Here is a 72,089-nt window from a genome sequence, read left to right as displayed (position 1 = left end):
ATTTATTAAAAATCTTGTGTAAATTCCAAATATTTGGATAATTTCTTGGACATATTATAATTGATTTTTAATTTAATTCTATTTCCTTTTGTAAATCTATTCTGTAATATTTCAATCTTATGAAATTTACTGTTACTTTTTCTCTAGTTCAACATGTTGTATATTGGTGAATATTCTATGTGTACTTTAAAAGAGTATGCTAATATGTATGAAATAGATAACTAATGAGAACCTGCTGTATAGCATGGGGAACTCTACTTAATGCTCTGTGGTGACCTAAATGGGAAGGAAATCCAAAAAAGAAGGGATATATGTAGGATACATATAGCTGATTCACTTTGCTGTACAGCAGAAACTAACACAACATTGTAAAGCAACTATACCCCAATTAAAAAAAAAAAGAGTATGTATTTGTAGTAGTCTGTAGTCTTTGTGTGTAGTATTCTATAAAGATCAACTAGATCAAATGTTGTTTCAGTTTTTTACTCCTGCTTTTTGTTCACTTGTTCTATCAGTTACTTAGATGTCAAAATCTATTATGATTGTGGATTTTTCTATTTCTCCTTTTATTTCTTTGGTTTTTGCTTCATTTATCTTAAAGCTCTAATATTAGATACAATGTTTGTGGCATTTATGTATTCTTAATGAATTAACACTTTATTACATTGAAATGTATCTTTTTATTTCTAGTAATGTCATATTTTGAAGTTTGTTGCTCTGATATAAATATAATCACACCAGCTCGCTATGCTTATGCATATACATTCTTTTCATGTATATATTTTGCTATTCTATTATTTACAATCTATATTTGTCTTTACATTGAAACTGAGCTTCTTAACGATAGCTCATAGTTGGGCATTACTTTATTATCCATTCTGAGAATACTGGACTTTTAATTGGAGTGTTTGTCTATTTACATGTGATATGATTATTGATATGTTTGGGTTGTCCCATTTTTTTAATTCTTTTGTTCTTCTCTGCTTTTTTCTGGGTTAATAAAATATTTTTTAAACTTTTATTTCCTCTGTGAACTTTTAAAATGCTTAATTTTGCATTATTGTATATCTAGGGTCTACTATATGCATCCTTGATTTATCACATTCTACTCAGAATTAATATTGTACCACTTCATGGAAAATGTAACAAATCCTTTGGAATTCCAATTAGTATATTAATTTAAAATAATTTTTGGATTTGTGCTAACTTAATTTGTATAGTATATCAATCTTTGCTCCAATATACTTCTCTTCCTCCCTTTATTTTCTACCATTATTATTATACAAATTATATCTTTATACAGTATAAGCCTATCAATGCAGCTTATAATTATTGCTTTATTTGTTTTTTAAATCAATTAAAGAAGAGAAGAGTTATAAACAAAAATGCATTTATACTGTCTTTTTAAAATTGATGTGTAGTTGAGCATTTATACTGTTTTTTATATTTACTTATGTATTTACCTTTATCATAACTCCTTTTTTTCTGCATGTAAATTCAAGAACTACCTAGGGTCTTTAAATTTCACTCTGAAGGACTCATATATATATATATATATAGTGGCTGAGGTATGCTACTGACAAATGCTCTAAGTTAAAAAAAAATCTGGTATTGTTGTAATTTCTCCTTTATTTTTGAAGGACAGTTCGGCTGATAAAGATTTTTTGACATAGTTTTTTCAAAACATTGAAAATGTCATCCCACTACCTCAACCCTCTATGATTTCTAATGAGAAGTCAGCTATAATCTTATTGAGAATCTCTTGTATGTTATAAGTCATTTTTTCTTTTACTGCTTTCATGATTTTCTCTTTATTTTTGAATTTCATCAGTTCAATTATGATGAGTTAATACGTGGATCTTTTCAAGCTTATTCCACTTGGAGTTTATTGAGCACCTTTAACATTTAGATTATTATTTTTCATCAAGTTGGAACGTTTTCTGTCAGTATTTCTTCAAATATGTTTTCTGTCCCTTTTTCTTTCTCTTCTCTTTCAGGGATCTCTATTATATATGTACATTGGTATGCTTGATGGTGTCCTACAGTTTTCTGAGTCCGTGTTCATTTTTCTTCATTTTTTTATCTTTCCGCCTCTCCTATTATATAATCTCTACTGACTTATCTTCAAGTTTTCTGATTCTTTCTTCTGCCAGCTCTACTCTGTTCTTTATTTCCTCTAGTGAATTCTTCATTTATTTAGTGTTTGTCCTTTTTAACTCCAGAGTATCTATTTGGTTCTTTTTTTTTTTTTTTTTAACAATTTCTCTTTATTGGTATTATCTATTCAGAGAGACATCACTTTTATACTTTCTTTTAATTATTTAAACATTGCTTTCTTTAGTTCTTTGAACATATTTATAACAGATGATTTAATGTCATTGACTATTAAGTCCAAAATCTATGCCTCATTAGGGATATTGGCTGTTGGTTGCTTTTTTTCCTGCATATGTGAAATATGTTTCAGTGTCTTTGCATGTTTTCTATTTTTAAATGGACATTTAACATAATATATTGTAACAAATTTGGTATTAGTTTCCTCCGTTCCCTCCAGAATTCATTATTATTGCTATATTTTCAGTTGTTGTTTTCCTTGTTCTTGCTTATTTGTTTAGCGACTTTCCTAAATTTATTCTGTAAATATTTTATTCCTCTTTGTGGGGTCCCTGAATTCTCTATTTTTTAAAAAAGTTCTTTTTTAAAAAAAATCCTTATATGTATATGTATGATTGATTCACTTTGTTGTATACCTGAAACTAACACAACACATTATAAATCAACTATACTCCAATAAAAATTTAAAAAAAAAATCCTGGCTTCCTAGGGTTACCCCTGGGTCAGTATAATTTAGTGCCAGTTAGTAATCCTTTGCCAAGGGGAACTTGTGTGAGAATACACACCTTAAAACGTCAATCAGTTTACAAGACAGCCTTAGCTTCCACTCTTTGCTTGCCCAGGGCCTCATAGTCAGCCAGAGGTAGCTGAGTGGGTACTTCTACTTTCTCAGGTCTTTCCTGGACATGTGTACAGTCTTCCACATGTGTACAGTATTTTTGATCTCTAAGAATATGTTGAGGCTTCTCAATGCTCCCTGTGGTTTTCTAGTTATCCAGGATTTTCTTTTAAATTTCTGACCAGGCCTTGGTTCACCCCAACTGAAATCACAGCTTTATGCAGCTGCACTGTTGCCAGTACACTGATATTGTTTCAGAAATTCCCTTGTGGTAGGGCTTTGTTTGCACTGAGATAAGATCTGTACCTAAACAAATAGCCACAACACCCTGGGGATAGAGATTTTTCAGGTTGCTGCAAGTTAACAAAATACTGACTGTGCCCAGAGAATGATGATTTTAAGAGAACATCAAAGGATGTCAGTTCTCTCAGCTGGCTGCAAGACTAGGCTTTTCATGGCTACTGTGCCAATGAACTGGGGATTGAGAGGGAAATGGGAAGAGCTCCAGGTTAAAACATTGCAGATCTCTCTGTTTTTTGAGGTTCAATAGTGTCTCCTGGATAGACAATTTTCAGTTTTTACTGTGACTGTGGTTAATGTCCAGTGCTCTGAAACCATTAATTTTAGTTTTTTTTGCTGGCATCTTCCTTGTTTTCGGGGAGGCTCATTTGAGGATGCCGTGGCTCTGGGTGGGGTGGGTGGGGAGGGTGGGAGCCCAAGCCATGGTCCAGACGGTGGGGGGTGGGAGGGGGTGGAAGAATGGAAGAATGACCTTATGGAGTTGCTTATGCTACCATCCCAGAATTCAATCTCCCAGCATTAATATTCATAGTTACTTTAATTTCTTATCTTTCCATTTCACTACCTGTCCACATAAAACTAAAGGAAATCAACTCTTTAAAGGAAATCAGCATAATCCAGACTCTACAATATCTCACACATATTGTCATCATACAATAAAAAGTTCCTTGAAATGTGAAGAAGGAAGTAAAAAAGAAGTAATAACAGATGCTGGATCATTTCAAGAAATCCAAATTTAAGTGTCATAAGCAACATTTTAATTTGCATTAAGTGATTTATCATACAGAAATTTAACTCCATGATTAACTTCATACATCCTGAATTATTTTTATGGCTAATTATATATAACAAAGATTTCAGTAGTTGGAGTGTATCCTTTTTCTTTTGATAAAAATTCAGTAGAAACTTAAATTTCTTATATCTTGAAAATTTGTCCTCCAGAAATTTGGATAGGTTTCTAGTGACTCAGAGACAATGCTGCTTCCTTATGGACTCTCCTTTTGGCAAACAAAACTTATCTCTAGAGTTGCTACAAACATTCTGACTTACCAAGGACCTTGAACGCCTCTTCTCTAACAATACTGTAAAGACTCCTGAGAGAACAAACTGGAAACAAAAATCACATTTATTAATACCCAGTCATTATTTCTACATATAATAAAGAGAGAATTCTGGAATGCTGTAACATGAAGAATATCACCTTAATTCTTTAGTGGGTCCACTGAGAAAATCATGGGCTCCTTGAGGTGAATTTATGGGGCAAAATGAATGTCAAATTTTACTTAGTTTTTGTCAATCATAATTTATTGAGCTCATAAGGTGAACTGAAAGAAAATGTATCTAGTTGATGAATTTACTACTAGACAATGTTATATCTTAGTGATATCATATGCAAGTACTTTAATATAATGTTAAAAATATTTTATTAATAGAAAACACCCCATTCAGAAAATACTTAAGTTTCATTTTATATATTTAAATGTGAGAATCACATAATGTCTTCAATGAGTAGCTTGTTCCGAGACCTTCCATCACTTCCTAAAACTTGTTAGAAAGATGGCAGTTATAGTGTATCAGAAATTTATTTTTTTCATTGGTGCAGCTTTTATGCATGCATGGAAACTTCCCACAGCAGTAAAAAAAATTAACTATTCAGTTAGTAGTAGAGGAAAGGAATATTCTTTCCTCAGAAAAATGGGGCCACTAACATGTCAATACTAAATAGCATTTTGGGGTCAGAAGGTTCTGAACTTGAATTCTTTGCACTTTGCTTTCTATGTGACTCAAGAGAAATTACTTAACCTATCATTAAGTTTTTCTGTTTTTCATTGGTAAACTGGGAATAATATTTTCTAACTTGTGTTGTTGTTGTAATATATAGTTACATATGAAGTAATTTGCTGAATTATTTGTAATCAACTTGGTCCTACGGTTTTCACCTATGACTCAAAACCACATTTTCCAGAATTAATTCCTTTTATGGTTTTTGGTTACAATAGTCTAAGAGAAAATCTCAAGCAATATTTGGAAGGGAGAAGGGAAGCAGAAACTATTACTCTTATGAGGTCATAGTGATCAGACATGGCAACTGTGGCCTCTTTTTTTCTCCCTCTCTTCTGTTATATTTTCATTTTATCTTCCAGAGACAGCAGTTTCCAGACTGATTCATGACCTTCCCTTTGCAACCCCACTCTGGTGGCCCAGAACCCAGGTCTTCTGAGATTTAATTACAACCTCAACTTGTCCACTCATGCTGGTGCCTTAGGCAGGAGAAGTTAGTGATCCTTTTTATGATCCTCTAAGTTTTCTTTCCACATTTTCTCATCTGCAGGAGCACCCACATTTCCTCTCTTTCCAGGGAGAGGAAATACAAGCACTTACAGAGGAGAAATCTTTACTTGTTTAAGTAATAGAACAAAGACCAGTGTGCCTGGAACATAAAGAGGATCATCACCCCTATAAGATTGCTCTAGGATCAATTGTTATCCTTTAGAAGAGTATGCTGTTTATTGTCTTCCTAACACTTACATTTAGACATTTTAAAATACTTGCTTGCTTGTTAACTCTTTGTCTCCTCAACTAAGAGAGTGAGGTCTATGAAAGTAGAGGCACTTTTTAATGTAAACTTAGTGTGTATCTTGTTCATTGTTTTATTCAAGTCCCTAGAGCAGTTCTTACAAACAGTGCTGTCCAATATATTTCTTTGCTGAATGAATGAAAATATAATTTAAACAACGTAATTCATTTTAGAAATGAAGTCAAACAAATGTGTGAAAAGCATTTTCAATAGATTCCATGTCTTCTGATTTTCTTCTTCAGAGTTCATCTTCAACCAGTTCTCAGATGGTACAGACCATAAAAAATAGCATCCCATGAAATACCAATCAAGACCCCTTCAGGTTTTTTTTAACATCTTTATTGGAGTATAACTGCTTTACATTAGTTAGTTTCTGCTGTATAACAAAGTGAATCAGCTATACGTATACATATATCCCCATATATCCCCTCCCTCTTGTGTCTCCCTCCCACCCTCCCTATCCCACCCCTCTAGGTGGTCACAAAGCACCGAGCTGATCTCCCTGTGCTATGTGGCTGCCTCCCACTAGCCATCGGTTTTACATTTGGTAGTGTATGTATGTCATTGCCACTCTCTTGGTGTGTGTGTGTAAATTACAAACTGATTCTAAAATTTATATGGTAAAGTGATGCAAAGATAGCCAAGATAATCTTGAAGAAGAACAAGATGGTAGGATGAACTATATTGATATTAAAACTTATTTAAAGACACGGTAGTTAAGACATTGTAATACCAGCACAATTATAGAAAAATAGGTTCAGAAGTGGATTCAACCCTATGTGGACACTTGATTTATAGAAGCAAAAGAATTTTCTTTCCAATAAGTGACAGTTTTGAAAATTCATATTGTAAAAACATAAAATTTGATCCTTAATGTATATCATAAACAAAAATAAATTCCAGGTACACTGGAAATCCAAATGCAAAAGGTAAAACAATTTAGATTCTAGTATATAATATAAAAATAACTTCCTGATCTTAGAGCAGGAAAAGATTTATTGAATTGGATATAAAAAGTACTACCCATAGAGGGAAAATTACTACAGTGGGTGACACTGAAATTAAGAAATTATTAAATCAAAAGACATCCTTAAGCCACAGAGTAGAAGTGATGTTTAGAACACATATACTGACAAAGGGCTTGTGTCCAGAATATATAAAGAATTACAGCAAATCAGTACAAAACAGAGAGAAAACCCAATTAAAAAATGTGAAGAAACTTGTAGAGGCACTTAAAAAGAGAGGAACTCAAAATAGCCAATAAACAAAAAGGTTGTCTACCTCATTAGCATCAAGGCAATGCAAACTAAAACTACAAATTTAAAAGCACTAACCAGAATGGCTAAAATTAAGAAAACTGATAATACAAAGTACTGCTGAAGATAGGGAATGACAGTAATTCTCACTGCCTGCTAATGAAGGTGTAAATTGGTAAAACCACTTGGGAAAAGTTTAGCATTATATACTAAAGTTGAGTAGGTGCATAACCTAAGACCTCACAATTTCATTTTTGTATAGATACCTAAAAGTTGTATCTGCACAGGTGCAACTAAAGGCATGTACAAGAAAGTTACTAATAGCCCAAACTGGAAGTACTGTAATACTCCAAACTGGAAGCGACCTAAATGTCCATTCATTAGATTAAATAAATAAGCTACAGTAGATGAATAGAATGGAATATTAATCAGTAATAATAATGAATGAACTACAGCTATATCAATAACAAGGATGGATCTCACAATCATAAGTTGAGCAAAGAAGCCTGATACAAAATAATACATACTGTCTGATTCTACTTATATAAAGTTTAAAAACACATAAGAGTAATCTAAGATATTAGAAATCAGGTTAATGGTTAGGATAGGAGGGAGAGGTTATTGATTGGAAGGGACATGAGAGGGACTTCTGAGGTGCTGGAATTTTTTTTTTCTGACCTCGGTGTTGTTACACTGATATATTCACTTTGTGATAATTAACATGTACGATTGTGATTTTGGACTTTTGTGAATGTATGTTTTATTTAAACACTTAAAAAATAAAAAGCAGGATAACAGTAGCACTTAACTCACAAAAATTCTCTCCAATAGCCTTAGATAATTCAGAGAATTATTATAGAAGCTAATGTACCAAATTCAACTCACTGTCAGCAATTTTCTTCTGGAATTGTCTTATGTTGAGTGGCAAAACTTAGATTTAGTTCTCATTAAAATTTTGATTCAATGTTTTAATAACTCCATGCAAGTATTAGCAATTACAATGTCTTCCTGCTCGTGTTAGAAATAGGTACACGAATAATGCTGGCAACATTATATAAAAGCCAGGACTAACATTCCTATGAAGAGCTCGTAAAAATAATTAAAAATAAAGAAGGTATTTTGAAGGGATGAGAAATGAACTCATACCAATTAAATATTCTTTTTTTCTTTTTTTTTCAATTAAATAGTCTTGATTGAGAATAACATCCATATTATTCCCTCAACCAGAAATACCTACAAAGTTCCTTTCTCCCCTCTCTCCTACAATCTGTCTGGCATTTAATAGACTCAAAATATTTTCTTTTGAAGAATAAAAGAATTTCTCCTAGTCTGAAGTATAACTTTGGTGAAATTAGGTAACATATTATTTATTTTTCTTTTGGTAAATAAATGTTTCTTGAATAAAACTAAAATATATATTAACAGAGGAAACAGTAGTCTCAGAAAAAGTGAGTTAAACAAACAAAAAACTCCAAATAATTTTAAATACTATTTTCAGATGATAAAAATGAATACATGTGACAATTTAACATAATTCACATAATTTACATACATAAATAACATAATTTATAAGATGTAAATTATATAATTTACATAATAGCAACATAGTTTTTAACCACAATATTACTTGAGATATTAATACAACTGACTTATCTGTTCTTCACTTAGAACCTATATATTTGGCACTTCTAAACTGAATTAAGGCCCTCATTTTTCTTGTCTGAACTGTGGTGGCCTTTTCTCAAATCTAATCTCTTACTATCCAGAGAAAGATGATATTAAAACAATTTAACCATGGCACTGTCCTCAGTCAGAATACTCTTGTTCAGGGCTATCCAATATAAATATAATGCAAGGAATATATGTAATTTTAAGTTTTCCAGTACCACATTAAGAAAATTAATAAGAAATATGTGAAATTAATTTTAATAATATATTTTATATAACCTTATATATCTGAAATACTATCATTTCAACATAGAATCAATATAAAATTATGATATAGTTTACATTCTTTTTGTCCATACTAAGTTTTTTTGAAATCTGGTATGTATTTTATATTCACAGCACTTCTCAGTGCTGTATTTTGAAGGCTTGGTAGCCTCATGTAACTACTACTGGCTACTGTACTGGACAGTGCACCTCTAGTCCTTGGTCTTATTCTCTTCACTATCTTTACTCCTGTCCTTGGTGATCTCATTCAGTCTCATGGCTTTCAAATATCTACCTGCCAGTAACTCCCAAACTTATATCTTAAGCCTAGCTCTCTCTTCTAAGCTCTGGGTTGTATATCCAAAAGGCTACTTGGTATCTCCAGTTGAGCATTAAACATCTCAAACTCATCATGTTCAAAATAAACTCAGTTTTATCTTCTCTGAAAATCAGCTCTACCTACAGGCTTCCTTATATTGGTTGATGACAGAGAAGTCATTCCTTCTATTAGCTTAAACCAAAACCCTGGAATTATTCTTAATTTCTCTCTTTCTCTTTCCACACCCAGTCCATCAGGATATGCAATTAACTCTACCTCAACATATGTCTAAAATCATGTCACTTTTCATCACCTTCACTACTACCGACATTGACTGAGATTTACCAGGATTTCTTTATACCTTTCTAAAAGGTCTCTTTGGCCCCCTTTATTATCTTTCCAACACAGCAGCCAAAGTGATCTTTTTAAAACGTAAGCCAGATTATTTAATTAAGTTCATGAAACACTATAATAACTCTAATTTCATTTATAATAAAAGCCAAAATCCTTACAATGGCTTGTAAAGTCCTATGTTATCTGTCCCCATTATTTTTCTGACCTCTTTTCTTTGCCACTCTTTCTCTTTCTCACACTGCTTCAGCAATACTGGCCATACTTTTTGAGTAACAATGCAGGCACACCAGACTTCGAAGATTTTGTTCTGGATGCTTCCTGTCCCAGAATGTTCTCTCTCCACATGCGGCCCAAACTCTCATTTTTTCAAGTCTTTGCTCAAGTGTACCATGGTAGTTTGAATTATTGGTCACAGGTCTTACTTCCAGATAATAGCATTATACTTCCATACTCTTGCCATGGTCTCATGGTGGTTGGACTATGCTTCTCTTCTCCTAAAGTAAAGACTGCCATTTTATTTGCTTTGGCTGGGATGTTAGTAGACATAAGCCAAGCAAAGGCTTGAAATGTTCTTGTGTCATCAGTCTTGCCCTCTTGTGTTCCTGCCTTTCATTGTGAGAAAAATATGCTTTCAGTAGCCACTAGTCTAAGGAGGATAAGATACATATGGAACAGATCTGTACCTGACCTGTAGCTTGAAGCCAAGTCTGGCTACTCCCAGTCTAGATCAGCTGAATCTCTGCCAACTTACAGATGCATGAGCAAGAAGTATTATAAATATTAGTAGCTGTATGCCACTGGGTTTTGTGGTGGTTTGTTATAAAATAATAGGTTATCAGTAGTAATTTTTTCAATGAGGCCTACCTAAACCATTCAATTTAAAATGATAACCCATATCCCTTTGCTACTTTCCCAGAAATTCCATTCTGTCTCACCCTACCCAACTTTTTCTTTCTTTGTTTTTGTTTTTTTACTTCTATAGTTTCATCATCTTCTAACATACTACCCCTTGCTAGAATAAAGCTCCATAAGGGCTGGGATCTTTGCTTTGTCTACTGATATATTTCATATACCTAGAACAGGCACCTGACACACAGTGGGTACTCAGTAAGTATTGGTTGAATGACCAAATTTCAAATGTATTATTATTATTATTAAGAGCTTCACTCAGCGTTCTGTGGGGACAATGGTATATCACTCACCATACGTCAGACATAATAAAATTTACTTTAGAAATTTCTATTCAATTCTACCAAATGTTTCTTGGACCAATACTACAAAAAGATTTCATTTTTATTTCCCTGCACAAGTTCTATATATCCCACTATTTCCATGGCAATTATGTTCTCTCATCTTGCTTTCCCCACTGGAAAAATAAATGCCCTATGGTAGTGGAACAGTCACTACCATTTTCTGTTTTCCCAAAATGCCCCTTGCGCATCTTACCACTATTCTCCATATCTAAGAGTATGTAAAAAGTGGATCTTTAACAAAATAGACTCTTATTATAGAATAATATTACTGGTAAGAATCTTTTTTCCATATTGATATAAGCCTATCAACTAGATATAAGAATGAGTTTCTTGAAAACAAGGATTGTGCATTTTTAGTGTTCTATCTCTGGTATGCTACGGGGCTCAGAAACAGCCATTAAATGTAACGAATAAATTAATGAATAAAAATCAAGGAGTCCGCATGGCGCAAGTAAGAAGCCTGCATGCCACAACTAAGAGTCCACATGCTGCAACTAAGAGTCCTTATGCCACAACTAAGACCCAGTGCAGCCAAAACAAACAAACGAACAAATATTTTTAAAAAAAATCAAGGAGTAGATTATTTACTCACAAACGAAGAAGCCCAAAATGGGTATCCTGCTAGTACTGCAACAGGAATATACGATTTTCCAAATGCTGTAACCTGTGTGGTTAACAAATATATCCAGAGCAGTCCCAGGGAGTGAAGAAATAGACCATTCATTATTTGCAAGGCCTGAGAGAAAAGAACACCATTCATTACTTACTATTCCAGTCCAACCTCTGAAAGGAACACACATCAAGAAAAAGCCAAGGTGGAGAGGGGAAGTTACAACCTAACAGAATTTTAGGATTTTCAATATTTAACTCAGATGAGGAGGCTTTGTTATTACTGCAGAGCAGTTTGTGGTTACAATGACTACATGTCCAATAAAATTGTACTAAGAGCCTGTTTGTTTATCTACTTGGTTCAAGAGGTCATATGGCATGAGCCTTGGAGACCTGAAAGAATTGATCTCCCTCAATACTCTATGTGGTCAACCATCCTTACCTGCAGATACAGCTCTTATGTCTACTTATAGACTACTAGACTTGGTATTTCTGACCTTACTTGTCTTTCTCTCATTGTCCCAAAACTGGGATTTGGACTTTGATGCCTTCTGTTCTGCCCACCCCCATGCCCACTTGTAACTGTGGTTTATATCAGAGTCCTGGGCCCTGTATAAATAAGACCTAAAGAAAGAGAGTGAAGCCTTGTGTTACCTGGTTTTCTATAGGTCTTCTAAGGGACCATTACCTGGTGTGGGGATTGTGGATGATTTCTGCCCACTGAAGTCAGGCCAACTATGATATTTCTGAGCCAAAGGACAAGGATAATTCTAAGCTTGCTATGTAGAGCTCCCTAACATCTCTCTGTAGGGTCTTTCAGGTGGTTTTCAGACAGATGTTTCTCAGGTGCCCCTCCTTCTGCCACAGCTGAATAAGCCACCCCTCCCAGCTCCTGTTCATTCCCCAAACATAGGAGTTAAGCTTGAAAAAAACTGAAGGAGTTATACTGGAGTTCAGAACCTAGAATCTCATGCCTTACTGCAACTCATATTTCCAGGATGCCTAGGGACACTGACACCCTTTTTCTCACAGATCGTCTATTCTGTTCTGGTATGTGATTATGAGGAGAGCCAAGAAGTGGCTAGTTGGTGGGATACTTCCCTCACTTGGAGAGTACTCTGACCGCTAGGCAACACAAAACTGTGCATTTAGTGGCACTTCTGGCAGGCCGTGGCAGGAGGAGGTGGCAAGGGGACATTGGAGTAGATAGTACTTTTCACACTACTGCAGTGGTGTAGAGTTTAAGCTCCTTGCTGGACTTGGAATACACTGACGTTTTCTAAAGTCTGAGTTTAGAAGATTGCAGGATTTTAAAAAACTTTTATTTTTAAATAATGATAGATTTACAGGAGTTTGCAAAAATAGTACAGAGAGGTCCTGCATATCCGGAACCTGGATTCTCCCAATGGTTATATCTAATGTAACTGTAGTATGGTATCAGAATGAGGAAATAAAGCTTGGTATGATATGTGCTTATAGTTATGTGCCATTTGGTCACATGTGTATTTTTGTGTACCCACCACTGTAATCAAGATACAGAACTTTTTAATCACTACAAAGATATCCTTCATCCTACACCTCTATAGTCACTCTCCCTCCAATTTCCTTAATCACTGGAAGTGACTAATATGTTTTTCATCTCTACACTTTTGTCATTATGAGAATGTTATGTTGAATGTTGAATAATTCAGTATGTAACTTTTGAGACTGACTTTTTTTCATTCAGCTCAATGCCCTTGAGATCCATCCAAGTTGTGTGTCTCTGTGTACTTTCTTTTTATTTCTGAGTAGTATTCCATGGAATGGATGGTGACAGTTTGTTTAATTATTCACTTACTGAGGGACATTTTGATAATTTCCAGATTTGGGTCTATTACAAATAAAGCTATTGTCTTCTTCTTTTGTGTTGTCTTTGGTTTTGGCATCAGAGTAATACTGGCCTATTCAAATAACTTGAGAAATGTTCCCTCCTCTTTTATTTTCTGAAAGAGATTATGAAGAACTGGTGTTAAGTATTCTTAAAATATTTGATAGAATTCTTTAGTGAAATCATTCAGGGCTGGAGATTTCTTTTTTAGGAGTTTTAAAATTACAAATTTAGGGCTTCCCTGGTGGCGCAGTGATTGGGAGTCTGCCTGCCAATGCAAGGGACACGGGTTCGAGCCCTGGTCTGGGAGGATCCCACATGCCGCGGAGCAACTGGGCCCGTGAGCCACAATTACTGAGCCTGCGCGTCTAGAGGCTGTGCTCCGCGACAGGAGAGGCTGCTGCGATGGTGGGAGGCCCGCGCACCGCGATGAAGATGGCCCCCGCTTGCCACAATTAGGGAGAGCCCTCACACAGAAACGAAGACCCAACACAGCCATAAATAAATAAATAAATAAATTTTAAAAAAATTACAAATTTAAGAGCATGGGAAATCTTTCCATTACTTTGTATCATTTTCAGTTTCCTTCATCAATGTTTTATAGTTCTCAGAGTATAGGTCTTTCACTTCCTTGGTTAATTTTAGTCCTAGATATTATATTCTTTTTGATGTAATTTTAAATGGAGTTGTTTTTTCCTTTCTTTTTTTGATAGTTCATTATTAGTGTACAGAAAAGAAAAGATTTCTGTATGTTAATCTTGTATCCTGCAACTTTGCTGAACCCATTTAGTAGTTTTAATAGTTTTGGGGTGGAGATTTAGGGTTTTCTATATATAGCATCATGTCATCTGCAAATAGTGGCAGTCTTATTTCTTCACTTCCAGTTTGGGTGCCTTTTCTTTCTTTTTCTTGTCTGACTGCTGTGGCTAGGACTTCCAATACCATGTTAAATAGAAGTGGTAAAAGTGGGCATCCTTGTCTTTTCCTGATTTTAGAGGAAAAGCTTTTAGCTTTTCACCATTGCGTATGATGTTAGCTGTGGGTTTGTCATAAATGGCCTTTATTATGTTCACTTATGTTCTCTTTATACCCATTTTGATGAAAGTTTTTTATCATGAATGGATGTTGAATGTTGTCAAGTGCTTTTTCTGTGTATATTGAGACAATCATGTGATTTTTTATCCTTCTTTAAAATGTGGTGCATCACATTGATTGATTGGTGGATATTAAACCATGCTTGCATCCCTGGAATACATCCCACTTGATCATGGTGTGTGATCCTCCCACAACTGTGCTCTCTCCTTAGCAGCAGCAGCTTTTGCCCTAGTGGGGAGCAGTGCAAGAGGGGCCAGAGTGGGGCACTTGGCTCATATTAGAGCGTATACTGAGGCAGTCTGTATACTGGGAAACCAGTCAGAGTTCCAGGCAGCTTCAATCTGCTTCCTCTGCCTTTTTTCATGAGTAAGCAAGTGTGTGCACACCCTTCATGAGCAGAGTATAGGTTTCTTAGCACTCCATTGTCAGTCTGGAGCTGGTTTTCAAATCTGCTAAGGGGACTTGTCCTCCTAGTGTTGGACTCCAGGTTTTGGGGTACACAATACATGTTTTGAACTGCTCATTCCCCAGAGAGGATCTCTGAGCTTGTGTGATCCCCTTCCTCTCTGTGTCAACATCCTAGGGGCATGGATCCTGACCTGATTGCTTCTCTTACCTTCTTACCCTACTTTGTGTGGTTCTTTCTTATAGCTTTGGCTGTATAAGAGTCTTTCTGCCAGTCTTCATTTTGTTTTCAATGATAATTACTCCACATGCAGATGTATTTTTGATGTGGTTTTGGGGGGACAAGAGCTCTATGTACTTCTACTCTGCCATCTTGATCTCCTCTCACATTGTGTAATTTTCTTTTTGAAATTTTGAATTCTATTTTATTTTTTTATACAGCAGGTTCTTATTAGTTATCCATTTTATACATATTAGTGTATATATGTCAATCACATTGTGTAATTTTTATTGTTACACTTCAAGTTTACTGATTCTTTCCTCTGCTTGTCCATATCCTTGTTGAACTCATCCAGTGGATTTTTTCCAGTTATTGTATTTTTCAGTTATAAAATTTCCATTTGGTTTTCTCTACCTCTTCCATTTCTTTTCTTAGACTTTCTGTTTTTAAACTTGTTTTAAGCATGTTCATAATTGCTTGTTGTAACATTTTTCCAACAGCTACTTAAAAATTCTTGTCAGATAATTCTAACATCTGTGTAATCCTGGCGTTGGCATCTATTCACTGTCTTTTCTCAAGCAAGTTGAGATTTTCCTGGTTCTTTTTTGGGTGAGTGATTTCTAATTGTATCCCAGACATTTTGTGTACTGTGTTATGAAACTCAAGATACTACTTAAGGTCAGCAGGATGGCAGATTAGGAAGTTCTAGGCTCTTGATTCCCCATGAAAATATCAAGTAAAAAACAACAGGCTGACTAAAATAGCTTTCTGAGAGTTCAACACTTTTTCATGATAAGAACACACAACAAATAGAATAGAAAAAAGTTACCTCAACATAATAAAGCCCGTGTATGAAAGGCCTATAACTAACTTCACACTCAATGGTGAAAGACTGAAAACTTTTCTTTTAAGACAAGGAACAAGACAAGGATGCCCACTTTTGCTATTTCTATTCAACATAGTACTGGAAGATCTAGACAGAGCAATTCAGCAAGAAAAAGAAATAAAAGGCACCTGAATTGGAAAGAAGCCAATTGATCTCTGTTTGCAGTTATATGATTGTATATGTAGAAAAACCTAAAGATTCCACAAAAAATGTTAGAACTTACAAATGAATTCAGCAAGGTTGCAGGATACAAAGTCAACATATAAATATCATCAGTTGTGTTTCTGTGCACTAGTAATTACCAATCAGAAAAAGAAATTAATAAAGCATTTCCATTTACAATAGCATCAAAAAAAAAAATAAAATACTTGGGAATAAATTTAACCAAGGAAGTGAAAGACTTGTACACTGAAAACTACAAAACAGTGCTGAAAAAAAATTAAAGAAGATACCAATAAATGGAAAAATAGCCCATGTTCATAAATTGGAAGACTTAACACTGTTAAGATGTCAGTACTACCCAAAGTGATCTACAAAGTCAATGCAGCACTTATCAAAATCTCAAAAAAATTTTTTCAGAAACAGTAAAATAAATCCTAAAATTCATGTGAAATCTCAAGTGACTCTGAATCATCAAAACAATCTTGAAAAAGAACAGAGTTGGCAGTCTCATGCTTCCTGATTTCAAAACTTACCTCAAAGGTATAAAATCAAAACATTGTTAACATTAAAAAGATAATAAAGGAATACTATGAACAACTTTACGCCCACAAATTTGATAACTCATATTGAATAGACCACCTCCTTGAAAGACACAATTTGACAAACTCACACAGGAAGAAACAGAAAATATGAAAAGGTAATGTCTATAAAAGAATTTTAATCAGTAATTAATAACCTTCCAAAACAGAAAGCACCAGGCCCAAATGGGTTCACTGGTGAATTCTAGCAAACATTTAAGGAAGAAATTATACCAACTGTCTGTTATCTTTTTCAGAGGAGAGAAGCAGAGGGAATAGTTCCTAACTCATTCTACGAGACCAGCATTACCCTAATACCAAAGCCAGAGAAAGATATTACAAGAAAAGTATGCATTAAGATCTCCCATGAACACAGATGCAAAAATTCTCAACAAAATATTATAAAATTGAATAAAAAATGTGTAAAAAGAATTATACACCACAACCAGGTAGACCTGGTTTTATCCCAGGTATGGAAGGCTGGTTCAATATTCTAAAATCATTCAATGAGATTCATCACATAAATAGGCTAAAAAAGAAAAATCACATGATCATATAAATAGATGCAGAAAAGGAATTTGACAAAATCCAATTACCATTCATGATAAAAACTCTCAGTAAACTAGGAATAGAGGGGAACTTCCTCAACTTGATAAAGAATACCTACCAAAAAAACCACAGCTAATATCATACTTAATTGTGAGAAACTCAAAGCTTTCCCACTGAAATCAGGTAAAAGGCAAGGATGTCCCTTCTCACCACTTCGTTACAACATCATACTGGAAGTTTTACCTAATGCAATAAGACAAGAGAATCCAGAAGAATTGACAGAAAAACTACGGACACTAATAAATGATTATAGCAAGATTGCAGGATACAAGGTTAAAAGAAAAAGGCAATTTCTTTCCACTGGCAATGAATAAGTGGAATTTGAAATTAAAAACACAATATTACTTACATTAGCACTCAAACAAATGTAATACTTAGGTATAAATCTAACAAAATATGAACAAGATCTATATGAGGAAAACTATGGAACTCTGACAAATGAAAGCAAATGAGAACTAAATAAACTGACAGATATTCTATGTTCATGGGTAGGAAGATTCAATATTGTCAAGATGTCAGTTCTTCACAACTTGATCTATAGATTCAAGGCAATTCCAATAAAAATCCCAGCAAGTTATTTTGTGGATATCAACAAACTGATTCTAAAGTTTATATGGAGAGGCTAATAACCCAGAATCCCTAACACAATATTGAAGGAGTAGAATATTCAGAGGACTGGCAGTACTTGACTTTAAGACTTAGTATAAAACTATAGTAATAAAGACAGTGTGGTTTTGGCAAAAGCATAGAAAATAAATCAATGGAACAGTATAGAGAACCCAGAAATAAACCCACACAAATATAGTCAACAGATCTTTCACAAAGGAGCAAAGACAACTCAATAGAGCAAAGTTAGTCTTTTCAGCAAATGGTGCTGGAACAACTGGACATGCACTGCAAAAAAATTAATCTAGTCACAGAACTTACACCCTTCATAAAAATTAACTCAAAATGGATCACAGACCTACACGTAAAACATCAAATTATAAAACTCCTAGAAGATAACACAGGCAAAAACCTAGATGCATTAGGTATGCTGATGACTTTTTAGATACAACACCAAAGGTATGACACATGAAAGAAATAACTGATAAGTGGCACTTCATTAAAAGTTAAAACTTCTGCTCTGTAAAAGACAATGTCAAGAGGATGAAGAGACAAGCCACAGACTAGGAGTAAACACTTGCAAAAGACACATCTGATAAAGGACTGCTATCCAAAATATACAAAGAATTCTTAAAACTCAACAGTAAGAAAACAAACAACCCAATTAAAAAATAAGCAGAAGATCTGAAGAGACATTTCATCAAAGAAGATAAACAGATGGTCAATAAGCATATGAAAAGATGTTCCACATTATATGTCTTAAGGAAACAAAAATTAACACAACAGTGAGATACAACTACACACCTATTAGAATGGCCAAAATCCAGAACATTGACAATACCAAATGCTGATGAGGATGTGGAGCAACAGGAACTCTCATTCGTTGCTGGAGGGAATGCAGAATGGTATAGGCACTTTGGAAGACAGTTTGGTGGTTTCTTATAAAACTAAACACACTCTTACCATATGATCTAGCAATTGCATTCTTTGGTATCTACCCAAATGAGTTGAAAACTTATGTCCACACAAAAACACAGATGGTTTTAGCAGCTTTATTCATAACTGCCCAAACTTGGAAGCAACCAAGATGTCCTTCAGTAGGTGAATGGATAAATAAACTGAGGTACATCCAGACAATGGAATATTATTTAGCACTAAAAAGAAATGAACTATCAGGGCATGAAAAGACATGGAGGAAACGTAAATGTATATTACTAAGTGAAAGAAGCCAGTGTGAAAAATCTACATACTGTTTGATTACAAGTATATGACATTCTAGAAATGGCAAAATTACGGAGACGATAAAAATTTCAGTGATTGACAGGGGTTGGGTGGTGGTGGTGGTGGTGGAGGATGACTAGGTGATGCTCAGAGGACTTTTAGGAGAGTGAAAAATACCATGTGTGATATCATATAGATGGATACGTGTCCTTATACATTTGTCAAAACCTACAGAATGTACAACACCAAGAGTAAATCGCAATATAAACTATGGACTTTGGGTGATTATAATGTGCCAAGGTAAGGTTCATCAATCATAAAAAATATACCACCTTGGTGAGGGATGTTGATAATGAGGAAGGCTAGTCATTTTGGGGGCAGGGTGTATATGGGAAGTATCTGTACCTTTCCTTCAACTTTGTTGTGCACCTAAAACTACTTTTAAAAAATTAAAGTCTTAATAAAAAAAAAAAAACCAAACAGAATGAAACAAACAAAAAACCCAATGTGGTACTGATATAAAGATGATCATATATACCAATGGAGTAGAATGAGACATCAGAGATAAACCCTCACATATATGGCTAAATGGTTTTTGTCAAGGGTGCCAAGACCGTTCAATGGGGAAAAACAATCGTTTCAAGAAATAATGCTGGGAAAACTGAGTATCCACATACAAAACAATGAAGTTAGACCTTTATCTTACATCATATGCTAAAATTAACTCAAAATGGATCTAAGATCTAAATGTAGGACCTAATAGTACAAAACTCTGTAGTGTAAATGCCTGACATTAAGCTTTTTGATTATAATATAAATGTTTGACATTAAGCTTTTGATTGCTCAGGTATCCATTTCAAAGACATCCCTCTCAAATAAACATATTGCAACTGTATTGACATAGCATTTAACAAAACAACCAGACTAGGAACCAGGCCACCTCCACCTATGAAATTCTCCTTTTAGAAAGCCTTGGGTAACCTAGAAAACTGACTGCATGAGAGACACCTCTTCTCCCTTCTCATGCCCTAATTCCTGCTGTTATGCTTTAAATTCACCAATAGTAGTGAACTCATGAAACACTGGACATTCCACCCCAAGGTTCTAATGAGGCAGAGCCCCAGGTCCATGCTCCCTCCCTCTGTCTCCACCCACAACTTCACTGTGTGGCTCCAAGGCTTACTCTGTATCCTCCAGGACCTGTGAGTAATAAATCTTGTTCTTAAAAGTTCCCTGATGGTTTCTTGCTGAAGTGTGCCCTGTGATCATAAGAACCGCAAGGGGTGGTCCAGCTACAACATGGGCCCCAGTCGGGGTGGGGTGGGGAATGTTTGTGGGGCTCACTATGAGTAAATCTGGGCCCAGAAATTGTCTCAGATATTCCCAGCTAAGAATATAACTATCAATAGTCTGGGACAACACAACATTCTTAGTAGAAGATATAGGAGAAAAGTTTCATGCTACTAGATTTGGCAATGACTTTTTTGCGTATGAGATTAAATGCACAGGCAACAAAAGAAAAAAACGATAAATTGAACTACATCAAAATTTAAAACTTCTGTGCATCAAAGGACATAGAGTAAAAGGCAACCCACAGAACTGTATAAAAATTTTCAAATCATACATCGGATAAGGAGTAAATATCCAGAAAACATAAAGAACTCCTAGCATTCAATGACAACAAAAACATACAACCCAATTAAGAAATGGGCAAAGGACTTGACATTTGTCTAATGAAGATATACAAATGGTCAATAAGTACATGAAGTGATGCTCAACATAACTAATCATTAGGGAAATGTTTATCAAAACCACAATGAGATATTACTTTACACTTATTAGGGTGACTACCATCAAAAAAGCAGAATACAACAAGTGTTAGAGAAGACGTGAAGAAATTGGACCATTCATGCACTGTTGGTGGGATTGTAAAATGGTACTGCTGCTATGGAAACAGTTTGGCAGTTTCTCAAAGGTTAAACATAGAACTACCAATTGACCAAGCAATTCCATTCCTAGGTATATGTATAAAAGAATTGAAAGCAGGGACTTGAAGAGATCTTTGTATACCTATGTCCATAGCAGCACTATCTGCAATAGCCAAATGTGGAAGCAACCCAAGTGTCCACTGATGGATGAATGGAAAAATAAAATGTGGTTATATACACAATGGAGTATTTTTCAACCTTGAAAAGGAAGGACATTCTGACATATACTACAACATGTTTGAACCTTGAAGACATTATGTTCCCTGAGCTAATCACAAAAGGGCAAGTGTTGCAGGATTCCACTTATCTAGGCACTAGAGTAGTCAAATTTATAGAGACAGAGAGAATGGTGGTTGCTAGGGGCTGCGGGGATGGGGGAATGGGGGAGTTATTGCTTAATAGGTATAGAGTTTTAGCTTGTAAGATGAAAAGAATTCTGTGGATGGATGGTGGTGATGATAGCACAACAATGTGGATGTACTTAATGCCCCTGAACTGTACACTTAAAAATCGTTTTTGATGGTAAATTTTATGTTATGTGTATTTTAGTACAATTAAAAATATGTATTACTTAAATCTTCTTTTTCAGCAAATCTTCTCTGATACTCTGCTGCCAAGGGCACGGGGGCAGCCTTGATACTACTGGGTGGGGTAGATTCCCCACTCAGCCTCCATTGACACTGGTGGGTGGCAGAGGAAGAGGGGCACCTTACTTAGGGTTCGTCACTAGGTGACACCCCCATGGCTCTGTGGGATAGGATCACCACATTACTGCTCCCCCATGTAGCCTATACTGACACTGGGGAGGCTGGGGAAGGGTGCTCATTTCTGCTGAGAGATGATGGAAGTCTCAGCCTCCCACTTAGCTGTCTCTGGCACCACCCTGGGGAAGGAGAGGGCTGTCTTGTTTACAGCCAGGTAATGGTGGAAGTCTAGGTTCCTACATGGCCTTTGTTTATGGAGGTGGGGGCCATAGTTTTTCCTGTGGTGTTTGGGTAGAGTAGGTCAGTTATTGTCTGAAAGTTTTCCTCGATCTATGGCTGAGAAAATAGGGTTTTCTTGGTTTTGTTTTTATTTTTTTGTCTGTGCTTAGTAGTATTTTTGGGTTATAGGCTTCCTAAGCACCCAGTTCAGGATATTTGAAGAAAAACAAACAAATAAACAAACAAACAAAAAAACCTCAGGAAACTCACCACCAGGTCATTCTTTGGATTCCAAGGTCCCTAGCTCTTCTGCCTCCTCTGTACCTTTCAGTCTCCTTATATTTATCCAAAGTTTTAGCTGTAATTAGTGGTAGGAATAGGGAGAAATGTATCTACCTTATCTTGTCCAAAATTGCAAAGTAGAATGTTTTCTTGACTGAAATGAGACCCAAACCCTCGGATAATGGTCGATATCATTAGAAGGACAGTAATGTGGCCAGTAACAGACATATTCTCAGAAACACTTTATTCCTTCCCAATACCTAGATCAGATTAGTGGAGAAGCGGGTTAGGAATCCAGGTCTTTAACACCATAAAATTGGGAATGAGGAGAGGAAACTTTGGGTTCACTGCTTGCTTTATATAAGGCTCTTAGTACAATTCTTGTAGAGGATCAGGTAGATCTTAAGTAAGGGAAGGCAATAATAGACTTGACATGTTGGGAATACTCCTGGACCAAGCTTTAATCCTGTTGGTTTAATTCCTAATCTGGCTCCATCATCCAACAATATGGGTGGCTAATGCAAAAGGATATAACCTGCTAGATTTGATGCGAGTTGATTGGGAAAACAGTGCCATGTCTGGGAGATGATGTCCAGAACATAGTGCCATTATGATGATTGTCCACAAAGCTCTATGGTCTGCAGCTTCTCCTGAATATAGTTCCCACAATCTGACCACCTCATTTGGGACCATGTCATCATCAGCTGAGCTTAAAATAATTTATAGATGCCAAAAAGGGATTTTATACCCATTTCCAGACTCAGTATATCCGCTGGGAGTATTACTAGGTTGTAGTGGTTTTGGGGTATTTAAATGTAGCTGATAGATTCATAATTTTTGCTTTATTTAACTTTAGCCTGATATATAGTTGATACTTTCAGGCAGCATGTAGAGAATGCAGATATTATGACATAACCATTTCAGGACACTTTAACTACATCTCTTTAATTTGGGGAGTTCATAATAGAGGTGGTTAAAGTCTTCTCCTTTTTATATTTAGAAATTGCAACACTATAGTCATTTATTCACTCAAGTAGCCTTTAGTTCTTACCCCCAACATTCTTGTTTCCTCTCTTATCCACACACGATTTCGTGGCATCTTTCACTAAGATACAATAGAGAAATGAAAAGATAAATGTTTCTTTTCTATAGGAAAATATGGAAACAAATAAATATTAATTATGTTCTTGGGTAAGGTACTTAAAATGGAGGGAAATCTAATCCTAGAGCTGCTAATTTTTCATGGCTTCATATTCCCCTGAGAGATGTTTTTCATCAAACCATCAATATTACTATCTTGAAAAATCCAATACTTTGTTCTCAAGTAGTTTTGTTCATGTGACAACCTTAAATTGGACTGTAGTAAATAGTATATGGTGCCTGCTCCCATCCATCAGTCCCTCTAGAAATCACCCATATTCAGAAAATTTGGCCTTTTTCTTGCTATGGTTTATTCTCTTACTCCATATTGTTTTCTTCCAACTAAAGTCTGGTGCAGGGACGCCTGACTGACAGAACACGTATGTCTACATCGGCTGCACAGGAGGCTAAAAAGTAAAGTGCTATACATTCTACTTTGTAAAGGTGGGCTTCACAAGTTGGGGAACCTATGAAAATGTAGGAAAGGTATTCAACAGATAAGACAATTAAAACTCACAGATAGTTATCATTAAAGCTGTGGATAACCTTTGGGATTTCTGTATAACTCATTTCAGTTATCCTTAGACTCCATATTTAATATCCATGAGAATTTTTCCTTAGTCCTAGCTAGCTGGGCCAAAGGTGAACATGTAACTCAAAGTGGGAACATAATATACTCTTTCCCAGGTTGTTTAGGCTGATTTCTTGATGGAAAGATGTAAAACCTTGGGAGCAGTGGTGTTGCCATGCTCTACCCTAATGGACAGAGTTGTAGAGAAAGTGAGTTTGAAAAGTGAGAAAAATAGAGAGGACACCCAGAGAAAAGAAGAGATGAGAAGTAGCAGAACTTGGTGAGTTTCTGATGGCTTTCAATTTTCTAGTTCCAATTTCTTTTGGAAACCTGGCTAACTTCTTGCCCTTACATTATATAATCATATCTGTTCATATATTATAACAAATATACCTTCATTTTGCTAAAGCTAGTAAGAGATAGCTTCTGTTTCTTGCAACCAAAATGTCTTTTTAAAAAATTCGCTTTGTCTTCTAACTTTTCTCACATGGCTGTCTACTCTCACAATCTACTCTCCTGAATCTCCAATGTCTGGCTCTTTTTATTTTTTTCCCAACCTCTTCTTTATAGCCATATCTGAAATTTAAGACTTTGTCTTTAAATTCTTCACTAATAAACTTTTCCTTCCATTTACCGGAACTCTTAAGATTTGAGTTCTCTAAGCAGGCCTGTCGACGCTTGAAACTGAGAAGAGGTAGAAAGGTATAGTGGAAAGAGTCAAATTTGAGTTCAAATCTTGTCCTTACCCATATCATTTATTCTTTCAAAGGGTGTTTCCTCAGCGGCCAAAAAACCCTGTAGGATTGTGTTGGGGAGCAAATAAGAGAAACTGGTGCAAAACTGAAACTCAAGAAGAACTTGCGTTGGGAATGCCTGCGCTCAGGGCGGTCTACACCGACCACAGATCCCTGCATTCACTTCATCACAGGACTAGCTAGAGGGGCGAGATCTCGCAGGTGATGCCCTCAGTTCCGGACTTTTCGGCTCCGGAAGTCCTGGCGGCAGCACTTGCCGAGTGGGTCCTGCTTCCTCGGTTGTGCCCCTCATCGCCCCTCGCGCGGTTCCAACGCCGCAGTTTTGACCCAGAGCTCGGCTTCCGGGCGCGGCTGCGCGAGGAGCCCCGCGGGGACACCTGCGCGGTGGGGGCCTTGGAGCTCTGACGGATCTGCAGGCTCCCAGGACACGGATAGGGAATGAGATGTTGGGGGAGGGACTTAACATAGACCAAACCCTTTGCTGCCTGTATTAGCGTCACACTCTGCGTCTGTTAGCATCACAATCTGGGCCATGCCTGGTTTCCCTGGCTGCCTCTGCAGGGACACCTCCATCAAACACACGCCCTCCTCCCCTCTTTTCTGCTAGGTTTGTATCAGCAACAGTCTTTCTACCTTTAATCTTCACAAGGTGTAGAGGGAAGAGTACTGCTCAGCAAACCTGGGCTCTAGTCCTTAACTCTCCTTTTTATTAGGTGCATAAGTGCTTGGGCAAAATATTTATCTTTCCTGTTCCTTAGGTTGTTTTTCCGTACAATGAGGTAATATATTTTCTGTGTATCTCCCATGTTCACACTAAGTTACTCTGAGAACTGAAATCGGGTTATACAAGTTTAAAATATGCTGTAATCAGGTCCCAACAACTAATATATTAGAATCCTAACTTGAGAGCCATGTCCATGATTCCATGATGCCGGGTACCATGGAGAACTTTTTTTTTTTTTTTTTAAAACAACTCAATAGTCTGTAAAGGCACTGTGTCTGTGTCTGACACATAGTAGAAATGAATAAATGAACAAAATGTTTTCTATTTCAAACTCCCTCGTTTATACTGAGTCCCAGCATAAGAGTATAAATGATTTGCTTTGATGGCTAACTAAAGACAACATTATGGTAAGGGAATGTAATTAGCATTTGTTGAGGCTTTAGGTGCTTGGTCTTTTACATATTGTATAATTTATTGAACAAATTATCTGTTAAGCATCAGTATGTGTCAGGTACTGGTCTACATATTGGGGATAAAAGCAGTGAAGAAAAAATATATATTTCTGCACCTCACGGAGCTTACCTCGTGGGAAGGTTCAGGGTTAAGGGAAGTGATGAGTGTTAGTGTCAGGAGGTCAGGGAGATGAACAGGATCCAGCATAGGAGGTAAAGAGTGGCCAGAAAGGTACCCGAAGAGCCCTGGAATCTAACAAAATTATGCTAAAATTATGGTAAAAGCCTCCTGGATGGTCAGTTAAGATGAGGACTGAGCATTGCTCATTAGATTTTGCAATATGGAGGTCACTGCTGTCATTGAGAAGAATAGTTTTAGGGGCAAGGTAGAGGCCAAACCCTAACTTGGAATGGATTCAAGAAAGAATGAGAGGAGATAATTTGGGAATAGTCAATATGGAAAGTTTTGTTTTTAAGGAAAGGAAAGAAATGGAGTCATAGGTAGAGGGGGAAGTAGTCAAGAGGTTTTTGTATTGTTTTAAACAGGAGAAATAATAACATGCTTTATATACTTGTGGGAGTGATCCAGAAGAGAGGGAAAAACTGAAGTCATCAACTGAAGTGAGGATGCAGTGGGAAGTCTTTTGACTGTGTCCCCTGGAGTCTGCCTTTTATTGGGCACAGTCACCTTTACATCTTTAACCTCTTCACAAGAAACGTTCTGTACCTCCTTGGCCTGAAAAACCTTGCTTTGTTTTGAGGGCAATACTTTTCTAAGCACTTGCTCACTCTCTGGAACCAAGAGTCCTCGGGTAGGGGGAATGATGAATACATTTTCTGTGAATTCTGCTGAAACTTCAAGACCCATACTGCCCAAACCAGCAGCCACTAGCCACATGTGGCAGTTAAGCCTTTGAAATGTAGTTTGTCTGAACTGACATGTATTTTAAGTGTAAAATGGTGTGCATTTAAGTGTAAAATGCACACCAAATTTTCAAGACTTGATATGATGAAAAGAATGTAAAATATCTAAATATTTATGAAATATTTGTTTAAGGAAATATATTATTAAAATTAACTTCACCTGTTTGTTTACTATCTTAGTGTGGCTACTAGAAAATTTTAACTTACACACATAGCTCATATTATATTTCTATTGGATAGAGCTTTTCTAGATCTTTTCACTCTCCTATAAACCTCTTCCCTCTTTCAGCTCATTTTCTTGATGTCTTTTCTCTACATTTACATAAAATCTTAACAACAGGGCCAAAAAGGCACTATGTGAGCTGGTTCTGCCTATCTTTCCAGCTTCATCCTTAATCACCTTCCTTTTTAATCAATGAGTTCTAGACACACCATCCTCTCAAACCAGCCAATCCTTTTCCCTTCTCAGGATTTTGTTCTATTTCCTCTGCTTGGAGCACTTGTCTTCTGACTCGGAAAATGGCTTGAAAAATCACCTTCTTAGAAAAGCATTTATTTCCTATCTAAAACAGTGCCAACTATCTAACCCACCTCTCTTCCCATCATCCTGTTCATTTCCTAAAATGCATTTTCTAATGTCACACTTCCAAAATTCTCTTGCTAACTCATTAAAAAACAAACAAACATATGTATCATTTATCTTCTCCTTCAGCTCCATTAGAGTAGGGGTCATGTCTGTCTTTGTTTACACCCAGGGTCTAAAACAAGGGTGGATGCCTAAATAGATGCTAAATGAGCACAAGCAATAAAGATTGATTATATATATGATAACATAGGAATATTTAATTTTTAAGTCAAATTTAGTACATATGTGGTTGGGTAGTATTAGAATCTATGTTTAAGTGTTACTGTAAATTATAGAAATTAAAAATAAATGATTAAAGCTAATTTAAGTAATTATGGTTAAAACAACTTGCTTTTTCACCATGTCTGTCTTTTCCTTTAGTTTCCAACATTTGACTCTCTCCTAGTTCTCTGTGTACTCCTTGTGGACTCTTTTCCATGGCCTTATATTTTGGTCTTAAATGATATTCTTCCCTAGGGTCCCTTCTATTTTCCCTCTTGTAAGAAATCACAATTAGAAAGACCCTTGGACTAAACAATTTAGTTTACAAACTTTAAGAGGTTTTGTTATTTGACTAATATTGTGATTTGGTTTTTTTTAACTCTGATTTTAAGGCCATTAGATGGGGCCTTGGTTCTCTAAGACACCATCTGGCCATTACTTTGTAACATTTTACACCTGGTTTCTTGTGGACATTTGATTGCTGGATCTGAGCTTTCTTGACTGGAAATGCCATTTGTATATATGGAGTGCACTACCTTCAAAGCTGAATTACCATGTTAGAATTCTCTACTAAATTCCTAGTCTCATATTTCCAACTTCCTAATAAATGTTTCTACATAGATTGTCCAAAAGCACCTCAGATAAAGAACAATCCAATCTAAAGTCATCATTTGCCTATAAAGCTTTTCTTTTCCCTCTATTCCAGCTAACCCCCAAACCGCAGCACTGGTGTCACTTGCAAATGTAACCGATCTCCAAATCCTTTTGATTTTATCTTCCACATACATTTCAGACTTTTCCTCCTTGTCTTCATCTCCCACTATTCTAGTTGTAATATGCATCATTTCTCCTCTAGAAAATTGCAGTTATTGTCTAACCTAGAGAACCCGTTTTTAGAATAACAGCCACCTCAGATCCTCCACATTCCAACTACAAGGAACTAACCAAAAGTCTGATGGTGCTACTTACTGTGTTTCCACAGTAGTGCACCACGGACAGGCTGAAATTCCAATGCCTTAGTGTGTCACTCAAATTATATCATATCCTCCCCTTGTCTACTGTGTAGCCTCACTTCCCACCTTCTCTCCAATAGACGCCATGGTTCATCCTCATCAAACTACTTGCCGTCCTACAAATAGGCCATGCTTTCTCCCTTTGGTCAGCGCAGGTCAAGTTGCCATTGCAATGTGAAGTCATTTTGCCTACATCTCTATTTTTGAATGAATCTGATTGGTAAGTAGGGAGATACCATTATCAGACATTAGAACTTCTGTGTGTGTGTGTGTATGTGTGTGTGTGTGTGTTTGTGTGTGTGTAGCATTAATCTATTTTCCCTTTTTCATTCAATTTCAGAGGCTGGCTCTTAATTTTTAATGGCTGGAAACATTTTGTTTTCTTAAAATGTGTGGGTTTAATGTCAGTTCAGATAGTTTGAGTTCTTGAAAACCTGGTTGATTAATAAAACTGAGGCATTATTATCAAATTATCTCTATGTTTTTCTCTCCCCTTATTGGTTTCTTCCATAGAATTGTCTCTTTGGGAAGTTTTTTCGTATTCCAGTTACTATAATCTTTATTGATGAATATCTATGCTGACACATTTGTTATGAGTAAAACTGAAAAGTCTTAAGCCTAATTTGGTAAATGAGTGTGATTTCCTATTTTTTCAGCCTAAAACTCATACCTAAAAGTCCCTTGTAGTTTTATTTCTTCACATAATTTGAACTCTTTGTTTTTATATCCTGTCTATCAATGATTTGTGCTTTAATATGAATGAATTTCAGAGTTGGAACTGCTATTAGTCTATTCACATGAGAACCTAGGATTAGAAAAAAAGGATTATCTGGGCACCTCTGCTTTAACCCAGACATATATGCAATACCTAAAAATAGGCCCTATTATCATCTGGTTCCTAATCCCCTCCTGCCTCCTAAAGTCCCAACCCTTGGCACTTCCTTCAGTTCCAACGCTCCCAGGTGCCAGAATCTGTTCTCATAATACCTGACCTCCATACTCTTTTGGAGAAAAGGTATGCTCTCTCTACTGGACACTAGTATTGCTTTTCGATTGTTCCTTAAGTGTGGGCCTGTGACATGAGTTTTAAAACAGTTGGCATGGAAATGGAAGATAAGGATGTACCTTTGACAAGAGTTCTCTGCATCAGTGATGGATGAAGCAAGCTGAAGATGAATTTTGTCTTCCAGATTGGGAATGGTAAATGTAGTAAGGGTAGAACTATATATATAACTTTACTGAATAACTGTACCAAATTTTCTTGGGATGTTTCAACTCTCTAGCTCTAAAACATCTGATTTTTGAAGATATTAGAATATACTGCCTTTTTGTACACATGAAATTGTAAAATACAGAGACCACAGATTTCAACGTACCTTTAATCTTGTGCCTAATGATGATTTGCCAAGTGTCCTTAGTCCCAGGAGAATATATGTTGAATAAGACACATCTGAGACAGAAAAGTCATATCTACCTGTCTCTACTGTCTTAGGAGGGTGGAGATATAGAAAACAAACTTCTAATTTCTTTACAGTTTTGTACAGGAGGGTTTTTTCTCCTTATACTCAATAATAAGCCAAACAAGCAAACAAACAAACAAAACTATACACATTTACCCCAGCATTTTTCAACTTCCCAGGGAAATTCTTTGTGCTTATCCTTTAACTTTTAGTTATAGGTGCTTTTACACTCTTTGTCTTTTAATCTAAGTTCTGACTTATTTAAGTGATCTTCAATCCTTACTATATATTTGACTTTCCTAGCAGGATTTTCCCTTTCCTATAAATTCTTCTTTTCCATTTAGAGAAGACCATTTAACATTTATTTTAGGGTAGGTTAAATATTGATGAATTCTTTTAGTTTTTCTTGTCTGGGAAGTTCTTTATCTCTCCTTCTCTTCTAAATGATAATCGTGCTGGGTAGTGTATCCTAGCTTGCAGGTTTTTCCCTTTCAGCACTTTGAATATATTATGCCACTGCTTTCTAGCCTGCAGAGTTTCTGTAGAGAAATCAGCTGATAGCCTTAAGGGGATACCTTTGTATATGACTGTTGGTTTTTCTCTTGCTGCCTTTATAGTTGTCTCTTTAACTTTTGCCATTTTAATTATAATGTGTTTAGGCATGGGGTTGTTTGGGTTCATCTTGTTTGGGACTCTCTGTGCTTTCTGTACCCGGATATGTTTCTTTCTTTAGGTTTGGGAAGTTTTCAGCCATAATTTCTTCAAACACAATTTTAATTCCCTTCTCTCTCTCTTCTCCTTTTGGAACCGTGATAATGCAAATGTTGGCACATTTTATATTATCCCATAAATCTCGTATGTTGCTTTTTTTTTTTTTCATTCTTCTTTCAATTTGCTGTTCTGATTGGGTGATTTCCATTATTCTATCTTCCAGATCACTATGTGTTCTTTTCTGTCACTTAGTCTGCTATTCATTTCTTCTAGCGTGCTTTTAAATTTTCAGCTACTGACTTATTTATTTTTGATTGGGTCTTCTTTATATTTTATTGATCCTTGTTAAAAGGTTTAGTGTTTGGAGCACTTCTTTTTCCTAGTTAACATTTGTATTACCACTGTTTTGAATTATTTATCTGGTAAATTATATACGTTTCATTATTTTTTCAGGGGGTTTTCTCTTGCTTTTTCAATTGAGAGTAGTTCCTCTGTCTTTTAATTTATTTAACTTCCTCTTCCTCTGTGAATTTAATTGAAACAGTTACCTATTGTGGTCTTGAAATGGTGTTCTTATGTGGGAGTGTTCCTATGCAGACTGCTTGTGCCCAGTGGTTTTGGTGGGAGGGCTGGATTTGATGTGGGTGCTAGTCACGTCTTTGCTCAGGGTGTGCTGGAAGCTATAACTTGGTAGGGGGTGGGGTTAGAGGTGGAGGGGCTCTAGCCAGCACTGGATGTGAGGTGGAACTTCTTCTCTGTTCAGTGGCTGTCACCACCTTGTCAGGGGCAGGGTCTGACACCAAGTTGCTGAAGCAGAAGCCCTGGGTTGGACTTGGGTTGTCTCTGTTCACTTTAAGTGTGTGTTTTTCCATCTCTCCTCACCAGGACCTTTGCCCCAAAGGAGGGGAGTGCTGAAGCAAGTGCGGCCTGTGCACATACAGAGGTTCAGTGCACTGCCTGTGTAGGCATCTGTGGCTCCACTCAGATGCAGCCCATGGTTGAGTCTTTTTCCTGTCTGTGGCCACCCCAGATCCAAAGGTGCACTGTGGCTTGGTCTGAGTTAGGCTGGAGTGTTTGCTCAGCTTGGGCTGGGGCGCACTGGCTTGGGGCATGTGGTGAGGGGGTTGGCGCAAAACCAAGCAACCGCTAGAGCTGAACTCTGCCTGCCCTGCCTTGGGGGCGAGACCCACCTCTCACAGCTGACCACTGTCCCCAGCCTTTACCACTCTTACCCTGTTGTGGCACTGTTCTGTAGGAGAGATGGGGCCTGTGTAGTTTCTTGGCATGGATGGAGTGGGGTGAACTGTTGCCAAGTGGCTGCTATCAGAAATCTGGGCTGCTGCTTGAGTAAGTACCAACTGTGGCTGCCACAGCCCTATCCAGGCTCCATCCCGGGACCAGGTCACCTCTGTGTCCTAAGGTCGAGTCTTTTCCCTGGTACTGGCTGCCCCAGATCCAGTGTTGTGCTGTGGTGTGCAGTGAGCAGGACCAGAGCATTCACTTGGCTTGGACTGCAGCACTCAATGAGGTGGTCTTGGGAAATCTGGCCTCTCCTAGGGCAGACCTCTCTCTGCCCTGCCTCAGGGGCAAGGCAGTGCACTCATGCCCCTTGTTAGCAGAGTCCAGGCTTCTCCAGCCTTTCTCTCTGTCCCAGCTGTCCTCTAATCAGCCAAGCGGGCTTGGCTTCTCCGTGTAAGACTGCAAGAGTGGGATACCCAGTCTGTGGCTTAACCTGCTTACTCCCAGGGCAGGTGTCTGCCATGTATTCTCCCTTTTCCTCTGAGCCCCCCCCAGGGGCACAAGTCCCAACCCAATCACTTTTCTTCCCCTTCTACCTGATTACATGTGTAACTTTCTTACAGCCTTGGTTGTGCAAGAGTCCTTCTGCCAGTTTCCAGTGAGTTTTCAGTGAGAATTGCTCTGCATGTATATGTATTTTTGATGTGTTTTTTTGGGGGAGGTGAGCTCCACGTCCTCTTACTCCACCATCTAGATCTCCCCTCAATACCATATTGTTTTGATGACTATGGCTTTGTAATGTAATTTAAGACCGGGATGTGTGATACCTCCAGCTTTGCTCTTTTTCAAGACTGCTTTGGCTATTTGGGGTGTTTTGTGGTTTTATACAAAATTTTAGGATAGTTTTTTCTATTTCTCAGAAAAATGCCATTGGAATTTTGATAGATTGCATTGAACCTATATATCATATTGGGTGATCTGGATATTTTAATACTATTAATTCTTCTCATTGAGAACTTGGGGTATCTTTTCAATTATTTGTGTCTTCTTTTCTTTCTTTCATCAATGTTCTAAAGTTTTCAGTCTACAGATCTTTCACCACCTTTGTTAAATTTATTCCTAAATATTTTACTGTTTTTGACACTATTGTAAATGGGATTCTTTTATTTCTCTTTCAGTTAGCTCACTGTTAATGCATAGATGCAGTGATATTTGTATGTTGATTTAGTATCCTGCAACTTTACTGAATTACTTTATTAGTTCTAACAGTTTTTGTGGAATCTTTAGGGTTTTCTATATATTATGTCATACACGAACAGAGATAATTTTACTTCTTTTCTGATTTGGATGCTTTTAATTTCTTTTTCTTGCCTAATTGTTCAGGCAAGGACTATCAGTATTATGTTGACTGGAAATGGCAAGAGTGAGCATCCTTGTCTTGTTCCTGATTTTAGAGGGAATGTTAGCAGCTTTTCAATCTTGAGTATGATGTTAAGTGTGGGTTTGTCATATATGGCCTTTATTACGTTGAAGTAAATTCCATTCCTATGCTTTTGAGTTTTTATCACAAAAGAATGTTAAATTTTGTCAAATGCTTTTTCTGCATCCATTGAAATATGACTTTTATCCTTCATTATGTTAATGTGGTGTATCACATTTATTTGTGTATGTTGAACCACCCTTACACCCCAGAGAAAATCTCACTTGATAATGTTGTGTGATCCTTTTAATATACTGTTGAATTCAGTTTGCTAATATCTTGTTGAGGATTTTTGCACCTACTTTAAATCAGGGATATTGGCTGGTAATTTATTTTCTTGTAGTGTACTAGTCTGGCTTCAGTATCAGGACAATGCTGGCCTTGTAGAATGAGTTTGGAAATGTTTCTTCCTTTTCAATTTTTGGGAAGAGTTTGAGAAGGATTGATATTCTTTAAATGTTGGGTAGGATTCACCAATGAAGCCATCTAGTCCTGAGATTTTGTTTGTTGGGAGATTTTTGATTACTGATTCAACATCCTTGCCTGTTATTGGTCTGCTCATATTTTCTATCACTTCACAATTCAGTCTTAGTAAGTTGTAGGTTTCTGAGAATTTATCCATTTCTTCTAAGTTATCTAATTTGTTGGCATGTAATTGTTCACAGTATTCTCTTATGATCTTTCATATTTGTTTGGTATTAGTTGTAATGTCTCCTCTTTTATAATTTTATTAATTTGAGTCAACTATTTTTTTTCTTAGTCTAGCTAAATGTTTGTCAATTTTATCTTTCCAAAAATCCAACTCTTAATTTTGTTCATCTTTTGTATTGTCTTTCCAGTCTCTATTTCATTTATTTCTGCTCTAAGCTTTATTATATTCTTCTTTTTACTAACTTTGGGTTTAGTCTGTTGTAAGATTACAACAATTTGTAATCTTACAAGTTGTAAGATTAGATTGTTTACCTGAGATCTTTGTTTCTTAATGTAGGCATTCATTCTTATAAAATTCCCTCTTAGAACTGCTTTCACTGCATTCATTTTGATATGTTGTATTTACATTTCCATTTGTCTTAAAATATTTTTTGATTTCCCTTTTGATATCTTCTTTGACACTTTGGTTGTTCAGAAACATTTTATTTTTCACATTTGTGTAAAGTTTCCAGCTTTCCTCATGTTATTTATTTGTAGTTTCATACCATTGTGATTGCAAAAGATATTGGGTATGGTTTCAGTCTTCTTAAGTTTGTGAAGACTAGTTTTGTGACCTAATATATGATCTATCCTGGAAAATGTTCTATGTGCCCTTGAGATGAATGTGCATTCTGCTGCTGTTGGATATAACCTTCTGTATATATGTTAGGCTGAGTTGTTCTAAAGTATAGTTCAAGTCCATTATTTCCTTATTGACTTTTCATCTGGATAATCTATCCATTATTGCTATTAATTTCATTGCTGTCTATTTTTGCCTTAAGATCTGTTAATAATGTTTAACGTATTTAGGAGCTTCAAGGTCACATTTCAAAGGAGCATGCATATGGGGATGTGAAGAATCTGTGATCATTTGTACCATTTGTGATAAATGTACCATTTATCAATTCTCTGTACCCTCTTGTTTCTTTTGGCCTATATGCAAGCTTAAGTTTCCCCTAACCTTCTTGTCTCTACTTTTTCATATCCTGTTAAATCTTTTTAAGTTCCTGCAATTTGACCCAAGATATTAGTTCTGAGACTTTATTATTTGCCATTTCCATTACTGACTTATTTGACTAACTTGAATCCCTACCTTCGAACTCCATTCTCCTTTGGCTTTCATGATACTGTAATTCCCTAATTTTCTTTTCTTCCCCCATGACCACTTCCCAGATTCTGTTGCATCTTCTTTCTTGTCATGATCTTAAAATTAGTTCTTTTCAGAGTTCTTCCCTCAGTACTCTTAACTATTCACTCAATACTGTCATCCTGGTTGGTTTCATCCATTCTCATATTTTAAAAAATAGTTGGGCTGAATTAAATATACCAGAGGCTATACATATCAAGCATACAGTTAGATGAATTAAGCAAAGTGAAAATCCATGTAACCCACACCCAGTTTAAGAAAGAAAACATTACTATCTCTTGAGAAGCCCCTCTCCAGCCCAGTGATATCACAACCCATATGTTCTGTTTATAACTTTAAATTTGTAATAATTATAGATTCACAAAGCTTACATAGTACAGAGAGGCCCCATGTAGTCTTTACCTAGCATCTCCAATGGTTACATGTTATGTAGTTACAGTACAATATTCAAACTAGGTATTTCATATTGGTACTATGTGTGTGTATTGTTCTACGCCATTTCATCATGTATGTACAGATTTCCTCTGCCATCTGAAAGCAGAGTGTTCCTATGAAACCTTCTGTAAGCTGAAATGGTGTAAAGTGAAGAAGTAATTACCTTAGCATACATCTTACTATCAGATGCACAAAATAAATCGAGATAAAGCGCAGATGCTCAGAGACACAGTTCAAAGCTATGGTGGCTTGATGCTGAGATGCTGAGTGTAGTTCCTGGGGAAGGAGCTTGGCAGGGCCACTCTTGCTGCTTGGAGTGTTTTCTGCCTCTCTAAGGGCTTGCTGCAAAATAAACACTGGGTGCTATTTTTGCTTTTTTTTTCTCATAAAAGTGAAAACCCTCTTCAGATTTCTTTCACTTAGTGAAAACAGGTACTAATGTAGGTCTTTTGTAAAAGTGAACTAATGTAAAGTGAATTTTTTTTTAAAGCGGGGGCTACCTGTAGATTCATGTAACCTCTGATGCAATCAAGATACAGAACTATTCCACTACCACAAAGATGTCCCTCATGCTACTCCTTTGTATTCACACCCACCCCTACCATCCTTAAGCCCTGGCAATCAGTAATCTGTTTTCCATGTCTCCATGTTTTTCATTCGAGAATATTTATACAGTTGACCCTTGAACAACATGGGCGATTGGTTTCAGGACCCACCAGGGACACCAAAATCCATGGATGCTCAAGTCCCACAGTCAACTCTCTGTATCCGAGGCTCTGTATTCATGAATTCAACCAACCACAGATCATGTAGTACTGTAGTGTTTATTGAATAAAATCTTTGTATAAGTGGACCCATGCAGTTCAAACCTGTGTTGTTCAAGGGTCAACAGTATAAGTGGAATTATACAGTATGTGACCTTTTTGAGATTGGCTTTCACTCAGAATAATGTTCTTGAGGTCCATTCAAGTTATTATATTTGTTAATGATATTTTGTTAAGAATTTTTTGGCATTCTTATTCATGAGGGATATAGTCTGTAGTTTTCTTTGTACTGCTTTTTTTATTGTTTTGCCATCAGGATGATGGGAAGTGCTTTTGCCTCTCCTATTTTCAGGAAAAGATTATGTAGAATTGGCATTAATTTTTCTTAAAATATTCCATAGAAACCACATAGGCTTGGAACATTTTTTGAAGGCAGTTTTAAATTATAAATTAGATTTGAAAAATAGTTATAGGAATATTCAAATGATCTACTTCATTTTAGTGAGTTGTGGTAGCTTGCACTTTTCAAGGAATTGGTCCATTTCAAGTAAGTTGTCAAATTTATGCATATAGAGTCGTTTGTAGTGTTCCCTTACCATCCTTTTGATGTCTGCAACCTCTATAGTGATATCTCGTTTCATACCTTATGTTAGTAATGTGTTTCTTCTCTTTGTGAGTCTTCCTAAAGTTTTGTCAATTTCATCAATCTTTTCAAGAATCCGTTTCTTTTGGGGGGGGGGTTTCATTTTTCTGAATTCCTTTTATTTTTTTGCTTCCTTCTGCTTGCTTTGGGTTCATTTTACTTTTTTGTTTGTTTGTTTTTTGAGCTCAGAGGTTAGATTGATTTAAGACATTTCCTATTTTATAATGTAAATATTAAATGCTATAAATTTCGCTGTTCTAGCTGTATTACAATAAATTTGGTACGTTGCATTTGCATTATCATGTAGTTCAAAATATTTTTAAAAATTCCCCTTGAGATGTCCTCTTTAACCTAGGGATTATTTAGAATTATGTTGTTTAATTTCCATCTTTTCTTCTGAAAAGTCACCACAATCTTGACTTCCAATAGGTATTTTGTTGGTTTTGATCTTTAAACAAATTGAATCCTAAAGTATGTAATACTTTGTGCTTGATGTTTTTGCTCAACATTAAATTTATTTAATGAAATTATTCTACCATTGATGAGCATTGGGATTTGGAATTTTAGATTTTTTTTTTCCAGCTGGGGTTTGGAATACTGATTCTGTGACTATTCTATGAATATTCTTGTCTTTTGTTGAACATATGTACTAATATATACTAATTTTTATGCTTCAAACCTAGGAATGAGGCTTCCATATTGGATATTCTCAAACTGGTATCCAAAGTGGTTTAAGCAATTTATATATTTCTACCAGCAAGGGGTATGTAAGTTACAGGTTCTCCACATGATTCCAAAGAGTTGGTATTATCACTGTGGAATTTTTTGCCATTCAGGTGGGTGAGTAGTGTTATGTTTTACTCATATCTTCTATACTCTTACTGATTTTTGTCTGCTTGTTCCATCAATTATTGAGAAAAGTTGCTAAAAATTTTCCGGTATAATCATGGATGATCTATTACTTATTTTAGTTCTTTCAACTTTTGCTTTATGGATTTTAATATTATTCACATACAGAATAATATAGAATTATATCTTCTTAACAGATTGACACTTCTGATGAAATTTCCTTTTCATCTCCAGAATTTTTCTTGCTTTAATATTTTCTCTAATACTACTTTGTTTACCTCTGTTCTGTTTCTTTTCTTGCCTTTCTTGACTTCTTCTGGATTTCTCACGTATTTTTATTTCATTTTAATGGACTATTAGGTTGTTATACAGTCTTTTATTATTCTTTCAGTGTTTACCTTAGAGGTTACAATGTGCAACCTCAATTTATTAAGAGCTGTTGTAAATTAGTTCTTTACTGCTTTATAGACAAGGCAAAGACCCTAGAACACTCTAACTACATTTATCACCTGTCTTGTGCTATTTTCAGTCTTTAAAAAATATATTTTAGTATGCCAGGAAATGATTATGTTGTCACTATATTTACTCAGACATTTATCCTTTAAAAATTTTATTTTTCCTTCCTTTGCTGCTTCTTCAAGTTCTCATCTGAGATGATTTCTATTTTGTCTGAAGAACACTTACTAAAAATTTAATTCAACGCTGAAGACTTTTGGCTTTTATTGGTTTTGGTTAACAAGTCAGCCACCATTCTTCTTATCGTTGTTCTTTGAAGGTAAAATGTCTTTTTTCCTTGTCTACTTTTAAGACTTTTCTCTTTGTGGTTAGTTTTATGCAGTTTTACTATTATGTACTTAGATGTGGGTTCCTTTATATTTACTTAGCTTAGGATTGTAACCGTTCTTGAATCTATAATTCGTCATTTTAAAAAATAAACTTGGGAAAATTCCAAGATATAATCTCTTTAAACATCACTTATTTTCTCTTATCTCTACTCTCCTTCTGAACTTCCAAATACATGGTATTGGAACTTTTCACCAGTATCATGTCTCTTACCCTGTCCACTCCCCACATTGCATTTTCCAACATTTTATAAATGCTTCAGTCTGATTTTTCCTTTTGCTCTTTCTTCCAGATTACCAATCTCTTATCAGTTATGTCTAATTGCTGTTACATTCATACATTTAGACATTAATTTCAGTTGTTGTGCTATTTCTCATTTCCATTTGATTCATTTTTAGAATTTTCATTTCTCTGCTGAAATCTTGTCATTTAAAATTTTATAATTCTGTTATTGGATCCATTTTGGGCCTGTATTTTTTTCTTGGATTTCAGTTAATTCTTGTTTTACTTTGATTGGATTCCAGACATTGTGTATGAAAAAACTGTGTATAACTTGATGCTCTGGATAATGCTATCTTCCTCTTGAAATGATTTGTATTTGCTTTGGTAGAATGTTAAATCTGGGGAAGCTCACTTTAATACAATCTGTAACTGAGCTGAGCATCAGTCTATGAGAGGGATGGCTCATTTTTGCTCATCTTTACTGTTAGGGTACAGCTCTAATAAGGATTGTAACAGGAAGTCCTGGGTGTCTATGAGCTTCTTGTCCTCTGGTGGGCACGAGCTCCAATGACTATCTTCACAGTTCTTTAAGAATACTGGAAGCTCTTACCCTCTTAACGTCTCATCTGCTGTTTGTGATTCAGAAAATGCATCTGGGGGAAAAGCTATGCTAAAAGTCTGGATCATCTCTTGGTTTCAACTCTGGAATCTTGGTTCCTTAAATCCCAGCTCCCTTAAATCCTAGATTTCCAATACCTTCAAACAGCTGATGTTTTAAAATTTTGGCTTGCTTCTGTTGTGTTCTTTGTAGGAGGCTTGGGCTGCAAGAACTTAGTTTTTAACTGCTGGAAACGGAAACCCTATTTCCATATTTTAAATAACCATCAAAATCAATCTCTTTCTATTTAGCTAACCTTTCTCCAACCTCCAATTATGTATTTTCAACTGCCTAACAGACATGTCTACTTTAATATCTCATAGTTATCTCAAACTCAACTTATTCTGAATGGAATTTATCACTTTATTCAATCCTGTTGTATCTTCTACATTTTGTATCACTGCAGGTGTCACCCAATCGAGAAATGGGGGGGTCATTTTAGATTCTTTGTTTTTCCCTTCATATCTTATGTTTAATCAGTCAACAAAACTAAAGCTTACCCTTTTTTCACTGCTTGTCTGAGTCACTGCAGTAGTTATCCATTACTCTCACACACACTCTAGTTGTTCTTATCAATTTCATCCTTTCTAATGCATTTCCCTCTATTTAATACTTTTTTGAGCATAAATCCAAGCTTATCATTTCCCTCCTTAAAAGCTCTTCAGGGGAGGACTTCCCTGGTGGTGCTGTGGTTAAGAGTCTGCCTGCCAGTGCAGGGGACATGGGTTCTAGCCGTGGTCTGGGAAGATCCCACATGCCACGGAGCAACTAAGCCCGTGTGCCACAACTACTGAGCCTGCGCTCTAGAGCCCACGAGCCACAACTACTGAAGCCCACGTGCCTAGAGCCCATGCTCACAACAAGAGAAGCCACTGCAATGAGAAGCCTATGCACCACAATGAAGAGTAGCCCCTGCTCACTGCAACTAGAGAAAGCCTGCGCACAGCAACGAAGACCCAACACAGCCAAAAATTAATTAATTAATTAATTAATTATTTTTAAAAAAGCTCTTCAGTGGTTTCCCCGTCTGCGAGGTATAGGTCAACACTTTAGTCATCGTCTTTGATGATTTGACTCTATCATCTGGTCTCTTCCTACTTCTCCAACTTTCACTCTTAACCTATTCCTCCCTGTTATTATGTTTTAATGATATATATTTATTTTAACTACTGGAATATACTATGATCTTTTTCACATTTCTGTTTTTGCATGAGCTAATCTTTCTATTTCAAATATCCGCCCACCTTGCAATCTGCTTGGTAAACTATGATTAATCCCCTGCTCAGAGGCCACATTCTTCATAAAACTTTATTCCTTCTTATTTCCCAATAGAAGGCTCATTATCTTTTCTGCGCTACTTTTTTCATACTTCTGTTAATACATGTATCACACTGCAGTACTGATTTGTTACCTGTTTGTTTCCTCCCTTAAAATAAAAACTCTTTGTGATGAAGCACCTTATTACTTTTTGATACGCCAAAGTTTAATATATTCATTGGCACACTGTAGACAATTAATGTATGTTAGCTAAGCTTAACATTCTTAGAACCACAAGAACTTAATTTGTATTATTAGATAACAATTGATGAAACCTCTTGAGAGACAAGGCAGAAAACGAACAAATAAAAAACAGCAGCACATTTAAAAGAGAGCTACACATATTCACTGGCATGATTCATATTGCTGAGCAAGGCTTTCTGAAGTTCTTTTCCATATACGAAGAAAGGATGAATCTGAATTCACAACAGATCCTTGGGAAATTTTCCTTAGTATGGAACAGCAGCCTGTTTGCTTTGAAAAGCAACTGAACAGGTGATCCAAGCAATGAGAAGAAATAAGAAGGAGGAATGAAAGGGAAGAAAGAACAGCAGAGACTTTCAGGGCAGAAAGGAACTTTAATGAGGAAAGGAGCAGTCAATGAAGGGACTGAATTGGATGACTTCTAATTCATACTTTGCTCAGGTAGCTAGCTAGCTCAGGTAGAAGAACTCAGACTGAAATGTACTCTTTACTTGTAGAGGCATAAATTATTTAAAATTCTCCTGAGAATTATACAATATCATGCTCTAAGTCTGTGTAGCTTGTACTCTAGAGACAGTCGCAAATCTTTATGGTCTCTTACAAAAGCTCCATTAGGAAGAGTTGACAGCTATTCAGAGTACCGGGAAAATAAATTCTTCCTTGTAATAATATCATATTTAATTAGGGAAAAGCTTTCCAATTGGAGCCTACAAAAATATGTGTGAAGAATTTTCTGAAATACTGAAAAGAAAAATTCAACTTGTTTTGTATTTTCTTTTGCACAAAATCTGTGGACTTTGTAGCAGCTTTGTTACACAGATATATCATCAGGCCCACATCAGGTAACAGCACCAGGAAAATTCTCACATTTCTAAGGTTTTTAAAAAGCACTCTCAGCTTCCTCTGTAACAGTTGTATGATCATCTTCATTTTTGCAACACTGAAAAAAAAATTAACTTCTTATAAATCACATTATGATTCCTAAAATCATACATGTAGTACTTAGTTTTTTAAAAATATAAGCAATACTGATGTTTATAGAATAAAATGTTAAAGTGCCATTTGTCCTCTTTCTGTTCCATCTCTACCTCAACCCACTCTTTTACCTGCTATTGAACCACTTGTAACTTTTGGTATACTCCCAGACTTTTAAAATAAAATATTTATGGTCTTCTGTAACATGAACAGATGCCGGCACCCCAAAAGTCACCTTGTCATGACATTCCCAATTATTACCCATTCCTTCCCTTGAAAGTAATGCCGTTTTGACTTTTAGGTAATCAATCCTGTCTTTCCTTTCTAATTTTACCAACAGCTTCCATCCCTCCCTAAACATTATAGTTTAGCTTTAGTTTTGCCTGATTTCAAACTTCCTATGAATGGAATAAAAAAGTATGCATTCTTTTGAATTTGCCTTTCAATATTCAACATTATACATATGAGACTGACCTATGCTGTTAAGTGTAGTTATTGCTTATTTTAATTTCTATGTAGAATTTTATTCTCAATATATTCACCTCTCACTGAATACATTTCCACTTTGGGACCATTATGAATAATACTGATATATATGTTTATTTTTTTCCCTGGAAGTATATCTTTTTTTTTTTTTTTTTGCTGGTGAATCGTGCTTTAATATCAATAGAAGGTGAACACAGGAGAGTGACAGCAGGCGGGGACAGCGGTGGGGAAGTCGTGATGGAGGCCACCTCCTGCCATGCGGGCCATTCCCTGGAAGTATATCTTGCTACATGTATACACACATTTCTGTTGGGTATATAATCAGGACTGAAATTACTGATAGGGTATGCACATCTTAACCTTCAGTAAATAATGCCCCAAAGATTTTCAAAGTTGTTGCAGTAATTTATATGCCAATTAGGAGTGTGTGAGAAATTTCTTTTATCCATAGTCATTACCATCACTTAGAACTGTACTTTGAAATTTAGTCATTGTTAGGTACTTAACATCTCATTGTAGTTTTATTTTAATGTTATTTTTGAAATGGCTGGATTTATGTCTGATATTTTGCTATTTTCTGTATGTCTCATGTCTTTTATGTTCCTCCTTGTTTTTTTAAAAATTAAATACTTTCTGTGTATTATCTTTGTTAATTTTATTTTACTATAATTTTGGGAATTTTCTTAGTCCTTGGTCAGGGATTACAATATGCATTTAAACTTATCACAATCTGCTTCAGATGAATGCTAATTTAATTCCAGTAAAATATAGAAACTTTGTTGACATGTAGCTGTATTCCTTCCCCTTCCTTTGTGCCTTTGTAATCTTTGTGTATGTCTTTATTTCACCTTCATTTTTGAAGGATAGTTTTAAAGGATATAGAATTCATGCTTGACTGTTTTTTTCCTCCAGCACTTTAACATGCCATCCTACTACCTTTAGGCCTCCATTGTTTCTGATGAGTCAGCTATTATTGTGGTGACACTGCACACGAAGTCATTTTTCTCCTGCCGCTTTCAAGATTTTCTTTTGTCTGTTTGGCTCTGAGGCATCTAGGAGTGAGTCTTTTTGTGTTTATTCTAACTGGAGCTCACTGAGCTTCTTAGATGGATAGAATACAATTTTTCTTCAAATTTGGGAAATTTTTGCCCATTATTTCTTCAAGTTTTTTTCTTGCCCCCCCCCCATCTTCTGGTATTCTCATTATGCATATGTTGGTGCACTAGATGGTGTCCCCCAAATCTCAGAGGCTCTGCTCATTTTTGTTTTCTGTTCTTCAGACTGGATGATCTATATTGGTCTATCCTGTTTGCTGATTTTGCCTTCTGTCAGCTCAGATTTGCTCTTGAGGTCCTCTAGTGGGTTTTTCATTTCAGTAACTGTATTTTTAAATTCCAGAATTTCCATTTGGTGTTCTTAAATAATTTTGCTCTCTTTTATTGATAATCTTATTTATTAAAAGATTAACAGCTTCACTGAGGCATAATTGATATACAAAGAACTGCATATATTTCATGTGCACTATTTGATATATACAAACACAGTGATACCATTGCCACAATCAAGGTAGTAGACATTGATACTCTTACTTGATGAGTCATTGCATCATCCATTAATTCTTTAAACATGTTTTCCTTTAATTCTTTGAAGTCTTTCTTTGTGAAGTCCAACATTTGTTCTCCCGTCCCCTCAAAAAAACTGTATCTATTGATGACTTTTTTTTTCAAGTGTATGGGACACTACTGCCTGTTCTTCACATGTCAAATGTTGTTGTTGTTGTTGTTGAAAAATTAATATTTTAGATAACATATTTTAGTGACTTTGGATTCTGATTGCCTCAGCTTCCCTCTGGAGTGGTTGTTATTGCTTTCCTTTGTGACTTGCCTGTACTAATTCTAGTGGAGTCTGTGTCCCTTGCAGTATGTGGCCTCTGATATATCTGTTTACTTTTTTCTAGTTTTTAATTATTGTTTTTATTTTTAACCCTGGTCTCCTAGGGTTCTCCCCTGGGTCAGAATAAGTGGTCAGCCAATGACTGCTTAGAGCTCATGCTTAAACACCTTGTTATGGGCTGAACTGTGTTCCCCTCAAGTTCATGTTAAAGTCCTAACCCCCAGTGCCTCAGAATGTGACTATATTTGGAGATAGGGTCTTTAAAGCAGTAATGAAGTCATAATGAAGTCATCAAGGTGGGCTATAATCCAATATGATTGATGTCCTTATAAGAAGAGGGGATTAGGACACAGACACATACAGAGGGAAGACCATGTGATGACACAGAGAGAAGAAAGTCATCCAAGAGCCAAGGAAAGAGGCCTCTGAAGAAACCAACACTTGCCAACACCTTGATCTTAGAATTATTCCAGCTTCCAGAATTGTGAGAAAATAAGTTTCTGTTGTTTAAACCATCCAGTCTGTGGTAATTTGTTATGGCAGCCCCAGCAAAGTAATATACACCTTAAGCTAATAAGACTACCACACTTTGTCAATGAATCAGTATAGCTTAAGGAAGGTATTCAAAGTTTAGGCCATTTGTAAATCTGTCACAGCTTTTACTTTGTGTTTGCAAGGCCTCTTATTCAGCCAGGAGTGAGAGCTTACTAGGGCCCTCTCCAGCCTCCTTAGTGCATGCATAGTCTCACCCAAATTTGTAATATTCCAAGCCACAAGGGATAAATAGGATACTATCAAGGCCCACTATGGTTATATTTGTCTCAGAATCTCCCTGCTAAGTTTCTGGCTGGTTGCCAATTTCTTGCCTCAACAAGTATTGTAATCTTAGTTAGGCTAGGTGTTATATTGGCTTTTCCAGATTGTTTGCAATGGAGATCACTATTATTTTAATACCCCTGGTCATAAAACTTTCTTTGCTCTGCTCCAAATAAAATAAGCCCTCTCCAGCAGTGAGGCTGCTGGTCCTCACAGTCTGACTCACCCAGGTAAACCTCTGCAAAAACGAACCTGGGGCTGAGGGGGCAAGTTGGAAGGAATTAGAGCCGCTCCAAGCTAAAATGTCACAGACATCCACTGTTCTTACCCAAGGTTCAGTAACTTTTCTTAAACAAACACTTCTCAATTTGTTATATGCTTTGGTAAATTTCCAGAATCTTTAAAAGGTCGTTTATTGACAATTTTGTCCAGTTTTATAATTTCTTTTTAGGGAAATCTGCCATATCCTCACCTAACAATTCTGGAAGCCCCACCATTCCCTTTTCTTAGAAAATTGTGTTTCATGTAGTCTCATAGTTACTTATGCACTTCAGTTAGTCTCTGATCAGAGGGTCTTCCCTTACCATCCTATGTAAAATAATCTTTGCCTTACCTCCTTACTGTGTTTTGTTTTACTCTATAACACTTTTCCACTTCCTGAAGTAATTATATATTTGTTTGTTTATTGTCTTTCTCTCCCATTGGAGTGCAGGCTCCTTGATGGTTGGGATGTTGTTTTGTTAATCGTTGCAACCTGAGTGCCTATTACACTGCCTAGTAAATAATAGGCCCTCCATAAGTATTTGTGAAAGAATGAATGAGTGTTAGATATCTAGTTTTTTTTAAGGTTGAGAGGAAACGTCTCATCAACTTTTGTGGGATTGTGAATTAATACAGCATTTTGGGATGTTATTAAACTTGCAATTACACTTCTAGGAAGCAACCACCTACAGAAATACTAGTCTTGTATGCAAAGATATATGTAGTGGGATGTTCACTGCATCAATGTTTATAACTTAAACTGGAAAAAAGTTAAATATGCAGCAGCAATAAAGGAATGTTAAAATAAATACTAAGGAAAACTATGATGCTATTAAAAGGCATTGTTTACATATGCTTACAATGGAAAGATGTTTATGATAGCTGAGAATAAAAGCATGTAACAAAATAAGATGATCACACAATTAGTAAGAAAGAAAAGTGTGTGTATGTGTGTGCATGCCTTTTTGTATAGATTTTGGTATGTGAGCATGATGGGGACTATATTTAGAGGAGAATAACATTTTACTCTACAATTTTTTTACATTTTAATATTCAGTTTCACATATTACTTTTGTAATTTTATAAACAAAAAAGAAAAAATTAAAAAAGTGAATATTATCACATATTCTATTAGTTCCAAACATATTGTATCAGAACACTTCATCTCCTCCTAGAGTATGCTTACTAGAAATCTACATCTCTAGATTTGCCAGAGGGTTACATCAAAACTTACCAAACCAACATAGCCGAAGATCGTGTATGTGAAAGCAATACACAATTCCAAGGGGTAGAAGCCCAGTAAAACACATGAAATTTCTCTCCCAAATTTCTGAAACCAGAAAATAGGGAGACATCTTGCATCATCTTTTGTAAAAATTAGAACAATTTCTTTATTGAAGTATAGTTAATTTACAATGTTGTGTTAGTTTCAGGTATACAGCACAGTGCTTCAGTTATATATGCATATATGTGTATGTATGTGTATGTATATATATATATATATATATATATATATATATATATATATATTCTTTTCCAGATTCTTTTCCCTTATAGGTTATTACAGAATATTGAGTACAGTTACCCATGCTACACAGTAGGTCCTTGTTGGTTATCTATTTTATATTTAGTAGTGTGTATACATCAATCCCAAACTCCTAATTTATCCTTCACCCCCTCCCTTTCCCCTTTGGTACCATAAGTTTGTTTTCTATGTCTGTGAGTCTATTTCTGTTTTGTAAATAAGTTCATTTGCATCTAGTGAGATGATCGTACAGTTTTTACTCTTTAATTTGTTAATGTATCACACTGATTGATTTGTGGATATTGAAAAATCCTTGTATCCTTGGGATAAATCCCACTTGATCATGGTGTATGATCCTTTTAATGTATTGTTGGATTCAGTTTGCTAGTATTTTGTTCAGGATTTTTGCGTCTATGTTCATCAGTAATATTGGCCTGTAATTTTCTTTTTTTGGGTGCTATCTTTGTCTGCTTTTGGTATCAGGGTGATCATGGCCTCAAAGAGTGAGTTTGGAAGTGTTCCTTCCTCTGCAATTTTTTGGAATAGTTCCAGAGAATTAGGTGTTAACTTTTCTCCAAATGTTTCATAGAATTCACGTGTGAAGCCATATGGTCTTGGACTTTTTGTTTATCAGAAGCTTTAAAATCACAAATTAATTTCAGTGCTTGTAATTGGTCTGTTCATATTTTCTATGTCTTCTTGGTTCAGTCTTGGGAGATTGTACCTTTCTAAGAATTTGCCCATTTCTTCTTGGTTGTCCATTTTATTGGCATATAGTTGCCTGTAGTAGTCTCTTATGGGCCTTTGTATGTCTGTGGTGTCAGTTGTAACTTCTCCAATTTTCTTTTTAATTTTATTGATTTGGGCCCTCTCCTCTTTTTTCTTGTGTCTGGCTAAAGGTTTATCAATTTTGTTTATCTTTTCAAAGAATCAGCTTTTCATTTCATTGATCTTTTCTATGGTTTTCTTAGTCTCTATTTCATTTATTTCTGCTCTAATGTTTATGATTTCTTTCCTTCTACTAACTTTGGGTTTTGTTTGTTCTTCTTTCTCTAGTTGCTTTAGGCATAAGGTTAGTTGTTTGAGATTTTTCTTGTTTCCTGAGGTAAGCTTGTATCACTATAAACTTTCCTCTAAGAACTGCTTTTGCTGTGTCCTATAGGTTTTTTGGATCGTCATGTTTTTGTTTTCATTTGTCTCTAGGATTTTTTTTTTATTTCCTCTCATTTCTTCAGTGATCTGTTGGTTTAGTAGCATATTGTTTAGCCTCCACATTTTTGTTTTTTGCAGTTTTTTTCTTGTAGTTTATTTCTAAACTCATAGCCTTGTGGTTAGAGAAGATGGTTGATATGATTTCAATTTTCTTAAGTTTACCAAGGTTTGCTTTGTGGCCCAGCATGTGATCTCTCCTGGAGAATGTTCCATGTGCACTTGAAAATAATGTGTATTCTCCTGCTTTTGGATGGAATGCTCTATAAATATCAGTTAAGTCTGTCTGGACTAATGTGTCATTTAATGTTAATGTGTCTGGCCTGTTTCCTTATTGGTTTTCTGTCTGGATGATCTGTCCATTGATGTAAGTGGGGTGTTAAAGTCCCCCACTATTATTGTGCTACTGTCAATTTTTCCTTTTATATCTGCTAACATTTGCCTTATATATACTGAGGTGCTCCTATGTTGGGTGCATGTATATTTACAATTGTTGTATCTTCTTCTCGGATTGATCCCTGGATCATTATGTAGTGTCCTTCTTTGTTCCTTGTAACTATCTTTATTATAAGTCTATTTTGTCTGATATAAGTATTGCTACTCCAGCTTTCTTTTGATTTCCATTTGCATAGAATCCCTTTTTCCATACCCTCACTTTCAGTCTGTATGTGTCTCTAGATCTGAAGTGGGTCTCTTGTAGACAACATGTATACAGGTCTTGTTTTTGTATCCATTCACCCAGTCTATGTCTTTTGGTTGGACCACTTAATCTGCTTACATTTAAGGTAATTATTGATATGTTTGTTCTTACTGCAATTTTGTTAATTGCTTTGGATTTGTTTTTGTAGGTCTTTTTTTGTTTTGTTTCTTTTGTTCTCTTCTTTAGCATTATGTTTGGATTCCTTTTTCTTTTTTGTGTGTATATGTATTACACATTTTTGGTATAGCAGTCTATGTATATATCCACATGGTTGTTTTAAATTGCTCACCTCTTAATTTCCAGTGCATTTAAAATATCCTCTATTTGTACTTTCCTTCTCTCACAATTACTAGTTTTGATATCGTATTTGTGTGTGGATGATTTCCTACCTTTACTGTATTTTTGCCTTTACCAGTGAGCTTTCCCATTTTGTAATTTTCTTGTTTCTAGTTGTGGCCTTTTCTTTTCTGCCTAGACAAATTCCTTTAGCATTTGTTGTAAAACATGTTTGGTGGTGCTGAATTCTTTTAGCTTCTGCTTGTCTGTAAAGCTTTTGATTTATCCATCAAATCTGAACAAGAGCCTTGCTGGGTAGGGTATTCCTTGTTGTAGGTTTTCCCCTTTCATCACTTTAAATATATCATGCCACTCCCTTCTGTCCTGCTGAGTTTCTGCTGAAAAATCAGCTGATAGCTTTATGGGGATTCCCTTGTATGTTATTTGTTGCTTTTCCCCTGTTGCTTTTAACATTTTCTCTTATCTTTACTTTTTATCAATTCGATTACTATGTGTCTTGGCATGTTCCTCCTTGGGACTCTCTGTGCTTCCTGGACTTGGGTGACTGTTTCCCTTCCCATTTTAGGGAAGTTTTCAGCTATTATCTTTTCAAATATTTTCTCAGGCCCTTTCTCTTTCTCTTTTCCTTCTGGGACCCCTATAATGCAAATGTTGGTGCATTTGATGTTGTCCCAGAGGTCTCTTAAACTGTCATTTCTTTTCATTCTTTTTTCTTTATTCTTTTCTATGGCAGTGATGTCCACCAACCACTCTGTCTTCCAGCTCACTGAACCATTCTTTTGCCTCATTTATTCTGCTTTTGATTCCTTCTGTTTTTCATTTCAGTTATTATATTCTTCAACTCTGTTTCGTTGTTCTTTATATATTCTCTTTGTTAAAAACTTCTTGTAACTTTTCCCTCTGTACATCCATTCTTTTCCTGAGTTCTTAGATCATATTTACAATCATTATTCTGAACTACTTCTTGTGTAGATTGCTTATCTCCAATTCACTTAGTCGTTCTGGGGTTTTATCTTGTTTCATCCTCTGGAACACACTCCTTTGCCGTCTCATTTTGTTTAAATTTCTATTTGTATTTTTATGTACATGGTAGGTTAGTTACATTTATCGACCTTGGAGAAGTGGCCCTCTGTAGGGGATGCCCTATGTATCCCAGCAGTACACACCTCTCTCATCATCCAAGGGCCAGGGACCAGCTGGTCCCAGCGTAGTTTCTGATCTGTGTTTGTGGAGTCATTTCTGCAGGCTGCAGAATCATAGTTTTCTTGCTTCTGGTGTCTGCCACCTAGTGGGTTAAGCTGGTTTAGAGGCTTGTAGAGGCTTCCTGGCAGGAGGGGCCAGTGCCTGCCCACTGGTGGTGGAGCTGGGTCTTGGCCCTCTGGTGGGCAGTACTGTGTCAAGGGGCATGTCTAGAAGTGGCTGTAGGCTCAGAATGTCTTTAGGCAGCCTGCCTGCAGATGGGCGGGGCTGTGTCCCCCGCCTAGTTACTTGTTTGGCCTGAGGCATGCCTGCACTGGAGCCTACAGGCTGTTCAGTGGGGCCAGGACTTGGTGCTAATGACCAAAGGAATATGTTGCCTTGAGGAGCATTCATGCAGATGAATACTCCCTGATATGTCTGCCACCCACTTTTATGACCCCAGAGTGAGCCACAGACACTCCCTGCTTACCCAGGAGACCCTCTAAGACCAGCAGGGAAGTCTGGCCCAGGCTCCTATGAAGTCACTGCTTTTGCCCTGGGTCCTGGTGTGTCCGAGGCCTTGTGTGTGCCCTCCAAGAGTGGAGTCTCTGTTTTCCTTAGTCCTGTGGAGCTCCTGCAATCAAGCCCCACTGGCCTTGAAAGCCAAATGCTCTGGGGGCTCCTCCTCCTGATGCCAGACCCCGAGGCTGGGGAGCCTGATGTGGGGCTTAGAGCTCTCACTGCTGTGGGAGAACTTCTGTGATATACTTATTTTCCAGTCTGTGGGCCACCCGCCTGGGAGGTATGGGATTTGACTATATCACGAGTGCGCCCCTCCTGCTGTCTCGTTGTGGTTTCTTCTTATGTCTTTTGATGTAGAATATCTTTTTTGGTAGGTTCCAGTCTTTTTTATCGACGGGTGTTCAGCAGTTAGTTGTGGTTCTGGTGTGCTTATGAGAGGAGGTGAACTCAAGTTTTCTATTCTGCCATCTTGTCTCCTCCAAGTTTAAGATTTTAAGATACCTAAAAGATCTTGGAAACTGTCTTTAAGATGTGTAGGGATGGTAGAGGTCTGTAGTGAGGTCCAGTCTTGAGCCAAGTCACAGCACCAAGAAAAGTGCCCAGTCCTTATGCGGTTCTCTCAGCTAAGATCCTAGGCAAACCTGAAGAAGCAGAGAGGAAGCACATGGAGACTGGCCCTCTGCCCAGATTGTGGAAAAGCTCAGAGGGCACACTGACCTCACTTGCATTATTTTCTTTAGTAAGTGCAGATATGGTCATGGAAGGAGCTCCTAATATGAGAGTCAAGGAAAAGAAGGGAAACAGAAGAATAAATAAGCCTCTTTCACCATTTGATTTCCCTAGGCATTCCTACGCCTGTGCTTTCTGCTTCACTTTCCTAGCTTTCATTCCCCCAATTCATTATCTACAGCTGTAATTCTTGATCTTCATCACTCAGCAGTCTTGTCTCAATTCTTGCAACTCTTCATTCTCATTCTCTTCACTAGAGTCTCTGGCACAGCTCACTATCCAAACTCTTCAGTCAACAAGATTTGGCTATTCTGTCTCCAATGATAAGAGGGCCACCAAGAGATTTTATCAAGCAATTCTCATCATTAAAACAGCTATTATTAATTACAAGCTTACTTAAATTTACATGTGTAAAAATCTCACACAGAAATTGCTATAGTATCAGATGGAAGAATGAATAAATTCAAAATGAGAAACATTTCACTTGGAAGTATAAGGTGATTGTGATTTCTGGGATAAATAAAGCAGATCCCTTTTGTTGCTATTGGAAAGGTATTTTCAACTACATATGAGGATGATGATTTGGTACTAAGCCTGAAAATAAATGTAGTTTCTGTGATGGCTGTGTTAAGACAAGAATGATATTCTGACCCAGAAAGAATAACATCATAATTCTCTCTCCTTCAATTCCTTCATCTTCCCCCCTTTTTCTGTTGGGTTTATTTAATACCTTTGATATGCAAGAAATTATTAGGTGGTAGAGATTAGATGGTAAGAATGAAATGACAAAAAATTCCTGATTTCTCAGTTTATATTCAAGTAGAAAATATAGAAAGATAATATAAGGTAACATATGATAAGGTTAAAGATGTCAAAATGGATAAGAACTTGATCAACAATTATATGGGACAGGAGACTCACCTTAAGCCATTCATATCTAGGAAGGCTTTGTAAAGAGGTAGGACCTTTGAAATAAAGACTAAGAAAAATGAAGGAGGAAAGCAATATTCTAGGTAGCTTTAGTTTACTTGTTTCTTTGTAACCTATTTTGTTTCAGAAAGAATTTAATAACATAAATTAAGAGTGTGACAATATAATTAAGAAATGGAGACATTAAAAAACCCAATAATAAAGCTAAATTATATATCACATGACCTACAGTTTGGTAATGTGAGCAAAAAACCGAATGCCAGAATGAACATAACATTTTTTGAGAAAATGATAAAGCAAGTTTAATTCAGATAAAGTGTTCATTCATGATGATATTAACAGGAAGATAAAGAAAAGACTGTAGGGGGTTTGAAATGGCAAAGTAAAGAATTCTCATTTAATTTTATTGACAGAAACATAATCATAGCATTTTAGCTGGGAAGTACTTGTGACCTCTTAGTTGGCAAGACTGTAAAAAGTAATTTTGCCCACACTCCATAATTTATGTGTGTTAGTGTTATTCTCAAACTCTTCCCCTGAAAGTGGCAAGTTATGTGCCAGAGAAGTTCAAATAGGAAAAGAACAGAAAAAGTGACTGAGTTCTCAACACATAACTTAAGCCTCTGAATCCAGCTTAAGTCAGTTAAGTGTCCTTTTTTGGGAAGTCAATTTGGGCTGTATTTCTTGTCACAATCAAAAGATCACTAATTAATAAAAATGTAAGTAAATGATAAACAGTACTTGGTAATTGGGAAGACAGTGAAAAGATAAGGGTTTGAGGATTACATCAAGGTTTTGAGCCTAGGACACTGAAATAAGGGAGTCTTGCAGTACAGTACCTTTGAGGAGGTAAACATTTTCCATTGTATATACGTTGAGTTTGAGATGATGACGATAGAAGCATATCCAAGTAGAAAAGTCATTAGAACACTAGAACAACATGCTTGGAGTTTGGGAGAGACAGAGCAGTTAACTAATAGATATGTGATAGCATCTTCTCCGTTTACACATAAAGAAACTAAAGAACGGGGAAGTTAAGAAACTTGTCCAAGGGTCACACAGTTAGTGAATATGAAAGGTAGTATCTGAATAAAGGCAGTCTAGCTCTGGATTTATTGTATGAGAAGTATTTTTCAGAGGCATGAACTTTTGGAGATAGGTGAACCTACCTGAGAACACTGATAACTTGATGAGTTTGTGGATTTAGCCAAGCTACTTGTTTATGTTAGAAAGCTGGCATATGAAAAATCTTGCAAAATATTGGTTGCCTTAGAAAATGTAGGTATATAATTCTATAAGGCCTCTAGGAAAAGACAGTATATAAGTTCATTTTGTGTAACTAATTACAGCAAACGAAGCTGAAACTTGTGTTTGGGAGATTGTGAAACTGATCATTAGTACTGAGTTCATGTCAGACAAATACAATGTACAATGGTTTGTAATACTGTTTGCAAAGGTTAAGTCTTGGCAATTATGCCATATTATCTTAAACTAAGATTATAAGCTTATGAGTAAGAGTGGTAAGCTAAAATAACTTGCAACAATTCTATACTTACTAATTCCACCCCTCCCTATCTCTGTCCCTGAAATAAGAATTGAAGGTACCTAGATTGGATTTCCAGGGCAAATGAAAAATTTTCTTACAATTTACAGGGAAAATCTGATGCATGCTTATTTAAATCAATACATCATTCATGACAGACAATCTATTCGGAGGTATTACTGCATCTTCTCTCATCATCTTATTGTCTTCTAGGCTTTTGTTCTCCATGTTTGGATTCCTTCATCTGATGGTCCCCTTTATAATATACTGCAGGTATGGAGAGAGGGTATATAGCGGAGGAGAAGGAAGTTTATCCCTCATCTAGAATGAGCCTTCTACTCAGAATTATTTTGAATTAAAATTTCCAAATTGTTATTTGTTTTGTTCTGTTGTTCAGTAACAAAGAGGAGCTCCACTCCAATCCGTTCTCATTTTAAATGGAAGATTTTTATAATTATTGTTAAAGTCTTTTGCAGCACTAATATTCTGTTATTTGGAATTTACAACATTTTTAAATTAATTAATTAATTAATTTATTTATTTATTTATGGCTGTGTTGGGTCTTCGTTTCTGTGCGAGGGCTTTCTCTAGTTGTGGCAAGTGGGGGCCACTCTTCATCGCGGTGCGCGGGCCTCTCATTATCGCAGCCTCTCTTGTTGCGGAGCACAGGCTCCAGATGCTCAGGCTCAGTAATTGTGGCTCACGGGCCTAGTTGCTCCGCGGCATGTGGGATCTTCCCAGACCAGGGCTCGAACCCGTGTCCCCTGCATTGGCAGGCAGATTCTCAACCACTGTGCCACCAGGGAAGCCCTGTTATTTGGAATTTAAAGCCAACAAAACTGAAATAAATCTACTGTAATATCAGTAAAGATATTCACATTTACTGGAGAACGTTACTATCTTAAAAAGAGATATAGTTATTTTTCTGGTACAAAGTATGTGACTGGATGTTTAATTAAATGGAAGCAAGGCAGATTCATGCATATTTGGCATTTGAGGACTTAAAGCAAAATTCATGTGAGACACAAAAATAGGCTATATATGAAAATATCTATGTTAAACCAGAAATGTGTAGCTGTATACAATTCCAACTACTATATGCATCAATAGCAGAATTCTTTTGTTGATTTTGGGGAATGGTTTTAACGTCTAGGATTATACTTTTCTTTCATTAAGAGAATCATCCTAATGTGTGTATATATATATATGTATACATACACATGTATGTATATATATATCCTACTATATATATAACTTATCACTGAAGTCTTCAAATTTTTTACTTTATTTTAATTGGGTATGTCAAGATTTCAAACATCCTATTAATATTTACAAAAAAAATGTTAGAGCTATTTTTGAATTAAAACTTTCAATCAAGAGCTTACTACTAAATCAGAGAATTTCATGGGGGCCAATAAAAGCCTTATTTTACCTCTTCAGGCTTCAAAATCTCTGAAAAGAATAATTTTGAAATTAAGATGTTCCTATAGAATTGGTCACTTACCGCTTGTCCATAATTCCTATATGACACAGACTCAAAAGAAGACAACTCCATTACTGTTAGAACCACTGCAATAACTGCAACAATTATGCATAAGATGTTCATGATCATAGTACATGTAAGCTGAAAAGAAGATATAGGATTATTATACTCAGAATAAACAATCTGGTTAAACAGTTTGTATTGCTGAAAAAAAAAATCTAGTTAAAACTTTGATCTAGTTTCTGAAGCTTTAGAAGGGTTGGTATATTTGCCATTAGAGTAAAACCTTTTTCTATTTTATAAGAAACCCAGTTAATTTGGAGGAAACATTGAAATATCATCACACCAATAAGCATCAATCTTCCATTTGGGCTCAAAAATATTATATTTTACAATCTTCTGAGTCAGTTGGAAGAAAGGGTTATAATATATGATTTGAACAAAAGGAGTTCCACTGTAAAAAGAAAAAAAAGATGAAAAATGACTGCTTGCAGAAACAGGCCAAATAGGATTCAATGAATTTTAACCCTGGGTTTTCATTCTCTAGGGAAATCCTTCAATATCTTTGGATATTAGTTTTTTATCTGTACAACTATGAGAGCAGACTAATTAATTTCTAAGGTATCTTTTAGCTCTAAGATTCTAAGATTTTTTTCCTTCCCAATATCTTTCCACCTCTACTATATATGGATCTTTATTCTGAACAGATTTTCTATTTTGTTGCAAGGTACAACTGTGTTCCCAAGTTGGAGTTAGGAAAATGAAGTTTTACAGCAGAATTATGTCTATATATAAAGGCATTAGGTCCTATTAAATATTTTTCTAACGGTAAAATTCACACAATGTTAAAAGAAAGTAGAACACCAAACCAAAGAAAACTCCACACTTAAACTTAGAAACCTTTATATAATATGATTGTAACTAATATAGCATGTTTGTCTACATTAAATTATATGCTCCTAGATTTTCAATTAATTCCTTCATTTATTTTACAGGTAGGGTAGATTCCTTCATTTTTTAATGCCCACTGTCTTTTCACTAAAACCTACTTAGCTTTGTGACAAGCGATTTCTAGGGTACCATAAACATTTTAACTTACCAGGCGTGGAGATGGATGCCTTGCTACTCTTATTATGGAGACTCCTGAAATGATAAACTGGATATAAAAACAGATATTTATAAATGCTCATTGATAATGCTCATCAACTTAAAAAATATTTTTAACAACTCGTTCTTCTAAGTCAATTATTTTTAGAATATTAAGAGTAAAAAAATATAAAGAAGTTTCAGTGGAAGAGGTGAGGACAAGTTTATTATCATATAGTAATGAAGATAACAGTATGGTCACTAATAACAGAAACATATAGGGGACAGTGGGCATAATTCAGACAGAGGGTTGTGGAATATGCCAAAGATGACTTAAGCAGTCCTGAATCAGGGACCAAGTTTGCTTAAATCTGCGCATGCTTTCTGAACTCATTCGATTCTTACTTCTAATGCTATACTTCCTATTGAGATGCTGTCACTGATTATAATTACTGTGTATGAATCCAGATGTAAAAAAGTAGTCCATGAATCTATTCCAGATTGTGTTTGTACAAAATACATCTCTTAACTGAGACTGTAGCCATTATTAGCGTAACAGCTGCTATTCATGTTTTTGCGTTTGTTTTGTTAAAAAGAGGTTCCATTATTTCATACCAGGCTACTTTGTCTATTTCCCAGAAGTGTAAAACTATGTCATATTGTTTGAATGTGGGCTGCACAATCCCTGTGAAATATTCCTTTTGCCTTATCTGTTTTAGTGGTTTTGACAAAGATCTAAGTCAAAGGCTAATTTGTGGAAAAATAGCATTCATACTATACACCATATACAGGAAGGCCAAACTTGAAGCTTACTAATTACTCAAGGATAACTTAAGTCTACACACTCAGCACTTCATTCTGTAGCAAAAGTGAGATTTCTAAGAAGGTACACAGTGAAGGTAAGAACTAGTTCAGAATACAAAGTGAAAATACCTTGTGAATTTTAAACTAGTGCTAACTAGATTACCAAACCACGTGCTTTACAAAATGCCTTTCAAAGTTTATGAACTAAATGAGAAATTTTGCACTGGATTATATTTAATTGAAATTTTAGACAATTTAATCTAGAAGCTAGCCATGATATTTTTATAACATGAATGATTGAAAACATTGAAGGACAGGAATCATTTATCTGGATTTTATCTGCAAATTTACTATTTTTCTCCTATTATTTTCCAAGGCAATGCTTTGACACCTATAAGCCAATGTACAAAGGCAGTGGCTCTCCTAGAGGCCACTGCTTCCTTTATAACCCACTCAAATGGTGGCCCTCTTATCTCCTACTGCCCTTATATCACCGGTTCTAAGCATGGGTAAGTGGTCTCCTTGCTCCTTATTGTTACTTCCAACCATTCTTTCTCTTCCAGCTTTGAATCAGATGTTATCAGATTCTATCACCCACTACCCCTTCTGGTTGAAGTCATCTACTGGCCCCTTGGTCACTCTTCTATTTCTAGGTGATTTTAATTCTTTTCTAACCTTTTCTCTCACACCTCTTAATCCTTGGTAATTTCAGAGTATACTTATATGATCTTTCTTATAACCTGGGCTTGTAGTTCTTTGAATTTCTCTCCTCTAATCCTTTGACTCTAACTTATCTCAGTCACTCACTCCCATGTTCATTCTCTTGTACTTATTTCTGTCAATAGGTGCAACACCTTCCGAATCTCAATTTTAATTATCTCACTCTGTCCACCACCTCCCATCTTTCTAGCTCATAACCTGCAGTACTGCAACTCTAACAATCCTTTGACCCCATCTGGAGCTATAATCTGAGCCCCTTACTTCTCTGTTATATTCTTTCCTTCACCAGCTTCAATCCCATGGTCAGCTATTAAAAACGTTCATTTTTATACACTCTCAACTCCTTTGCACCTTTCTTGTTTGATCACAGTTGTATGGTTAAACCAAAATCTTGATTAAATGCAGTTGTCCTTCTTACTACATGCCTGTGTCCATCAGCTGAACATGGCCTGAGAAAGATGTACATAACCATCTTGACCCATCTCACTAGACAATCATGTTTTAAAAGCTTAAGTGAGTCCTTAATGCTGCATGAAAGTCATACTACTTTTCCACAATCCATATACTCTCTCTCACTTTTCCTAGATGACTATTTCCTACTCTCTTCTCTCTCCTCAAACAACCAATCCATTCGCCATTCACACTCTCAGATCATGATCCTGCTTCCTAAATTACTGAGATATTTGAGGTCATCAGAAGAAAAGTTCCACAAGCTCCCAACACCCGACTACCTACCTATAAAATTTGTCCTTTCTCTCTGGTCCTCTACCTTCCCTCCTGTTACCTGCCTGGACACTATTTACATTAAAGGTGGATAATTTTTTGTTGGGGGCTGTCCTGTGCATTAGAGGATGTTTAGCTGCATCCTTGGCCTCTGCTTACTGGATGTACACCCACAGCTGTGAAAACCAAAAATGTCATCACCAAATGTCCTCTGAGGGGAAAAATCAACTCTAGTTGAGAACCACTGCTAGAGATGAACTGTCCATACTCCTAGCTATTTGTGTATTAAAATGCTTCATTTCTTGCCTACCCAAGTCCATGATTCTAATAATCCCTCCCTCCCCTCATTTATCTCATATATCATCAATTTTATCTCCTCTGGTTCAGTCCCTTCAGCAAAAGACATGAAACAACCTACTGAAACAAATAAGCAAATCCCGCCCTGACCCAAGCTTCCCTCAACTACTACCTCATGCCTCTATAGCACATTACACCAAAGCCCTTAAAGGAGTTGTCTGTATTTGCTGTCTCTAATTCCTCTCCTCTCATTATTTTTTATTTTTTAATTTTATTTCATTTTTTAAGTTTTTGGCCTCCCCCACAGCATGTGGGATCTTAGCTCCCCGAACAGGGATCGAACCCACGCCTCCTGCATTGGAAGGCAGAGTCTTAACCACTGGACCGCTGGGTCTCTCTCATTATTTTTTAAACCAATTCCAATCAGGCTTTTGCCCCACCTTCTGATGAAACTATTTGTCATGCTTACTATTGGCCTCCATATTGCTAAATCCAATGGTCGATTCTCAGCCCTTGTCTTATTTGACAACATAACACAATTTAATATAGTTGATCTTTCCCTATTTCTTTGTTCACTTGGCTTTCAGGATGTCACACTCCCCAGACTTTCCTACTACCTTATGGCTGTAAGAAACCACAGAAGAGTGCAGGTGATGACAAATTTAGAAAATTTGTGAGTATAGACTCATTGTGTGAGGAACCTAAGGTAAAGACCCTAAATGTGAAAATTAACCATGCTAATGGAGATTATGCTTAAGATTCTGTCTTTCACATATCTAAGGACAATCCAACCTATGGTTGTCATTGTGTATTCACTCCTATATCTACATCTCTTGTAATAGTACTGGTAAATTAAAGGTGCTTAAAAAATACTTGTTGAAAAAAGAAATCTGATTTTGAATAAATTACCAACATGGGATTTAGTTACTTAGCTCTCCTGAAAATTTTGTTTAGAAACTGTTCCTTATGTTCCACTAGTGGCATGAATATTATTTACTGAATGATTAAATCATATAAATATATTCTACTTACAATAATTCCCCATAAAGAACATCCTGTTTTGTAAGTTATAGGTTCATATGTCCCAAAGACTCCTTTAATTTGTCCTTTATACAAAATCAATAGGAGATACCACATGAAAACACTAAAGATGCCAATCATAATCTGGATAGCCTATGAGAAGAGAATGCTATTAGTACCAAAACCATGTAATTTATAACATAATTCCAAAAAGTGCTGACTATGAGAAACATTCAACATTTTTACAAAAGATGAAAGTAAAATAGAAATGCACTTAACCATGAAATTTCTGGATTGGTTAGTCCAAAAAGAGGGCCCTTACCAGGAAGTACTGAGGTTTACCAAATAGGAATGAGTCATACCTGGAGCATCAGACTGTTCAATAGTAATTCTGGTGAATTCTCCCATAGAAAAGTTGACAATCTGACTCTACTACTGGCTGTCCCCCCTACCTAACAAGTAATGACGTGACAGGAGAATACTGAGGTTACTTCTTTTCCTTCAAGGCACATTTGGTATGGATCTTTTTTCACAAGCATGCTGAGGTGGGGTAGAGTCAACACAGAGATACAAAGAATACCCAAAGTAGACTTACTTGCACAAGGTCTTCCTATTGGTAGGGGATAATTATTACTCAACTTTAATTTGTAAAAAGACAATTATAATCCCAGTAAATATGTACCAGTAAATTTCTGAATTTATATGTAAACTGGTATTTCAACTATGAATCACATTTTTAATTACTCTTTAAAAATTTCAGAGGATACATTATCTTCACTTTCATAAACTTTAACAGGAAGCTATTTAACATTTTAACTTTAATGGTTCCAGTTCTTTGTAAAGCAAGTGATCTATGAAACACATAAATGCAATTGGCTCATATTAAAGATATGTTTTAGAGAAATTTTTTTTCATAGAAAACCCACTTTTTGGGGGTAACAAACTTACGCATTTAGATTCAGATTTTAAGGTTTCCTCTGAATCAAATTTGGAAGAATGAAATTATTTTCAAAGGTTCTTTGGATCTGACTGGGAGAAAATCCTTTACTAGATCTCAAAATCCTTGACAGCCTGGACTTTAGTTGTCCACTGTTGTCACCAGCCTCTAACATGGCGCCCAGCATACAGCAGGCACCCAGTAAATACCTCTTGAACAAGCACATCAGTATCAAGAACATTAATTCCACATGACTTTCTGTTAACTATAAAAGGAGTGAGTGGGCTTGAGAAATAGTGCCTACTTTTATATGGATTGCAGCTTTTCTATATGAAACTATGAAATACCTAAGAAGCCAAATCTTGTAAAGGGCTCTTACAAGAAAGCAAGGCTGCTAGTATCTGGAGAAGGACAAAATGACTTTTCTCATTTAAAAAGTATTCTTAACCTAGAGCCAATGAACGGGTTCTAGGAGGTCATATGCTTCCCTTTCCACACACATAAGTGAGTGCAAAGGATTATGATATGTATATGAGTCTGGGGAAAAGATTCAGAAGTTTCTTCCTATGCCCAAAGAAGTCTGTGACTTGAAAGAGGTTAAGAATCTCTGCTGAACAAGTCAGGTAGGAGACTTAGACAACTGGTCTACACAGTAGCCAAATTCAAAGGAGACGTTCACATCCAGTGGGAAAAATTTTTTTCCCCTTCAGAAGTGATCTTTGAAATTCCTTGGTGTTTATTAAGAGAGCTAGATAAACTCTGTTTATACTTTAATAGAAAAGACAAATTAATAATAGTCCTACTGCATAGATACCAATATAGTAATTAAAAAGATCAGCAATACATCTCTCTCACAGTTAAAAAAATCTGTTTTTCTTTTATTACTTTTTTGATTTATCCATTACTCTGTGTGTATTGATTTAGTCAGTACACATATCTAAGCACATATCTGTTTATAAAGGGCAATGAGATCAAATTTGTAGAAGGCTATCAATATTTTTTTAAAAACCCAAAAACTTTTACCCTTTTGACTTAACCAAATCTGCCGCCCTCCAGATTCAAGAATATTCCTTATTAAATGTTCTTACATGCAGGAATATATTGAAGTCTTACTTACCCCTAAAACAAGAGAATCTGCTGTAGAGACTTTTGAACAACACGCACATAGAGCCATACTACCAGCATTTCCTCTAGATGATTATGTCTCTAATCTTTGGCGATATCTTTATTAGCAAACGTCTACAAAACAGTACAAAACACATATACACACTTTGCTCAAAAGAAAGTACTTAAGTTCATTTCTTTTCTTATGGTTTTGCAACCACCTCCCCAAACTCTGAAGCAATCGCTTTTCCACGGCTTACTTGTTAGAGGCAATTTGTATCCACCTGTTCTGAATAACAGTCTCCATAACGGAAAAGCCTCCCTCTATGACTAAAAAATATCAGTACATTACAGATATTTTCTCTGAGTAGTGAACAGTGTCTCTGGATGATAAAGTATAAAGAACACCTAAGGAATAGTGTTAGAGGATTTTCAGTAAAGCTGTTCACAGTTCATTTGCAGTTCACAATCAATTCAGTGTAACTCATAATGCCATGTGTGCATTTTTAAAACCAAATTCTTGGACTTAAACTCATCATGGGCTTGTGATTTTTTTTCTGACACATACTTGCTACCTAGTTCGTCTTTCTATAAGATGAACTTTTTCCTCCATGAGACAGCTTATCAAAGTTGCTTCCACAATCCTAAAGGCTCTTCCTGTTTTTTTTTTTTTTTCCCTGTTATTCCTGCATTTTCCCCTGATGTTTAAATCACCTTCTTACTTACGTGAACATTAAAAACTTGGCTAATAATTGTATCCCCTTCTGGGATTTCATCCACTTGTGGATCTGAAATTACATTGTTTAGCATCTTCTAACATGGCATACTTAGGTCAATAACATGAGTTACACCATTTAGCCATCCAGGTGATCATCTAACGGATGATCTCAAAACTTGAGCCTTGGACCTTCCAGAAACTAAAGAGGAGTTTGACTAAATGATCTGTCATTCGCTGCACCCTTAAAATCTCATGATTTGATTATTTTAATGAGTCTTTGGTTTCTAAAATTGATTTCCTGAATGTCTCTTAATTCTACAAATTATAGAAACAGAAAAAGCTAGGTAAGAATACAAGAGCTGGTGAAAGCAAATAGAGAACACAATACGTTAATAACTGAATTATAACTAGTAAGCTTTATATATTCAAACATCACCTTTGAGAAATACCAAAGAAAGGCAACCAGGATTAATAGGCAACCAAGATTAACCACTCTGTCAGGTTTAAAAGACATAGACTTACAGAATTCATATATAGAGTAATGAAGAAAATTCATACCTAGATTGCTATTATTTGTCACTTTTCAGATAAGAGGAAAATAATAAAAATAGTAAGCCCTTTTGTGTATATAGAAAAAGTTTTTCACATTCATAGTTTATGGTGGAAGCACCATGAGTGCTTGGGAAGTAGAACATTTAGCATCACTATACTCTCCATCAGGCTCCCACCAAAACTACCTCAAATGAAGTATTCATTAAAATACTAAGAAAAAAAGTGTGTGTGTGTGTGTTTAAAATCGTCAATTTAATTGACAGTAGGAAGAAACTAATAAATGCTACAATATATTCCTTCAATAAATGATGGTTAGAAGTTAAAAAAAAATTCTGCATTGGGTTACTCTACAACCCAGTTAAAAACCAAAAGTAGAGTATAAAAATAAAATTAATCATTTATTTGTTTTTATTTTCTGGTGATCCCATCACTAAACCAAAAAGCAGCTGCAGGAAAGCCCCTAGCCCTTATTCTCAACCCTATCCTCACTCCCCTAAACTTGCGTTACATAGAAATTCTGGAACAATCACAGAGAGCTCATGTCTAGAAACCACTTCTCCATCTTTAGCATCTTCAGCAGGGGTGCAACTCACTGTCTTCAGAATAAAGTGCAAATTCTTCGGCAGGGCCCATAAAGCCCTTCATGAACTGCTCCCTGCCCACCTTATCGGCCTCATCCTGGCCACTCCCTCGGTTTCAGCCCTAACAGCGGCCCCAGCAACCTTCTCTGGGAAGCCTCCTCTGCCTCATAAGTCTGTTAGATACTCCTCTCGTTGACCCCCTAACATTCTGTGCATTCTTCCTATCAGGGTGTAGTCTTAACTTTTGATTTTCAGGACTGGCTTCCAAGTCAGTGTGAGCTCCCAGAAGTCTAGGAATTCATTTCTGTGTGTCCAGGGCCAGTCCTGCATTGCAACCAAGAGACTCAGACTTTATGAAATAAGCTACAATGAGATATTACCTCATACCAGTCAGAATGGCCATCATCAAAAAATCTACAAATAATAAATGCTGGAGAGGGTGTGGAGAAAAGGGAACCCTCTTGCACTGTTGGTGGGAATGTAAATTGGTGCAGCCACTATGGAGAACAGTCTGGAGGTTCCTTCAAAAACTAAAAATAGAATTACCATATGATCCAGCAATCCCATTGCTGGGCATATATCTGGAGAAAACTCTGATTCGTGAAGATGCATGCAGCCCAATGTTCATGGCAGCACCATTTACAATAGCCAAGACGTGGAAGCAACCTAAGTGTACATCAACAGAGGAATGGATAAAGAAGATGTGGTGTGTGTATACACACACACACACACATATGCACTATGGAATATTACTCAGCCATAAAAAAGAATGAAATAATGCATTTGCAGCAACATGGATGGACCTAGAGATTATCATACTAAATGAAGTAAGCCAGACAAAGACAAATATTATATGATACCACTTCTAAGGGGAATCTAAAAGAATAATACAAATCAACTTATTTACAAGACAGAAACAGACTCACAGACATAGGAAACGAACTCTTGGTTACCAAAGGGGAAAGGAGAGGGGGAGGGATAAATTAAGAGTATGGGATTAACAGATACACACCACTATACATGAAATAGATAAACAACAAGGATTTACTTTATAGCACATGGAACTAAATTCAATATCTTATAATAACCTATAATGGAAAACAATAAGACTCTGTACACCTGAAACTCAACACAATATTGTAAATCAACTACAGTAAAATTAAAACAAACGAACAAAACAAAAAGACTGGTCGGGCAGGTGGGTGAGTGAGTCCAGACCCTGCAAAGGGAGGGAAGGAAGAGACAAGAAAAGGCGGGTGAGGGTGGGGAGGCATTGAATTTGGTCTCCATGCCTCGCTGGAGCTTTTCACACTTAACAAACCCCGAAAGCAAAGCGACATCATTACCCCTCATTTTACTTGTTCAAGGTCCTTTCGCCCTCCGAGGTCCAGGTCCTGGCTGAGGTGGGGGTCCTTGCGGCGACCGAAAGCGATAGCGCTGCCCCTGAGCGTTCGTCCAGACTGGGTCCTCCCACCAGTGCCCAGGCCCGGCTGAGGACGCGGCTCACTGCTGGCCGCGCCCTCAGGCCCAGGTCCCGAGACCCTGCCCAGCCGTCATCAGGGAGAGCGCAAGGCACCCAGGACCCAGCCGGCCCTGAGGCTCCTCGGGTGGCGCAGGCCTCCAACGGCACAGCCGCCGTGCGATCCTTGCGCGCCTGCGAAGGAGCGGGGTGTTGGGGGAGGGGGAGTGTGCGTGCGCAGACTCACTAGAGTCTGGCGGGCCATGTGATCAGAGCCGACTAGCGCTGGGTGTCCCTAGAAATGGCTGCTCCAAACCACCGTTTCTCGTATTTGCCTTTCTGGTGCTTTTCTTATATGTACATCCGCTGCAGAGCGACCAAGATCTCTGATGAAAAGTCAGTCCTTCACCGTTCTCAAGAAAAATTTTGGCCACAAATGCACTTTAGAAGGTTTACATATTGAAAAAGGCAAGTAGCTGAGTCATTGACTTTTTTTTTTAATTAAAAATTTTTTTTTAAATTTTTATTTATTTATTTATGGCTGTGTTGGGTCTTCGTTTCTGTGCAAGGGCTTTCTCTAGTTGCAGAAAGTGGGGGCCACTCTTCATCGCAGTGCGTGGGCCTCTCATTAATCGCGGCCTCTCTTGTTGCGGAGCACAGGCTCCAGATGCGCAGGCTCAGTAATTGTGGCTCACGGGCCCAGTTGCTCCACGGCATGTGGGATCTTCCCAGACCAGGGCTCGAACCCTTGTCCACTGCCCTGGCAGGCAGATTCTCAACCACTGCGCCACCAGGGAAGCCCCAACCTTTCTTTTCTCTGTCCCTATAACCTGGATTTAGAAATTCAGAATTCATTTATTTTTAATTTTTATCCTTTGGTCTTCAATAATTTTGCATCCTTCAACAATGAAGAGATAGTCATGGTTTCACATCCCATTTGGCTTTTAATCTTTGTTGTCTAAAATTTTTCTCCATGCAGATTATGCTGTTAATTTCCCTTGAATTGGTTCTCAGGATACAAAAGGCATTATGTGGAAATGTGGTGAGACCACCATGCCTGATATAATGCTGTTAAAACCATTGTTGGGGATCATTCCAAGGGCTCTGTAAGCCCTGATGAAATATCTTGTCCAAATTGCTACAAGGAATTTCATTTTACTTATACTCAGGAGAAAACAGATGCTTCTTCTCTGCAAAATCAGACTGTTCTAGTAAGAAAAATGGAAATAAATCTCTGTAACGCTGGGGCACCGAAGCAACTGAGTTTATTGTAGAAGTGCAATATGTATAAATATTTATATAAATTAAATATATATGTATGTATACACATACACGCACATATATGCCTATGTAGTAGATTTAAGTTTTTATATAGTTCACACTTGAACAAGCTGGGGGACCCCCACACAGTCAAAAATCCACCTATAACGTTGTAGTCAGCCCCCCATTTCCATGGTTTGGCATCCATGGATTCAACCAACCACAGATTGTGTAGTGCTGGATTGTATATTTATGTATTGGAAAAAAAATCTGTGTATAAATGGACCCATGCAGTTCAGACCATGTTGTTCAGGGGTCAACTGTAGTTTAAAAATAGTTTTCTTTCTTTCCCCCACATTTACTATGTCCAGGCAATGTTATATGGCTAACAGTTGTTTAAAGATAAGTTAAAATACATTAAAATTTTGAAGAGTTTGTTTGAGCAAACATTGATTCGAAGCTGACAGCACCAAACCAAAGGTGGTTAGAAGCACTCTGCCGACAGGAACTAGGGGAAAGGTTTTTATAGAGGAGACACAGAAGCAAAGCAAGGAAATTATTTGATTGGCTATAGTTTAAATGGTTGCCTTATTTGGGAAAGTCTAGTTGGATGTTTATGATTAGCTGTTCTTAAGTTTCGTTTTCGAGCATGTTTACTCTGGTCTAGGTTTCACTTTGCTGATGTAGGCTACCAAGGCATCGAAGCCACCCCAGTCTAATGGACTCCTTGTTTAATTACTTCAACACATTGGCTTATCTTTCTTAAACTTTCCAATATGCCTATGATGTACATACCATTGTTAGTCATTATTATGATTATTTTTATTTATTTATTTATGTATGTATTTTTTGGCTGCACCGTGCGGCCTGTGGGATCTCCATTCCCCCACCAGGGATTGAACCTGGGCCACAGCAGTGAAAGCCCTGAATCCTAACCACCAGGCCACCAGAGAACTCCCTGTTAGTCATTGTTTTAACAGCTGAGAATACTGAGACTTGGGGAGGTTAAGGGTTTTGTTCATGTTCACAGCTTATAAATTGGAGAGTTGTGATTCTAACTCCAGCAGTCTAGCTCCAGAATCTGCACCTCACTTGCTTTCTCCAGGCCTCCTTCAGGAAGAGCTCTGTCCAGGACTGTCGTGAGAATGCATGAAGAATTCTGTTGGCAAAATCCCAAGGTCTAGGGATGGTTCTCAGCTCTAGTCTGCATGTACTGCACTGCACATACTGCACTTGTACGGTTCCTTAAAAAATTTAGGATTATTTGTTCTAGTTCTGTGAAAAATGTCATGGGTATTTTGATAGCGATTGCATTAAGTCTGTAGATTGCTGTGGGTAGTATGCATATCTTAACAATATTAATTCTTCCAAACCAGGAACACGGCGGGATATCTTTTCATTTCTTTGTATCATATTCAATCTCCTTCATCAGTGTTTCACAGTTTTCAAAATATAGGTCTTTTACCTCCTTGGTTAAGTTTATTTCTAGGTATTTTAATCTTTTTGATGTGATTTTGAACGAGATTTTTTTTTTTTTTTTAACTTTCTCTTTCGGATAGTTAATTGTTAGTGTAAAGAAATGCAACAGATTTCTGTATATTAATCTTGTGTCCTGAAACTTTGCTGAATTCATTTATTTGTTCTAATAGTTTTTGGGTGGAGACTTTAGGGTTTTCTATATATAGTATCATGTCATCTGCAAATAGTGCCAGTTTTGCCTCTTCCCTTCTAATCTGGATGCCTTTTATTCCATTTTCTTGTCTGATTGCTGTGGGTGGCTAGGACTTCAGATACTATGTTGCATAAAGTGGCGAGGGTGGGCATCTTTGTCTTGTTCCTGAATTTAGAGGGAAAGCTTTCAGCTTTTCACTGTTGAGTATGATGTTAGCTGTGGGTTTGTCATAAACGGCCTTTATTATGTTGAGATATGTTCCCTCTATATCCACTTTGATGAGAGTTGTTAGCATGACTGGGTGTTGAATTTTGTCAAATGCTTTTTTCTGCATCTATTGAGATGATCATGTGTTTTTTCTTCTTTTTTTGATCATGTGATTTTAATCCTTCCTTTTGTTAATGTGGTGTATCACATTGGTTGATGTGCGAATATCGAACCATCATCCTTGCATCCCTGGAATACATCCCACTTGAACATGGTGGATGATCCTTTTTTATGTATTGTTGCAGTCAGTTTGCTAATATTTTGTTGAGCATTTTCGAATCTATATTCATCAAAGCTATTGACCTGTAATTTTTTTTTTATAGTGTCTTTGTTTTTGGTATCAGGGTAATGGTGGCTTTGTAAAATGAATATGGGAATGTTGTATCCTCTTCAGTTTTTTGGAACAGTTCAAGAAGGATAGTTATTATCACTTTTTTATATGTTTGGTAGAATTCTCCTTTGAAGCCATCTGGTTCTAGACTTTTGTTTGCTGGGAGTTTTTAAAATTACAGATACAATTTCATTCCTAGTGATTGGCCTGTTCAAATTGTCTGTTTCTTCCTGATTTAGCCTTGGCACGCTGGAGATGGAGGGGCTAGAGCCATTGCCGTGTGTGAGGTGGGGTTCCCCTCTACTCAGTGGCTGACAATGCCCTGTGAGGGGGTCAGATCCCAAGTTGCTGGGGTAGAAGCTCTGAGCCCAGGGTCGGCTCTGTTCTCTTTAGGTGTGTGCTTTCTCTCTCCCAGCACTAGGACCCTTGCCCCACGGTGGAGCAGTGCTGAAGCAAGAGGGGGACACGCAGGCTCTCTGCTCGTGACAGGGTATGGGCTGTGGAGGGTCGGCCACAGACAGAGGTCTCAGCTGCTTTCGATGTGCCACCTCTGCAGGTGCCAGCAGTTGTTGCCCTCGCCCTGCTCAGGTGCAGCCCCGGGTCCGAGTCCCTGACCAAGCTCTCTCCTTGGTTGTGGCAGCCCTAGGTCCAGTGCAGAGCTATGATGTGAAGTAAGAGGGGCTGGAGTGTTCACTCGGCTCATGCTGCGGTGCTTGTGGGTGGCACTTGCGGGACACTGGACGTGCACTAGAGCAGGCCTCGGGGGCAAGCCAGTGCTCTGGTGCTTCTCACAAGCAGAGTCCAGGCTTCCCACAGCCTTCCTGTTAGTCCCGGAAGCTCTCCAACCAGCCAAGGGGGCTCATCTTCCCCATGTCAGACCTCTGGGCTGTGGTGCCCAGTAAGTGGCTCGCACCCTCACTCCCCAGGGTGGGTGTCCACCCATGTAATCTCCCTTTTCCTCTGAGTTGCCTCCTGGGTCACAGATCCTGACCTGATCACTTCTCTTCCTTTACCTGATTACATATGTATCTGTCTTACAGCCTTGGTTGTACAGGGGTCTTTCTGCCAGTTTCCAGTTAGTTTTCAGTGAGGATTGTTCCACATGGAGATTTTCAAAAATATTTTAAAAAAATTTTTATACAATTTTTAAAGGTTACTTTCCATTTGCAGTTATTACAAAGTATTGGCTGTATTCCCCGTGTTGTGCACTACATCCTTGAGCCTGTCTTACACCCAGTAGTTTGTACCTCCCATTCCTCTACCTCTATATAACCCCTCTTCTCCACCCTACTGGTAACCACTAGTTTGTTCTCTATATCTGAGAGTCTGCTTCTTTTTTGTTATATTCACTAGTTTGTTGTATTTTTTAGATTCCACATATAAGTGATATCATACAGTATTTATCTTTGTCTGACATTTCACGTAACATAATGCCCTCCAAGTCTATCCATGTTGCTGCAGATTGCAAAATTTCAGTCTTTTTTATGGCTGAGCAGTATTCCATTGTATGTATATATACAACATCTTCTTTATCCATCCATTTGTTGATGGACACTTTGGTTGTTTCCATATCTTGGCAATATTAAATAATGTTGCTGTGAACATTGGGGTGCATATGTCTTTTCAAATTAGTGTTTTTGTTTTTTTCTAGATGTATACCTAGGAGTGGAATTGCTGGATCATATGGTAGTTCTATTTTTAGTTTTTTGAGAAACCTCTATACTGTTTTCCACAGCGGCTGCACCAATTTACATTCCCACCAACAGTGCACAAGTGTTCCCTTTTCTTCACATCCTCAGCCACATTTGTTATTTGTAGACTTTTTTTTTTAATAAATTTATTTATTTATTTGTTTGTTTTATTTTTGGCTGCGTTGGGTCTTCGTTGCTGCTCACAGGCTTTCTCTAGTTGCAGCAAGCGGGGGCTACTCTTTGCTGCGGTGCGCGGGCTTCTCACTGCGGTGGCCTCTCTCGTTGCAGAGCATGGGCTCCAGGCACGCAGGCTTCAGTAGTTGTGGCACGTGGGCTCAGCAGCTGTGGCTTGCAGGCTCCAGAGCACAGGCTTAGTAGTTGTGGTGCACAGGCTTAGTTGCTCCGTGGGATGTGGGATCTTCCCGGACCAGGGCTCAAACCCGTGTCCCCTGCATTGGCAGGCGGATTCTTAACCACTGCACTACTAGGGAAGCCCTTGTAGACTTTTTGATCATAGCCATTCTGACAGGTCAAAAAGATCTCGTTGGGGCTTTGATTAGTATATCCCTGATGATTAGTGATGTTGAGCATCTTTTCACGTGTAGATGTATTTTTTAAATAAATTTATTTATTTATTTATTTTTGGCTGTGTTGGGTCTTCGTTGCTGTGCGAGGGCTTTCTGTAGTTGCGGCGAGCGGGGGCCACTCTTCATCGCGGTGCGCGGGCCTCTCACTGTCGCGGCCTCTCTTGTTGCGGAGCACAGGCTCCAGACGTGCAGGCTCAGTAGTTGTGGCTCACGGGCCCAGCTGCTCCGCGGCATGTGGGATCTTCCCAGAC

The 72,089-nt window shown here is 36.8% G+C and overlaps 1 protein-coding gene across 1 annotated transcript; it reads right to left on the bottom strand.

Annotated features, from left to right (window-relative positions):
* Positions 1 to 25,038: 25,038 nt before the first annotated feature.
* Positions 25,039 to 62,790, bottom strand: MS4A13 (membrane spanning 4-domains A13). Its single transcript, XM_059929963.1, has 6 exons — positions 62,734 to 62,790; positions 60,692 to 60,832; positions 57,129 to 57,185; positions 56,051 to 56,170; positions 47,147 to 47,242; positions 25,039 to 25,269 (listed from the first exon to the last, which is right to left on the bottom strand). Exons 1-6 carry the CDS (start codon positions 62,788 to 62,790, stop codon positions 25,039 to 25,041), a joined length of 702 nt encoding a protein of 233 aa, XP_059785946.1.
* Between the last annotated feature and the right edge of the window lie 9,299 nt (positions 62,791 to 72,089).

This window comes from Balaenoptera ricei, chromosome 8 (genome assembly GCF_028023285.1).
Source record: "Balaenoptera ricei isolate mBalRic1 chromosome 8, mBalRic1.hap2, whole genome shotgun sequence".
NCBI lineage: Eukaryota > Metazoa > Chordata > Mammalia > Artiodactyla > Balaenopteridae > Balaenoptera > Balaenoptera ricei.
Note: the sequence above shows the minus strand (reverse complement) of the source record. Positions and strands in the feature narration are given on the sequence as shown.

Excerpts from the sequence above, each read along its gene's own strand:
- MS4A13 (XM_059929963.1), bottom strand. The coding sequence starts at position 62,790 with ATGGCTCTATGTGCGTGTTGTTCAAAAGTCTCTACAGCAGATTCTCTT. Across the intron at positions 60,833-62,733 it reads CAGATTCTCTTGTTTTAGGG|GCTATCCAGATTATGATTGG; the intron begins GTAAGTAAGACT and ends CTCTTCTCATAG. Across the intron at positions 47,243-56,050 it reads ATAGGAATTATGGACAAGCG|AAATTTGGGAGAGAAATTTC; the intron begins GTAAGTGACCAA and ends TTCTGGTTTCAG.